We start from the raw sequence: 72,089 nt of genomic DNA, 5'->3' as shown, positions 1-72,089 counted from the left end.
TCCTCTCTACCGTCAGAGTGTTATAAGTTCAGCCTTTAAACTAATTTGTAGTATAGTCTAAATATTTTGTTTCCTTTCTCAGAAATGTCTATCTACAATTTCTAATAGAATAGAAACACAACAGAATTTAGTCTCTGTTATTATTGGTAGACTCTGAAAGTCTGAGAAACAGGTATTTCTGATTAACAGAGAACTAGTTAGAATATTTTTCTAGAAATTCTTCAAAAACAGAAAAGAAGATGGAGCAATAGAGGAGTGGGTTTCCAGGAGGCTTCTCAGCTCCCATCTTAGTCCACACCCCAGCTTCCCTCTTGAACAACTGGCCAGTCAGAGTTCCTAACCCAGAGGATCTATAAAGCCCTTCCTCTGCAATCCCAAACACACACATCCCTTTCTCAGTGGTTGCCTCTTCCCATGTGATCACACAGAGCCTCAGAACCACATAGACACACAGAACCTGACACACATACAGGTCTAGGCATGTACTGAGAGCCTTCTCTACCTGAGCACCCTTGTGTCTGTGCCAAGTCCTCGTCTCTGCTCTGCCATGTCTGCAAACCTTACCTGCAGCGAGGAAGGCAGCCTGTGTCAGCCCCTGGACCCAGACCAGGAGCAGCCAGCCATGCATGCTTCTAACCAGATGCCTACAGGAAAGTGGATGTGGCCTCTCCTCTGACTGAAACTGGCCCACTGCAGGTGTAAGGTGAAACCGAGCCTGCGACAAGAGGGTCTCGGAAAAACTGACTTAGGTAAGAGCAGTGTCAAGTGCATAATGTTCTTAACAAGTACACAAGCCACATACGGTGAGCCACAAGAAAGGCCATGAAGGAAACACACTGTAAAAACAAATAAAACATGTGGTTAGAGATTTACAGGTCTTGCGCAACTTGTATATTGACTACTTGGGTAGCCAATCTGTTGTTTTTAAGTTATCTTGATGCACTTTTAGAAACACCAACTTTTATCTAAAGCATTCAAGGGCACACAGGATTCTGAAGAACTATTTCTGATGAGTCAGTCCCCTCCCCTCCCCTCCCCTGCCCTGCTGCTTCAAGCTCCTGCCACAGTAACAACTATAACCTGGCATTGTGAGCTAAAATAAGCCCCCTCTCCTTTAAGTTGCTTTTTGTCAAGACAGTGGCAACAGAAACAAAACTAGAACATCATCTTTTCTTTCTCTGCCCATCCCCTTTCTCCCTCCATCCTTTCCTTCATTTAAAATGTCCTGGGTGCCTACAGAGCATTGGGTTCTGAAGATACGAGGGTGAGCAAGAACTGCTCAGCACTCAGAGTTGACAAAGCTTTCTCTGTAGAGCCACTGGAGAGAGGAGATGGAGGGGACACTGTCAGCTGTCGCCTGAGCTCTTAGCAGAGCTATAATGGCCATGCCCTATAGTGTACAGCCTGAAAATTAGTCTTTCCAGGGGAAATCCAAAGCCTCGTGTCCTGCCCATTTCACCAGTGCATAAGTGATTCTCAACATCCAGGCCTCTGTCCCTCTCTTGTGTGCGCAGGGTCCCTCTATCTCACATCAGCTTCCCTGGATTCTGCTCATTCACAAATCTACACCATGACTTGTGCACCTTAGGCCCCTCCTCCAGACCTGTCAACAGTGTTTGACTTACCAGCTTCTCCCCAGCCTTTAAGGCATACATAAAAATACATTCCTACCACTTTTGTTGTTGTTGTTTTGTTTTTGAGACAAAGTTTCTCTGTGAAGCCTTGACTGACCTGGAACTCACTCTGTAGACCAGGCTAGCCTGAAACTCAGAGATCTTGCCTGCCTCTGCCTCCCAAATGATGGGATTAAAGGTGTGCGTCTTCACCAAAGCCAGCCTCTCCACTACTTTTTAACATCCAAACGCCTTTCAGCTAAAGAAACAGTAAGTCTTGATATGTATTCAGGGTAAGATGCTAGGGCTAGACAAGATGAGCGTTGCCAAACTTGGTTACCCAGGCAGACGAACCACAGGTGCAGGGCTGGTCGGAAGAACACAACCCAGAAAAAGGCTATGAAATTAACAGTCTGCTTTTGTATCATGATGCAGGTAGAAACAAAAGAAAGTAGATTTGTCCCATTTGAGGAATGAAAAAAAAAAAGTAAAAGTTGGTTTTAAAAAGGAAAGGTGAAAGACTTCTTTTTGCCCAGAGAGATGGTTCAGTAGTTAAGGGTGGGCATTACCAAGCATGACAGCTTGAGCTGGACCACTGGGACCCACATAGTGGAAGAAGACTCCCACGTTTGTCCTCTGACCTCCGTACTCAGCCGTGGCATGTGTGTGTTCTCACACCTATTCCCACTCACCCACACATATGCACATACATGCACAAATATATGTGTACACATGTTTTAAAGATTTTTCTGCTGTGACTGAAGGGATGGCCCAGCAGTTAAGAGCACATGCTACTCTTCCATGAAATCAGAAGCTGGTTTCTAGCACATGTATCAGGTGGCTCACAATTGCATGTAAATTTCAACTCTAAGGGATCAAATCCCCTCTTCTGGCCTCTGTGGGTACCCACACACAGGTGACAGGTACACAGTTACACACATATACAGAAATAAATCTTTTTTTTTTTAAGAACTTTTTCTGAAGGGGAACATGGTGCATAGCCATCAGTTCTGGTCTTCAGAGACAGTCAGGGGTAATAATGAATAGATCGTGGAGCCAAATATTCAGGGACAAAATCATCCTTCTTTGGCATGATTTTAAAAATCAAGGAAGCAGGTCTGGTCTGGTCTGGTCTGGTCTGGTCTGGTCTGCTCTGGGGACAGCGAATGGCTCCTAAAGCAAAATATGACCCATTGAGGCCAGTCAGAGCCTGACTCCAATTTCAACTAGAAAGTTCTAAAATGAGCCCAGTGCTCCCTTTGTCCCTCCTGACTACTGGACCAGAGGACTAAGTAGTTCTACAAAGGGGAAAGAAGTACCTGTCTAGATATAAAACAATACCCAGACATCTGTTCATAGCCCAGCCTCTCCCTGAGCGAGCTTTACACCCCAGCCAATTCCTTTAGGACCAGACCTGAGAACCTGAGTCTGCAGATGCAATGTCTCCGAGGGAAAGGGAGGCAAGAGTGGCCACACCATCCACAAGGCTGATGACTTGTACAAGAAACAATGAAAGGTTCACTCAGAGGTCTCTTTGGGCTTCAGCTCTCAGCACCTACCCCACCCCAGCTTAGAAACAGTGGCAGCAGCCCCAGACCTCTTCTAGCTGTCTTGTCTTTCAAGTCTCTGCCTCTAACCAAAGAGAAACAACCCTGAGGACATAGGGACCAGGGATTCTATTCTTGCCAGGTGCTAGGACTTCCTGGCAGCCCCCCTGTATTATGGCAGAGGACAGCAAAAGGTTCTACTTACTTTGCCTTCAGCAGGATGGGGAGACAGAAGAGATGAGACCAAGTTACTGTCAACCCTAGGAAGAACATGCCTTCTGCCCCCATATCCATTACAAAGCCTTCGTCCATCCATATTCAAATCTCCTGATGGAGATGTCTGCCCAATGGAGTACACCCAAGCTACCTCAGAAAATCAGAGACTCAACCCAAAAGGAATGTTTAGGTGCTGAGGTTTATGAGTAAGTCTGTGAGCCCTGAAGCCTATCACTGACTCTGGCTCACCATGAGTAGAACTGAAGATTGCTGACTTCGTTGGTCAAATTCCCTCAAGGAGCGATGACTGGATTCCCACCACTCCCATAAGCTGCCAAATTCAGTATACTCAGAGTTTTTTTGTCTTCCCAGCTGTGTAAACAGGACAGAAAGCCCTAGAATTGGCGGGCATGCAGAGTCAGAAGAAAAGTCGGTGGGACCAAGCTGCTGACCCTGTCTCCTCAGCTTCAGCCTCCTCTCGCCTCTCCCAGCAGATCTGCTTCTCACCGATACCCCTTTCCTTTTTCTTCGTGAAACTGCATGACACTGTCGCATAATTAGAAAACTATTCTATGCACTTGCTCAACCAGGTAGACTTTATCAGATGGCTACAAATGGATTTTGCAATGGAGGGCAAGAATTGGCATCAACTCCAAATACAGCGTGTGCAAGTGGGAATGAACAGCCAGGGAACCAGAGGCCACACCGCCTGGAAAGCACAAGGAGGCAGCCTCAGGTTAAGTGGCCTTCTTCCTAAACTGGTCTAACAGGATTCTTGCATTCTTGCAGGTAACAGTAGAGGAGAACCAGATAAACCTGTGAAGTGATGAAGGAGACAGGTCAGAGAAGCAGTGTGGTCCAGACACAAAGGGAAGGAGGAGCTTAGGCACGTGAGTGTTTAGTGTCCTTGGCTAACACTGGGTTTTACAGGAGAGTATAGAAATTGGTTTAGATTCATTAATCTGCCTAAATTTGGTAAGGCAAATAATCTTTGTCACTGAGTTCCTACAAAATCACTCTTACTGTGTGAGAGCCAAAGTTATGTGTTAGGTTTTAAGTAAACTACTGTGTCTAAGAGATCCATAAAACAAAAATGCTGCGAACCTGTAAGCTCCTTGCCCAAGCGCAGATACTTCCTGAGATGCTGGAGGCTGAGGTCCATACAAGATAACTAGCCACATATTTTCACTTCTCTAAACAAGTTTGGTTGACTTAACTGCACCGGATGTGCATGATCACAAATAGGAGGGCGGTACTTAGGCAGGAAGTACGTCAGGATGTATGCTAGCCTCCGGTTGGACAAAGGTAAGAAGTACCTGGCCTTTTGGGTTTGCTATTACAGGTACCCAAATAACTTAATTCAGTGTTGTTTCTCTGGGATTCCTGGGTATGGACCTGGACAATTTCGGTCTCCCTAACCAGTATTAAGTAGAGCTTGCTTCAACTGGATGATTGTGGATTCCATCATTCTCCTTGAGATTTTTCAGGTTTGACGACCCTATCTGCCCTTTTACCCCTAGAAGCTATTTCCTATTTTTTTTTTTTTTTTTTTTTTTTTTTTTTTTGGTTTTTCGAGACAGGGTTTCTCTGTGTAGCCCTGGCTGTCCTGGAACTCACTCTGTAGACCAGGCTGGCCTCGAACTCAGAAATCCGCCTGCCTCTGCCTCCCAAGTGCTGGGATTAAAGGCGTGCGCCACCAACGCCCGGCTTTCCTATTCTTTATAGTCATCCAAGACACCTAGTTCTGGGATTGAGGCACAAACAGACATGCCTTTCCAACAACCCTACATCACCAAGGGCTCCCTTCACCACAGTGAGGAGAATGGCAAACCTGGATGATTTCCCAGGGGGTCTAAGACCTTAAAAAACCAAGTTTTTTCTCTGTTACTTAAAGCATACAGATATAAACACAGAGAAGATTTTCCTAATTAGTTCAGTGAAATGAACTGAAAATTAAATGATTACGATTATAAGCAATAAAAGAAAACTAAATCTCAGTCTTCCAAATAGTGAGGAAAAAATTCTTTAAAAATACACCTTTACACAGACCCAGGAACATATTAAACAAAATATACAATGAAAAGGCAGAGTTCATCCCAGGATGTTGAGAAATATCTAAAACTAGGAAATCCATTAATATATTAAATATTACATTTACATCTTAAAGCACATGGTCATTCATTCTATTATGATAAAAACAAAACAAAAAAATTAGTAAGCATGACTGACTTTTTAAAAAGTTCAATAAGAGAAATGAATGGATTCTTTTTTCCTTTACATAACTACATACACTCAATTAGCTGCAAAGCTAGCATATTTTTTGATGGCAAAACACTATAGGTATTTCCACTAAAATGAGGAATGAAATACCAGGAGTACCAGGCAATCCAATTAAGACCAGCATTTGGAGGTATAAGTTGAAACAAGGAAACAGAACTATTTCTAGTTATAGCTGATTGTGTGTGTGTAAAAGAAATACCATTAACAATAACACTTTTGTAAGCTGGAAGTATATAAAATTAGCAGAAGTCAACACATGGCTTCTCTTTATGCAGCCATGAACTAGTTAACAGCTATTCTGAAAGGAAACTCCTATTCACATGGAATAGCAAGGTGGGGGGAGCCAGAAAATCTACAAAAACCGTGTAAGGAAAACTTCGTTCCAGTAAAGTTTCTATCCATATATATAGGCGTGTCCTGTCCTTATCTTACTTTACCATTGTATGTTTTGTTTAAAATGTCTCCGAGTCTATGCAAAGATGTGCACAAAAGTGTGAAGATCAGAGGACACCGTGAGAAGGTTATGCCACTCTTTCTACCATATGGGTCCTGGGGATCAAACTTGGCTCATAAGGATTGTTGACAGATGCTTTACTCATGGAGCTGTCTCACCACCCCAAAATATAATTCAAATATATTTTTGAAAACACACCCAGGCCAGGCGGTGGCGGCGCATGCCTTTAATCCCAGCACTCGGGAGGCAGAGACAGGCGGATTTCTGAGTTCGAGGCCAGCCTGGTCTACAGAGTGAGTTCCAGGATAGCCAGGGCTACACAGAGAAACCCTGTCTCGAAAAACCAAAAAAAAAAAAAAAAAAAAAAAGAAAAAGAAAAAAAGAAAACACACCCAGGTGAATTTCTTTAAAAACCTGTAACCGCAAAATGTATTCACAAAATTTGCAGGAAAATGAGTAGACTTAGAATGTCTACTATTAAGTGAGGTCTCATAATCTCACGTCTCCTCTATATTCAGACACTAGCCAGTAGTGTACTCTCAGAGAAGAGAACCGGAAAGGCTATACGTTAGGAGATGAGAGTACCTAACAGCTCGGGGGTGTGAGCTATGAGACAGAACATAAAGCAAACTGTTCTAATTCTGACTGTGTCATAGAGTTTTCATTTTGGGTGGCAGATAAGCACACAAAAACATACTCAGTAGTGAAAGTTTAAAATCCAGTATAAAGCTGTACAGCTTCCATCCAAATGGCTATTCTAGATATATAGAAGTTCATTAAAATGTACAGACTTTGGGTCTGGTTAATTTTAGTGTGTGATTTTCTTTTATTTGCCAAGTTCTTTTTGATAATAAAGCTTATTTTACAAAATCATGGAAAAAGATCCCTCTCTCTCCTGCCCTACTCCCCTCCCCACCCCCTCTACCACCCCATTCCCTCCTTCCGTTGACCTCTGATCTCTGTTTTGATTCCCCTTCTGAGAAAGATTCAGCCATCCTCCCTTGGACCCTTCTTGTTCTTTGGCTGCTTTGGGTCTGTTGATTATAGCATGGTTATACTGTACATTATGGCTAATATCCACTTATAAGTAAGTACATATCATGCATATCATGCATGTCCTTATGGGTTTTGGTTATCTCACTCAAGATTTTCTAGTTCTATTCATTTGCCTGTGAAATTCATGTTGCCCTTGTTTTTAATGGCTGGGTAGTATTCCATTGTGTAGATATACCATATTTTCTGTACCCATTCTTTGGTTGAGAGACATCTAGATTGTTTCCAGTTTCTGACTATTATGAGTGAAGCTGCTATGAATATAGTTGAGCAAGTGTCCTTGTGGGATGGTGGAGCACCGTTTGGGTATATGCCCAGAAGTGGTATAGCTAGGTCTTGAGGTAGAACTATTTCAATCTTCTGAGAAACTGCCCATCGATTTCCAGAGTAGACATTGGTGGGTAGGGAGAGAGACAATCTTTAGGATGTGTGAGAGACCTGGGATGGGAAGAGGCCCCAGAGCATCTATGGGGTCTAGCCCAGACTCCTAGCAGTGGGGATATGGATCCTGAAGTGGCCACTCCCTGTAGTCAGGCAGGACTCCCAGTGAAGGGATAAGGACACCAACCCACCCACAAAACCTTTGACCTAAAATGTGTCCTGCCTATAAGATGTGCAAGGGCATAGACAGAGCAGAGACGGAGGGAATGGCCAATCAATGACTGCCCCAAATTGAGACCCATCCCTTGGGCGAGAACCAATCCCTAACGCTATTAATGATAGTACTCTGTTATGCTTACAGACAGAAACCTAGTATGACTGTCCTCTGAGAGGCTCCACCCAGCAGCCAACGGAAAGAGATGCAGAGAGTCCTACAGAAATGTTGGGAGAACGATTGAGGGATCTGAAGAAAACACGGACTCCACAGGAAGACCAACAGGGTCAAGTAATCTGGACCCTTGGGCGCTCCCAGAGACTGAATCACCAACCAAAGAGTGACCATGGGCTGGACCTAGGCCTCCTGCACATCTGTAGCAGGTGAGGACCTTGGTCTTTGTGCCGGTCTCCTAACAACTGGAAAAGGGACTGTCCCCTAGTCTTTTGCCTGCCTGCCTGTGAATTCTTTGCCCCTCAATAGACTGCCCAGTCTGGCCTCGGTAGGAGAAGATACACCAAGTCCAGTGGCAACCTGATTTGGAAAGGGGTGGAGGTGGGAGAGCCTGGGGAATGGGATTGGGGGGGGGAGTGACAGTCACTTATATGCTCACTTATAAGTGGATATTAGCCATAAAGGATCACCATGCTACAATCCACAGACCCAAAGAAGCTAAGTAATACGGAGGGCTCAATGGGGGGATTCGAGAATCTCACTGAGAAGGGGAAACAAGATAGACTTTGTGAATGGACTGGGGTGGGGTGGGACTGAATAGGGGTGGGTGGAGAAGAGAACAGGAGGGATCAGGTAGAGGGAGGACAGAGGGAGGGAGGACCTGGAGAGATAATTGGAATGGAGAGGGGAGGCACCTCTGGGATGAGCTAGAAACTTAGGGCAATGGAAACTCCCAGGAGCCCCTGAGTGTGACACTTAAGACTCCTAGAAAGGGAACTGAAAGGGAAAGAAAGCTCTTAAAGGAAAGGAGAGTGTGGAGGAAGGCAGGGGTGATGAAATATATTACACAAAATCAGCAGAGAGGGCAGTGCAGAAAGATGGGGATTTCTAGTTGCTTTCCTGATCCACTGAGACATAAGTCTTGACCCGAATCCTTGCTACCATAGCCATACTCCTGCCATGCTTTTCAGCCATGATGGACTGTGTGCTCTCAAACTGTGATCCAAGGTAAATCTTTCCTTCTTAACTTGCTTCTTCAGTTATTTTATCACCATGTTGAGAAATCAACCCATACAATCAACTTAGACACAGTGTGCTCAAAGCCCCTTGAGAGCATCCTGGCAGCTCATCTTCCAGTTGAGTCTCACTGAAGGAAATTGGTGAATGTCACAAGAGGGAGGAAGGGAAAGCATGATGACTAGTGTCTTCTCCCAAAATTTTATGGTAAAATCCTTCTTCCTAATTCTTCATATTATTGCTGTGTCTGGAGATATGTCTTTAAAGAGACTACTGTAGTAAAATAGGGTCAAATGGTAAACCCTAATCCTTCACTACCTTTTAAATTTTTTTAATTGAAAATAGATTTTTCATACAATATATTTTGATTATAGTTTCCCCTCCCACAAATCCTTCTCACCTACCCATATCCACACTATGTCTTTCTCTCTAATTAGAAAAGTCACCATCTAAAAAAGTAAAATTAATAAGATGAAATGCAAACAAATAGACATACCAGAATAGGACAAAGAAAACAGAAGAAAAAGGCCAAAGAAAAAGCACAAAAAACACGTATTTAGGCACACACACACACACACACACATTTAGAAACCCTACACTTCTGATTAGAGTTCTCACAGTCTACAAGCCAGGGAGAGAGTCCTGGGAAGAAATCAGCCCTACCAGTACATTGCTCTTGGAGCTCTAGCCTCCAGGACTATGAGAAGATATATGTCTGTGGTTGCATCTTTGCTTTGTAACTTGTAGTGCTTCATTATGCAGCCTGAGTAAAGTAGCATACAAACTCAGTCAAGGTATGTCACCTGCAAAAACTGTGATGCTATCATTGTTACTTTAAGTCACTACATTTGAGATTAGTTTGTTCGACCACTATGGACTCTGAAAATTCCTCTTGCTTCGGGTGTTGAGTTTTCCTTCCCCATTGTCTGCAGATGAACTGCAGCAGGCAAACTTGAGGAACGGACAGAAGCCTGGGGAGAGGGTAGGGATGAAGACCAAGGGCCCCAGTTACAATTTGTGGTGCTTGAGATCCACTAATGTAGGTTTAAAACAATGCTCTCATCTATTTGATAAAAGTAGAAAGATTACGTCCAACAATGCTTTATAGAGCTATTTCGTGGATGTGCCATTTGGTCAGGTGGGATTCCTTGAAAGAGAGAATTACAGAAGCAGATTGCAGGCCCAGGGCCCCGTCTGACCCAGATTCTCAATTTTTAAAAGAGTGATTATAGCTCTGGAGGTGGGGGTTAGGTCTCAGGGCCTCCACCAGGAAGCACTTTTCTTAGCCATGGGGATATTGCATTACAGCTAATTACAGACTGTCTGCTAAGATTCTCTAATTACTTCATTTGTATTAGTCTTGATTTCTCAAGGAACCTGTAAGGTTTTTTGAAAGCATCATAAGGACAAGGATATATGTCTTTTGTTTTTGCTTCCAGGCAGAGCTTTCTTCAGTGTAGACACTGATCTATGAAAGCAGGCAGCCTATTTTGAGGTACCACGAGTAAATTTAGATTATGGGCAGGTTTAAATCCAGATTTTACTTCTTACCAGCTATGGGATCTAGGCCATGTTGTCTAACCTCTCCATTCCAGGTCTCTCGACTTCTCAGTGGAATATGAATATGTCTTGTCTCACAAAGCACTTGGAGAAATGCTTGGTGCCTAATATTTATACTTTAGCAAATATTAACATTAATTGTACTGACTAGTTTTATGTCTGTTTGACACAGGCTGGAGTCATCAGAGAGAATGGAGCCTCAATTGAGAAAATAACCGTGTAAGATCAGGGCATATGAAAGCCTGCAGGACATTTTCTTAGAGATTGATGTGGGAGGGTACCATCCCTGGTCTGGTGGTCCTGGGTTCTATAAGAAAGTGGGGTGACCAAGCTAATAAGCAACACTCCTCCATGGCCTCTGCATCAGCTCTTGTCTCCAGGTTCCTGCCCTGCCTGAGTTCCTGCCCTGACTTCCTTCCATGATGAATAGTGGTGTAGAAGTATAAGTCAAATAAATTGTCTCTTCCCCAAGTTGTTTTTGGTCATGGTGTTTCATCACAGCAATATTAAACCTAAGTCATCAATTAAATGTTCTTTTCATTTTGTTCTCAAAGTTCAAGGGCTCCTATGCACTCACGATTGTCAGATTTGGGGCTTGAGGTGAGGAGGGATGTAGGCAGGCAGGTACAGTTGGAGTTAAAGAACACAGCTTTTGGAGAGACCTCAGCCCTGGCCTGGCTTTACATTGGATGAGTGAGTTTGCATAGAGGTCTGTGTCTTGGCACACGGCAGGTGCTGAGTGTTTCCAAGGCACACCTGGCTACTTCTGTCACAACCTACCACCTTCTTAATACACTTGGACAAATCCCAGCTGACTCCTTGACTTCTAGGCCTTGTGGCTCCTCCATCACAACTAAGAACACCACTGAAGTCAGAAACTGAGGCGCACTACATCCATTGCAAGGACTTTGAGGAATGAAAAGTAAGCAAGATAATTAGATTATGCTTAATTAGCAAATGGGGGAGGAGGTTAACAGAAAAGTAGACCATAGTCAAGAAGCTCTGAGCACAAGAGTGAAATATTATAGTTGGCTTGTGCCCACGCCTGTATCTCAGACGCATGGGATTACTTTTGCTTTGTTTTTTTCCCAAATGGAGCATCACTCTGGCACATACTTCTACCATTATATTCTGTCTCAGCATACACTCAAATTGAGGGGACATAAGAATTAAAACCACTGAGACTACTGGGTAGCTCCTTAGATACTGGCAAGATTAGAGGGCATTTGGGCTGCAGCCTCTCCCTCATAATCAACAGCTTGTAAGATCAAGGTTTAAATCTGTACAGACTGTAATTAATGGTCTTTGGCCCTGACAGGAACAATGACATACTTAACTGCTCCAAAGGTCTTTAACTGATAGTCGTCTAAATCTTGCTCCTGGATCCCTGATATCAGATTATGTCCCAGCAAGAGGCTTTCTGATAAAAAGAAAGAACATATCATAACTCTTTAAGAGTCAGTCGTATGGGCCTGTCTATAACCTGAACAGGAAAATGCCCCTCCACAAAGCTGTCTGTTGCAGAGACTTTAAAATAATACAGAATGATGCAGACAGGTGTGATGGTTTGAGGAAGAATGACCCCTATATTAGAATGCTCAGTCACCAGGTTGTGGAACTGTTCAAAAGGATTAAAAGAATTAGGAGGTGTGACCTTGTTGGGGGAGATGTGACATTTTTGGAGGAAGTGTGCCATTGGGGGTGGACTTTGAGGTTTCAAAAGCCCATACCAGGCCAGTTTCTCTTCCTGTTGCCTGTGGATCAGGATGCAAAGCTTGCAATTACTGCTCTAGCAACTGCCTGCATGCCATCATTCTCCCTACCATGATGATAATGAACTACACCTCTAAAATATAAGAACTTCCAGTCAAATGCTTTCTTGTATAAGAATTGCCTTGGCCATGAAGTCTCTTCATAGCAACAGGACAGAGACTAAAACAATGGAGTAACATTCCTCTTGCCAAAGTCCTTGGGTGTTAACTTGAAGGGTGCCCCATTTTGCTTAAAAATACTCTGTGTTGTCTTCTTGAGTTCTTTGTGAAGATTACAGGTTTGAAGAAGCTGACAAGAACCTAGACTTTTTCCTGGTAACAAAACCATGAACCAAAAATAAATCTTTCATTCTTCTACACTGCCCCAAACACTCCTGAAATATCTCTTCCCACTATGCTGCACCTTCCATCTGTAAGGTCAAAGGCTTTTTCCTCAGCCTGTGGTACAACTGTGAGGTGGTGAAAGCTTTTGGGAGTTGGGCCTTGAGGAAGAATGTTATGTCATTGGGAGTAAGCCCTTGAAGAAATTGATAGAGCCACTGCAGGGTAGAGCAATCTCGAGTCATTAACATACCTCCTCCATAATGACCCACTATCTCCACCTAGACCCCACCTGATAAACTTCTCTCACTTTCCAACAGCACCATGAGCTAGGAAAGAAGCCTTCGGCATATGAGCCTTTGTGCAATATTACAGATCTAAAGTATAACAGAACTAGAAGCTGATCCTTGCCCTCAACCGCCAGCCCACAAGAATCATGGCTTTCTTAACCACTTTGACAAGAGCACTGATTATTTGTATTTATTCTTCATCTCTGCCTGAGGATAAACTATATGTATCAATCTTTTCAGTTCTTGTTTATTTTTGCCATTAGGCAAACACTTGAGAGGAAGCAGCCCCTTCTTTGCTGGGACTTTCATCATATGGTCCCTGAATTCACAATACACTACTTCCATGCCTGTCCCATAATATATATTCATCTGTTGTGGCCTGGTATTGCATCCCATGAGATGCTGCTTAGGAGCATAGGAGACTAAGTACGAGGATGAACGCTACCATCATGGCTCTACTGGAATTGGCTTCACACCAGTATTGTTACTGCTTCTCCATGTGCTTTCACGGGATTTAGTTGCGGGTTCCTGCTCTGACTTTAGATACCCATGCTTCATCCACACAATCATCTATTCCTCTTCCTGGTAGAAGCTGCTATCCTATAAATGTCCCTTGACTTGCATGAACCAGTCATCCACAATTATGTCAGTCATTCACAATCATGTGTCCCATATTTTATATTATTTCTGTTTGGGTATAAGTCTTCTAACTAGCTGTAAATTCATGAAGTAAACTTTTTCTTTGTATCAACCATGATGCCATGTTGCAAAGGAACTTCCTGCTGCCTTTTGATTGATTGATTGACAAGATAGAATGTGTTGCTACTGCTGTTAAATTTGTTATGGCACAGAATCAAATAGCCTTAGCCGAGTCTCCTAGCTGCTTATTCAATATAAGGAATTGACGGTACACTAAAAAGATGTCTTAATTATTATGATATTTCAAAGTAACTATATAATTCCAGGTATGCTTTTTAGTAGTATACATGATTATTATGCTAGATAGTGTTTATATTTAAATGTTTAGTAGCTCATTGATGAGAAGGAGACTATTTCCCAGCAAACTCAAATTCACTTTTTCATTGTTCTTCCTTGTCAGCTTTACTGTTGGTAATTCCCCTGATGCAGTGTGTAATTTGATTCTAATCACCCCACACCTGATTCAGATGTTTTAAAAGAAGAGACCTTGTATTCAACCTTGAAACAGACAGGAACCTCTTGTGACAGATCCTTCCTGTGCTTTCCTAGATGATATCTCACATCTTCTACTGGTTAACCTGGAGGATTTCCTGTCTTCATTTTCGTGTTTTATGAATTTCAAATTCAAAGAAGTAGAAAGATAATACCCATATCATTCGTACCTAAAATATCAGTCAATGTTTGTTCTCCTTTCTTCATTCATTTGTTAAAGACTTAAAGTGTAAACATATTACAATATTTCATACTTTAAAAGGTCAGTAGAAATTTCCAAACATTATTTTTCTGTATGCTAGAGATTGAATCTTGGATATCTCCTGTAGATAAAGTCTTGGCAGCTAGCTTGTGGTAATATTTACTGGACAGTGATGGAACCCATTAAAGAGAGACTTAGTGGAAGAAAATCAGGTCACCTGAAGTGTGTCCCTGAAGGCTGTACTGGCCTTCAGCCTCCCCCTACCTATCCTTTGAGGAAGCTACAGTATGAAGTGGCCTTCTCTTACATAAGAGCCCACCATGATTTATTAGCAACAAGGATAAGTGGCCGCAGAGTGATAGCTCTGAAACTGTGAGCCTAACTAAGTCTTTCTTCCTTTTACATTGCTTACCACCTACATTTTGTTATGTACGAGAAAAAACTGATACCACTATATAACGATACCACTATTATAATGTGTTATTGTTATATGACAACCTTGCTAAGGTTGTAATAACTAATTGCCACAGACTGGTTTTCTTGAACAACAAACATTTTCTTACAGTTTTGGAGATTGAAAGCATGAGGGGGGCTTGGCAGGTTTGGTTTGTTCAAAAGCCTTTTCCAATGGCTTGCAGATTGTGGACTTTCCTGCTGTGTGTTTGTGTGGTTATAACACTGTTGCCTCTCTGTGCCCAAATTCCTTCTTCTGAAAAGGATGCTAGACTGGTCAGACTAAGAGCATCCTCAATACTTCATTTGATTTTAGTTACCTCCCCAAAGTCTTATGTTACTCATCTTCTAAAGCCCTACCTTACAACTAAAGAATGTTGGTGGGACACTACTCAGTTAAAATACGCACTAACATTAGTTGCCAGTACTATTAGTGTCTGATCTGTATTTTATTTTTAATGTTTAATTGCATCAATTTTATTAAATAAGGCAAGTGAGATATATCTTTACTAGGAAATATATAATTACAAACACAGTTTAAGTTATCCACTTAATAGCACATAGTATTTAAAATTAATCTTTATTTACTGTTGTTGTATGTTTTTGTGCACAAAATAGCAGGCTTCCTTTCGGTCCTTTCGGACTTAGTAGAAGCCTTCCCTCTCACTACTTCCTCTCTTGCATCTTCCAGCAACGTCTTGACCTAAAGTACGCACATATAAAATTAGAAACATGATCCACACGTGAGCAGGACCATGAACTATTAGTCCTTCTTGAACCTCACTGAATATTTTCCAGGTCCATCCATTTTTCTGCAAATTCATAATTTCATGTTTTCTTTATGGTCGAGTAGAAATCTGTTAGGTGTATGCACCATGTTTTCACTACCCATCAGTTTATGAAGATCTAATCTGATTCCATTTACTGGTTAATGTGAATAGAGCAACGAACACTGACGAGCAAATGTTTCTATAGTTGGATAGAAAGTCCTTTGGACGTATGCTCAGGAGTAGCATACTGGCTCATATGGTACTTAATAGTTATTTTATTATTTTTATTTGTGTATGCATGTGTACACACACACACATGTGCACTCATGCCAAAAGAGTACATCAGGTCATTCAGAAACAGTTATAGGTGTTGGTGAGCCACTCAGTGTAGTTACTGGGATTTCGAACCCCCATCCTCTGGTAGAATAGAGACCACTAATACTCTCTCACATATTATTGTAAGGTCGGTATCAACTCCCGTTAATTACTTAGTGAATGTATAGTGTTTGCGTTCTTTTTTTCCTCTTCCGATCTTGCTTAACTGTTATGTGAGAATCGTTGATTCTTTTCTGTGGACTCATGAATAGATTGTTTTCCTCTTCCGTCTGAAGGATTCTTTGGAATATCTTTGGTAGTGCTTGCTTAGTTTTCATAAATTCCTTTAGTCTATTTTTGTGTTGGAAGGTTTTGGTTTTTCCTTCAGTTATGACAGAGAGCTTACTGGATATAGTCATATAAGTTAGTGATTGCTGTCTAGCAGAACTTGAAGGCATCACTCCAAACCATCCTGCCTTTAAAGTTCCGATTGAAGGATCAGCTGTTCGGTTGAAAATATGTAACTTGTTGTTTCTCATTGCTGCTTTCAATACACTTGGGGGAGATTCTTTTCTGGCCTTTTTATGTGGCATTCTAAATGCCCCTATATTTGGATCTGCATTTTCTAACTCTGGAAAACTTTATTATGATTCTTTCGAATATCTTTTCTATGCCACTAGAATGAGAACTTTCTCCCTCTTTAATATCCATTATCTTTAATATCTATTCTTTTCCAAGGGTCACCCACATCTTGGACTTTTCCCTGGTACCTTCTCATAGTTTTATCTGTTTCCTTCTTTCATTCTCTTAGTTTCTCCATATCGTCTCCCGGCTCAGATATGCTGTACTCTTCTTGATCCAGTCTGGTGTTGAGACTTCGCACTGAGCATATTATTTGACTTACTATCTTTTTTATTCCCAGCGTTCCAGACAGTGTTTCCTCCAGTACTTCCATCTGTGTTGAAGTCCTTTTCCATGCCTTCTAGCGTCTCCCCTTATGTTATTCAGCGTTCTCAATCAGGAGAGATTTATTCTTTTGAGTTCTCCATATGGGATTTTCTCTAACTTACTCTCACTAGATGCCATTGCTATAGGATTAGTAACTTGGGAAGGTGATGTGCTGCCTAGGTTTTCCTGTCTTATGCTACTGGGTTGGAGTGTTTGCAATCCGAGATTATTTTGTTCCTTGGGATTTTTTTTTTCCTGTCTCTATTTTTTCAATGGAAGCATTTTCAATGTTTAAGAGAGACTCAGATGTGGTAGAGTCGAGGTGTGTAGTTTGAAAGATAGTTCTTCAGTCCAATAGCTCAGGGTACCTGGTGGGAGTTCTATATTATTCCCTGAGAAGGATATTCATTATGACAGCAACCACAGCTGCTAGATATTACTATTATGCAAATATTATACTAACCAATAAACACAGTGGTCTCTTTGCCTTCAATAGCTGTTAGAAGACAAAGAACCCACTAAAAACAATGCTTGGATTTTTGTGAATAATACTAGAATGTGGAGCTAAGTATGGTGAGAAGAATAGGGATAGATAGTAGTTATACTGTGAAGAGACAAAGGAATCAAGGGGATAAAGGAGCTGGGAGGGAAACTTTGGGATGATATTAGGGTCCACAGATTTTTGAGATCTTTAACTATATAGGAGATAGTAATTAAGGAATGAAAGGAGGAGGGAATGAAGATTAAAGAGGAAAAGATGAGGAAATAAGAGCGGAAGTATATGTGACATGGGTGGAAGGCACTGAATGCTTTACAGTAGGTGGACCGACCTACTCAGCAACCCTAAAACTCAATGTAACGACATAAAAACAAAAACCAAAACACTAGGAGACAAACATGCTCAAGCATGGCAATCAAGTCATAGTAAATGAGGGGTAACAAATATTTATGAAGTAGATCATTGGCACAGTTGTGCTGAATTGGGAGGCATGGTTCTCAGATCTTCTGGCTCCAGCAGCTGTACCTGATGCTTTGTGGGGCCTCAGGAGTGGGAACCCTTGGCATCTGTAACATCTGTATTCTATGCAGTTTTAGTGGAGGAGGAAACGGGTATCTTAGTCTTTTCTTGGTAGTTCTCCTGGACCCCTGCACACTCAGCCGTGGCCTCTTCTGTCCCAAGCAAGTACTGTGTTTGGGAGAGCTGTGCTAAGCTCCGTGCCAGTTCCTACTGTTTTCCCCTAAGCAGCTTAATTTGAACTTGTGGTGCAGATTCCTGAAGGCTTGCAAAGTTGTTTACGGACCTTCTCTCTTCCAAGATAAAATTTTACTGTGTATTATCTCGACTATGTTTTTCATGGAATTTTAGTGGTGAGACTTCTGACTCACCATTGTATTCAGAAGGCCCATGTCTCAGTTAGGGTTTTGTTGCTGTGAAGAGACATGATGACCACAACAACCCTCTATAAAGGAAAACATTTAAGTGGGGCTGGCTTACAGTTTCAGAGGTTTAGTCCATGACTGTCCTGGCGGGAAGCATGGAAGCATGCAGGCAGACATGGTGCTGAGGAAGAAGCTGAGAGTTCCACGTCTTGATCCACGCAGGCAGCAGAAGGAGATTTTGTGTCACACTGGGTCTAGATTAAGCGTATATACGACACCTCAAAGCCCACCTCTACAATGACACACTTCCTCTAGCAAGGCCACGCCTACTCCAACAAGGCCACACCTCCTAATAGTGCCTATAGGCCAAGCATTCAAACGCATGAGACTTTGGGGGCCATACCCGTTCACTACATCCCATTTCCCCACTTTGGATGGATTTATCACAGGGGTGGAAGTCAAGGAGCAGTAGTATATCCCTCCAAAGGAAGGCCGGGTACTGTGTTTCAAACTCGTTTGAAAGCCTGCTTCCCCGACTGATTGCTGTTGCTCTTAAATCCAGTTTGGCTGTTTCTTTTAAGTTGTGTTTGGTGGTGACTTCAGCCTCTTTAGTCAGGACTTTCTGAAGGCTTTGTTCTCATCCGGCCCTTCCCCAGAGATCCCACTTCCTCATGCCTACATGCTGAGGTTCCCTCGTGAACTTTGGCTGGACACAAACATTCAGCCCAGGACAACATATATTTTTGAATGTACAATAATTGCATGTAGATATTATACTTTTAAGCAAGTTCCTCTTTTCCTTCTTCACCCTTTTATCCTCTAATATTTTTAATTAATTACATTGTTTAAAAATAACTTCCGGTTATGTCTTACAGGTTTTACAAGGTTCCACATAGAGGCAAACGCAGACTTAAACTTTTGCACCCTTTCTTTGTTCCCACGAAGGCCTCACTTCATTTTTCTTTTGATGAGATCTTATAGAACTCGCTCTGAATAAAACGCTGGGCTCAACCTAATTTTTATTTCATTTTCCCTTTCTTGCTCTGTATTTTTAGATCAGACTGGCCTTGAACTGACAGAAATGCACCCATTTCTGCCTTCTGAGTGCTGGGACAAAGGACATATGCCACCACGCCTGGTTTCATTTTGATTTTATGTGTATGGTGATTTGCGTTTATGTTTGTCTGTGCAGCACTTGAATGCCTGGTGCCAGTGGACACCAGGGCAGGGAGTTAGATCCCTGGAGCTGAAGTTAAGGACAGTTGTAAGCTACCATGTGGGCTCTGGGAATCAAACTCAGATCCTCTGGGTCTTAACCACTGAGCCATCTCTCCAGTCCCATCAACCTAATATTATTTTAAATAGTTATCTAGTTTTCCATTATATGACATTACTATTCTACTCAACCACTCCTCTATTAATAGATATTTCCATCACTTTCTTTTTAACGTCACTGGCACGCATAATGCTCTAAAGGGTAATTTTGGTCATGTGTTGAAGTGGAAGTTTCTGGGTATGTACATGATGCAGACTGATGGGGTGTTTTGCTGAGGCAGGACTCGTGGGAGGACGTGTGAAGTTCGGAGAGAAGGTAAAGGGCACTCGGTGGACAGTGACGGTGCACTACAGTGACGGTGCACTTGCGTAGCTAGCTTTGCAACACTTCGTTGGTCTCGCATCTTCACTGACCTTTACTTTGTTGAGAGAAGTACGGCAGAGAACTCCTCCTGGCAGCCTGGCTGATTCTGACCCTGGCTGTTTCTGCTGGCTCGTGCAACCGCTGCTGATTCATGTTTGGTATCCTGACTGTACTGAACTGGGTATCCTGTCAGAGATTGAAATTGCCTCAAAGAACTACTTCTGAACAGGTCCACATCCCCTTGTCCTATTTACTATCTTTTCTCCTCTACCTTTGGACAGTGGGCTGGAAGGGGGAGTCAAAGCATTTGGAAACCTTCATTAAAAGCAGGTTTTAAAAAAAATCGAAGCCTACAGTGTGTCATTTTGTATTTTTGTATTTGCTTCATTAAAGCTACAGAAGTGTGGTTTCTGGTTAAAGGCTAAACACAGCTGTAGTCTTGGTAGATGCCAATGAATTTCCCTCTGAAGAAGTTGTGTCATTTTGCCCCACTAACAACACACATTGTTTCTTCACAACCCCACCAAGAGACATCATTACCAAAACTTTACTTTTGTCCATTTGATGGGAGGAAAACAGGCATCTCAGTGTATCTTTGATATTCACCTCTCCTTTTAAGATTGAAGTTTCAGAATTTCCCTGTCAATAAGAAGTACCAGTATCTTTCTTTCCTGAAGCACCTGTCAGCCCCACTGCTTTGACATGTTAGGGGTTGACCTTTTCTCTTTGATTTCTAGGACTTCCTTACGGTAAGGAACATCAGTCACTCTTTTTGTTATTATGACAAACTACCTGACAGGAAACTTAAGAAAGGTTTATTCTAGCTCAGGTTGAGGCTACGAGTCCATCATGGTGAGGAAGGCATAGTGGTGAGTGCTTGAGGTAGCTGGTCACACTGCATCAGTAGTCAGGAAGCAGAGAGAGGTGAATTCTGGTGCTAAACTTGCTTTCTCCATTTTATGCAGTCTAAGATCCCAGCCTGGGGAATGGTGCTGCACACACACACACGCACACACACAGCGAGAGAAAGAGAGAGAGAGAGAGAGAGAGAGAGAGATTTGTCTCCTCCATGGGTTTAGATCCTATCAAATTGTCATATCAGCCCTTCCCCTCCTCCCAGTACCCTGTCATGAAAGTCCTCCCCCCATTCTACCTTCCCCTTCTCTTTTGACCCAACTCTGTTTCATTATTCTTGGTATTGTCCTCTTCGTTTTTATTTTATTGATGTCATCCTTGAGTTTGATTATTTTCTTCTGGCTACTCCTCCTGAGTCTGTTTGCTTCTTATCTTTTTTTTTTCCTTTAGAGCTTTCAGATGTGCAGTTCAGTCACTAGTGTAAGATCTCACCAATTTTTTCATGAAGGCATTTAATGCTATGAACATCCCTCCTGGCACTGCTTTCACTGTGTCCCATAAGTTTGGATATGTTGTGCATTCATTTTCATTCAATTCTAGAAAGTCTTAATTTCTTTCTTTATTTCTTACTTGAACCAGAGATAATTGATTAGAGAGTTGTTCAGTTTCCATGGAGTGTGTAGGCTTTCTGTTGTTTTTGTTGTTATTGAATTCCAGCATTAATCTATGATGGTCTGATAAGATTATTTCAAATTTCCTGCATCTGTTGAGACTTTGTGATCAAGTATACAGTCAACTTTAGAAAATGTTCTGTGAGATGCCAAGAAGAAAGTATATTCTTTTATGTTTGGGTGAAATGTTCTACAGATATCTGTTAGGTCTATTTGAGGAATCATAGCTGTTAGTTCTGTTATTTCTCTGTTTAGTTTCTGTCTGGATGCCTTGTCCGTTGATGAGAGTGGAGTGTTGAAGTCTCCTAATATTAATGTATGATTTAGGCTTTAGAAATATATTTTTAAAATGTGGATGTCTTTGCATTTGGGGCATAGATATTCAGAATTGAGGTGTCCTCTTGGTGGATTTTTCCCTCAATGAGTATGAAGGGTCCTTCCCCATCTCTTTTGATTAGTTTTGGATGAAAGTCTATTTTATTAGGTATTAGAATACTATTCCTGCTTGCTTCTTGGGTCCTTTGCTTGGAAAACCTTTTTCTAACCCTTTACTCTGAGGTAATTTCTATTTTTTTTATGTTGATGTGTGATTCTTATATGCAACGGAATGATAGATTCTCTTTTTGCAGTCATTCTGTTAGCCTATGTCTTTTTATTGGAAATCGAGTCCATTGATGTTGAGAGATATTAATGACAAATGATTGTCAATTCCTGTTATTTTGATGTTGGTCACAGTAGTGTATGTGCATGTGAGTTCCAAAACATGGGACAATCTAGAAAAAAGTTTATATTTTTATAAAACTATAACATACTAAAACTAAGTCACAAAGATACAAACAACTTAAATCAATTTATAACAAGCACTGAGAGCAAAACAATAAAAATAAAAAAGTCTTCCCACAAAGGAAAACACAGACTAGATAGATTCACTGCTGAATCCTGCCAAACCTTTGATGAAGAGATAACACCAATACCTCCCAAACTTCCACAAGAGAAAGGAATGCTATGAAACTGATTCTATAAATAAATCCTGATAACCAAATAAAATGAGGCTATAACAACTGCCAAAACATTATAGAATAATTTTCTGGATAAAGATATTCATAAAAGTTCTCAATAGAATACTTGCAAATCAAATTCAAGAGCACATTGAAAATGCAATACATTATGGTCCAAGTTTGTTTCATCTCACAGATGCAAATATGGCTTAAAATACACAAATCACATCATTATCTCAATAGTTACTAAAAAATGGCCTTAAAGTTCAACATGATTAAAATTATCTCTAAAAAACTAGGATAAAAGAAACATTACAACAAAGGCTATAGATGACAGATCTATAACCAACATACTTAATGGAAAACTAAAAGAATTTTCTCAAAATTCAGGAGTAAGACAAGCTTTCCTCTCTTACTTATTCTGTACAGTGTTTGGAGTGTTAGCTAGAGCAATAAGACAAGAAAAAGAAATCAAACTGATGCAAGTAGGAAAAGAAGAAGCCAAACTATCCCTATTTGCAGACATGACTCTATGTTTAAAAAGCAAAGTATAAAAGATCCTAATAGCTATTAGAAAACTCTTAAACCCAATGAACACTTTCAAAATGTGGCAGGATACAAAATTTATTTTTAAAAATTTGCCTTTCTGTATACCAGTAGTGAACATGGTGAGAAAAAAGTTCCATTCACAATAGGAAGCATTTTTTAAGTTCAAAATCTACCACTTTGTCTCTTTTATAAATGGAGACATAGTTTTAATCCTTCATTAATAAACTCACTTCTCTATGGAACTAAGGGGAATTCTTCACTCAGACTGAGCCCTCGTCCTTTCCCAGGGACTGAAATCCTATTTTCCTTACTACTGTGTTCAAAAGAATTTCCAGAAGTTTGGAATCAGAATTCCTAAGCTGTTCATTTAAAGTCTGGGTGCTACAGGCTGCTACTGCAGAAAGACACAACAATCCAGGGTCATTTAAAATGGTCTCATAAGTGACTCAAGGTCTTCAGAGAAAGGCACATTATCAAGGATGTCTCTAGCCAGAGATGTAGGCGTGCAGGGTGAAGGCTGAGTGCGGCTCCTCTCCTTTCACACACGGCTCTCCTGTCATCACCCAGGATTCTTTTAAGATGCAGTGACTAACTCTTTCACCCCTTCGCCAGTGATCAGACGGGTATTTGGGGAGGAAGTGGGTTTCCTCCTATTTGGATGGTTGTTGAAAACCTTTACCCAAAGGATTCAAATTTTGAAATGGCAGCTCATGGAGAGCTGAATTTGACCTAATTAAATGTACTAAGCAAGCACTGACTACCTGAGTCCTTTAAAAATTCCAGACTAAGATGTGCAGACATGAAATACAAACAACTAAAATTCCCTCGTGATCTAAAAACTCCAGCAAAAAAATTCTGCCTAAATCATGTTTATGTATCCCGGACTCAGGAGCCACAGTGATCAATACAAACTAATTGGATGCTAATAAGTCTAGATAGCTTCCCTCCAATTTGTACAGCTAATGGCATGGGGTAAATCCTTTACCTAGGTGACTCACAGTTATATCAGACTCATCACATTCAAAACTGAACTCAAGATTGCCATTCTGAAACCTCACTCCTCTGTGTTCTCAATCTTAGTTGGTGGTGTTCTATCTAAATTGGGAACATACAAGTCATCCTTGACACCTTGGCCATTGGTCACCACCACCCCCGGTATCTAATTTTTAAGTCCTTAAAGTTCTGGAGTTCTGTCCCTTCTTTTCATCATCAATGTTCCTGCCCAAATAGAAGCTTTTTTTCTCTCTCACTTGGAATACACAATTTGCCTCCTTAACTCTTGGAACAATATATCTAACACTCAAATCTAAACTTTCTGTAATTCTCTGAATTATATCAGTAGTTCCTCTATATTTACAAAACAGAATGCACACTTCTTAATAGTGTACTTCATCTGGTATCCAGGGTTCCATATATATACAGATTCTGACTAACTCTTCAGTCTTGTCTCTCTTCATTAACTTTAAACACTTCTATTACATTTTGCTTGTTTGTTTGTTTGTTTAGTACATTTATGTATGGGCACACATGCACATACACCGTGGCTTCCATGTTCAGGATGGAAGACAACTTACAAGAATCAATTCCCTCCTGCTTCCATGTGGGTGCATAGGACTGAACTCAAGTCATCAGCCGGTACCTTTACTTGCTGAACCATCTTGCTGGGTCCTTCATTTATTTTGTACTTTATACAACTGTCGCCCCAAGCTGGTCATTAGTTTTGTTCTTTGATATTTGCAGGGAGGAAAGCAAATGTTATCAAGAAGGGTTTCTGCTCTTAGACCTTCTTTTGTCTTTGCCTATTGAGAATACCCCTCTGCTGACTCATCATGTTTCCAGCAGCTCAGAAACTATTAGAAATAAAAGAAACTTGGAGAGTGTGCCACTGTGTGACCCACCATGTCTGCAGGACTGAGGCAGTATACAGCTCAGGGGCTCACTGGGTTAGTTCAGGATTGTTTTTCTTTAAGATGAAAATGGGAAGGCTAGAGAGAAACAGAGCTATTCAATCTTGGCCAGAATCAGCATCCATCAAATAACTCCTAATGAATAAATAAAAAGAAGCTATTTGAGAAATGCTTAGGGACCAGAGCAACTGGGTGTTTTGAAAGATGTATACTCTTCTTTCATGAGTCAGGTTAAAAGAGGACTCCTTAGGAGGACCCTGATCTGAGTATCAGATGATGAAGTTAATGTTATATCAGCTCCTTTTCTTGTTGTTGTTGTTGTTGTTGTTGTTGTTTGAAACCAGAACATTTATTTTATGACTGATTGAAATCTTCACGATGAACTGGATGCTGCAACAGCTGCCCTCTTGGGTTTAGGTGTTGTTCCTTTACAGAATCCATGTCTGAATCTGCGATAGACAGTCATTAGGTGCCTCATCCAACCAATCCTGGTAGTGTTTCATCTCTTAGCCTTGGCACTGCAGTTATACTTTCTCTTGCGCTTGACAGGGTAGCCACATTTGCCACAGGTCGACTTCTAAAGGTGGTAGGCCTTGGAGCCACAGTGGCAGCACAGTGTGTGCATCTTATTGGGACACTTTCCAAAGGATGACATTCCTGTTGTCATCTTGCTTCTACCGGCAAGGCCAAAGAGACCAGAAGAGCGTTGTATCAGCTCTTAGGAAGAGTATCCTGAATACTGCCTTGAAGAGCATCTGGGTAGAGAGAATGACTTGGAATAAATCTGTCTATCATGTATCAGGCCCATTCCAAAGACCAGCATCAAAGCAGTCAGCCCTGTCTTTAACCCAGGCCATCTCCAAATGACCACTGTTTGCTTCTTTTGTGGAAGAACAGCCAAAATCTCTCCAAAGGGACCGAAGATGAAGTCATAGCAGGCTCTTCTAATTAACAAACTGCGGACCTCTTGGACAACTATCAGAACAGCTTTTAATTGAACAAGGAAGAAACTATGATCAAGGACTAGGACAGCAATAAGTAAGAAGGCAAAGTTTGGTGGGTCCCCTACCTGGACATTAGTATGAACTACATTCACCCCTTCTTCCCCAGCTTGGTGGATGTCAAGAGTGTTTAATTGGGGAGGATGGGGATGAGTCTCTAAGATCTTAGTAACAGCAAGATCATCCAAGACTTCCAAGATGGGAACTGCCTTTAGTAAAGGACATTAAATTAAAATCAAGCCCAGAGGTCTATACGACAGCGGCCTGTAAGCCTCAGATTGAAGTTATGAATGGAATTGTGTTTCTATAAATCCTGCTTCTAATCATGGATTCCCTTGAAAATTCCCCACGTGGCCTGAGGTTTGTTAGATGCCACAAGATGCTGTGAATCTGCAGCCTCATTATGGACGTGGCATAGATTCTTTCACACCTGGCTCCTTCTCTCCTCTCTGTGCTGTACAGTGTGGTAGGTCAGTGTTGCAAGCGAAAAGCTCTTAGACCCAAACATTTCTATCACATGAATCTGAGAGAGGCTCCAGGCCTTCAACTGAAATGAGTTCACGAACAGCATACTACTAGAAACAAAAGAATCTTACAAGCACTCTGAGTCAATAGGGAGGGGACAGCCCAGATGAAAGTGACAGGCTCCAGAGCTTCTCAGCCAACACACTGGAATCCTTTCTGGCTGTCGCCAAATTCAAGAGCCAGATCCTAAAATTAAAGAAGGGAGATATTCCGCTCCTGCTAACTTTCTACAGAACAGCTCTAGAACACAAAGCTCCTACTATTCTGTTTAATTTATCTACATGTAAATGTCTCCTGGAGGTGTGGAGGAGGGGCAGCTGTGGCTCTTACACAGCTTGCTATGATCCTGTGGGACTCACTCTGCATAGCCCAGTTGTATCTCAGCTCCTACCTTAGTTCCACAGACCCTGTGTAGAGTGGATATAAGGGCCAAGAAGATGGCTCAGTGGATGGAGTGCTTACTGCAGAGGCACAGGTCCCTGATTTCAGATCCCCAGCACCCAAGGTAAAAAGTCTGTTAATCCAGATCTGGGAGGCAGACTCAGGAGGCTCCATGGTGTCAGCCAGCTTGGCCAGTTCAGTGTCTTCACAGGTGTGACCATCACCACAAACCAATTTTAGAACATCTTCTTTACTAAAAGCAAAACCAGAGGTATAAGTCACTCTCTATGTGGAAATCTCTCTGCTGTATCTAGCACTTTGCAAACAAAATATAGTTAAAGGTTCAGCTTAGTCTAATATTCAAGAAAGGTTCGGTGTGTTATGTTCAGGAGGCAGAGGAAGGGCAGGGAGCATTCCGACCATGGATGTCTCCAACAACCCTAAACAGTAGATGGTGGTTTACAGTTACGGTGGTCAGGTCACCTGCAATGGTTTCAGTAGTGTTGCTGACACAGAAAGTCCCTGAGAGAACTCTCCTGACAGCACTCACATAGTAGACCTTGGGTATAACTATCGTTGTGACCTAATTTGTACCAACTTCTTGAGGAGACATTCAGGTGACTTTCAAATATTTCTACTGACAGGTGAGATGGCTGAAAATATTTACCAACTCAGAACCTGCCATCACTTAAGAACTCTGCATTGAAATAGAAATTAATTTAAAAAAATCATTTCCACTAAGCAAAGCCAGCTCATCTTGTGATTCCCCTTATTGTCACTATTCTGCATAGGTATGTATTAAACACCCTTTCTCTAACACTTAAAAATAAATGCAATTGACAGCAGAGACCAACTGTGAGAATCACTGTCAGGGAGAGCTTTGCCCCAATTGGTGTGGTATCCTGAAACGTGTGCAACTGTGCTGAGCAGGACAGACCAGCACATGTGGAGCTGCCTAAGTCATTCCCGTGCACCGATTCCCATATAGGAGGTCTTGTCTGTAACACACAGCTGAGCGCTCTGCCTTGTATCCCGACTGCACTGACTTGCTCCAAACACTCTTGGATTTGCCACTTTGTCTGTCTGCCTGATGCTTCACTTCTCGAAGCCTACTATTTGCATATGTTGTGACAGTGATTGAGCAGGTAATACCAATAAAAATCCCCACTGTACACACTCTCAATTATGAATCATTAGCCTAATATCACCTTAAATCGGTAAATAAAATAAAAATTAAGAGGTTATCGGTGGCCTGTCAACACTTCTTCTCAACGTTGGAGATAGAACTTCAAGCCAACTGTAAAGATACGACAAATTTAAGTATTCACTCCAAATCAACCTGCCAGCCTGTCTCACTGGGGGCCTTTCAATGCCAGTAGCATTACACTGTCTCCTATTCAGTCAGTCATTGTATTAGCTAGCATTCTCTAGAGTAACAGAACTTATAGAATGAATCTGTCTTCATATACATAGAAGGAAAATTTATTAGAATGGCTTACAGGCTCTGCTACTCCAACAATGGCTGCCTATGAATAGAAAACCCAAGAATCCACAAGACTGGACGTCTCAGCTGGTCTTAGGTATACACTGGAATCCCAAAGAAGCAGTAGGCTCTAATGCCAGTGAAGGAATGGCCTTGGTAGCAAAACAAGAGCAAGCAGACAAAGAGTAAAAGCTTCCTTCTTCTGACAGAAGGCATGGCCCAGATTAAATCTGGATTAAAGATCTGGAATAAAGGTATCTCTCTCCACTTCAAGATCTGGATAAAAGTTGTATCTTTCTACCCCAAAGATCCCAACTAGAAGTAGACCTTCCCACTTCAAATTAAGCAGAAATTCCTCACAGGTGTGGCCTATACTTTTGGGGTTTCGCTAATTCCAAATGAAGTCAAATTGACAACCAATAACAGCCATAACAGTCATGTTTTCAGAGGTGGACATCCTAAATAGCTTCCAGGAGGAACAAACAGGAGAGAGGCCCAGCCCTTGGTGTGTCAGTGACCACAGTGCTTTTCCTCTCTCTGGTCACCAGAACCTTCAGATTGGCCCCTTGTTCCCTATGTCTCTTCATCTAGGGCATGGCACTGGACGAGATCTCTGCTCAAACCCCTGTCAACTTCCTCCACATGGACCCTCCCTGACTCACCAGAGAGCTTGGCACTCACTGTACAGGGCTCTCAATTTTTGAGGAATCTGGAGCATAGACTATGATGCTTCCTTAATCACTGGGGGGAAAGCAGAAGTCTAGAGCATTCCTAGACAGCTAAATAATGCTATATTATATGAAGAAGCCATCTTCAAACTTCCAGGTAATCCTAGGGAAACTTAGCTTTCAGGACGTGGGGCCAAGCTTTGTCAAAGTGATTTCACTATTACAGAGCCACTAGCAATCTAAAAGTGGTTCTGAATTTTCACATGCTTTTCTCCACACTCCGTGTTTTTACCAGACTGACTTAAGTATCCAGCCCTTGGGTACAATTGGTTTTGAGTGGGGAGATAGAATAAAGTCTTACATAGGATTCTTTCCCCTGTACCAGGCTTTACTTACTCCCATGTTTGCATGTTCAACATGCATGTTTGAAGGCAAGGTTGAAGTTTCTCCCTGACATGGCCAGTGTGAACTTCCTTCTACAGTAACAGAGAGTGAAACCCTCAAAAGTGGAAAATGTGGATCTCTGGTCCTTATAGTGCAAGGTATTCTCCGAGTAGGTGCTTTGTGGACATTGTCTCTTGCTCCATTGCAGAAGCATTGGGTGAAACCATGACCTTCATCTAGAAGGACTTGGGATGGGGTCCAAAGGACCTTAAACTTAGAGGCAATAGTAGATCAGTAGAGGGCTAGTCCCTATGGTCTGCAAACCCGAGTTAATCTACCAGCAATTGACACACACTGGTAAAAGTCAAGAAAATACATATACCAAAGCGTCTGTCCAGGTGATAAAGCACAATCGAGAGTGGCCAGCCTTGTCCTAGGGCTCAGTCTAAGGTTCTCAGCCTTAATAATGCTGGGTCCCTTTTGTACAATTCCTCACGTCGTGGTGACCTGCAATCATAAAGTTGTTTTGTTGCTATTTCATAACTGCAATTTTGCTACTGTTATGAACCATAATGCAAATCTGATAGGAGACCCCAAAGGGATTGTGACCCATGGGTTGAGAACCACTATCTTAGAGACAGTAGGACACCTAGGAAGACTGACTGGTCGAGGAAAAAGTCCCCAAAGGAGAGGTGATGTAGGAACTGGGAAGGGTGGTTAGAAAGATAAGAGGGCATTTGAGACACGCATAGCAGCTCTCACAGGGGGACAGATGAAGGTAGGCTTCAGGGTTTAGAAGGATAGGTTTCTATCACAGATACTCTCTGAATGTAATCTGAAGGCCATGGGTAAAAGACTCTCCACAAATATGGTGGATGTGGGAAAACGTTTAGTAAGAATTAGCTCCTTGTTGGACATCACCAGCCTCACACTGGAGTCATGCCTGAATGGAAGTCGGGAGTGTGGGAAAGCCCTTTGTGAAAAGGTAGACTCTGCTCCCTCCGCACCCAGGATTTCAAGGGGAGAAGCCCGGTGAGTATGTCGTAGGGAGGGGTGTCTTGAATGCAGTCACATCTCAGAAAACTCAGAAAAGAGGCGGCTGTGTGGCAAATGTAGGGAGACCATCAGCTACCTCTCTGTTCCGTCCTACAGTGTAGCTCAGAGCTCAAGAAAGCCCCGGGCCTGCAGAACGTGGGAAAGACTTTTACCACAGCTAGTCTGCCACTCAACACAGAGATAAACCCTATGAGAACTTGTCCAAGATCTCTCTTTGGCCTGGTATAGTATGTCTACACTTGGTGGGGAATAACAAAACCTTTGAGTAAAAATGACATGGGAAATCCTTCAAGAGGTCAAAGGAAGCTTTGACAGATAAGGACCAGCTGAAACGAAGGAAAATTAGAATGTAAATATAGTGCCAAATAAAATTATTTGATTTCCAAGTAGATAAGGAACCGCACACAAATGAACACATTTTATTGCTTTATATACGATTATGTAGAGATTCAATGGTACAGGGTGAGTAGGGGGGAGGGGGGACCTCTTTTTGTCTCATAATTTAAAACACTCAGCACTCTCGTTATCACTTTGATGTCCTTGCTTTCTTCTGACTCATTTCCTCAGGCTTGCGCATGCTCATAGCTGCTTGGCCTTCCCAGGTGAGCTCGAGTCTCCCTCTGTGGCCTCAGTTTCTCCAGTCCTTGGTCAGCAGCTTCTGTGGGTCCAAATCGCCAGAATTCTAAGTGAGATGAAGCCATAGAGAGGTTACAGACAAAATAAAAAACACATCTCTCATTAAACACTTAGGAAAATAATTTTTATACAAATACAATATGTGAAAATATATAAACTATTTGACAACCAAATTTTAAAATTAAATTTTTAGAAATCTATCCTAGAGAAACATTCTCAGAGACATGCAAAGCTGTGCGTAAAAGAAAACCATCATGTTTGTGCTTACATATAAGACACTGAAAATTGCTTAAGTGTTCATCAGTAAAAGTATGTTTCATGAATATACCTTTTCTATGAAATATTGTATAGTACACTGATTCTATATATACAACTATTAAAATATCTCCCAGATACAGTGTTATGTAAAATATATAATATATAATATAAATAAATATTATTATGTAAAATAATAATAAGAGATTTGTTTATTTGAATTTCCCACATTTGAAAACATACCCACAAGGCTATTCATGGAGGATGGACAGGTCCAGAGTCTTAGGAATTTCTATATATACTTTATATAGTGAACTATTGTTTGTTGTTTAAATATGTAACACATATGTATTACTCTTGTAATAAAGGTTTTAAATATTTTCATAGAGCTGTGGCTTAAAATAAAAATGATGTCTCTATGTACTATAAGGCATGAATTTTAAAGGATTTTCTTCAATCTTTGTCTTATTATGCCCAAAAGAATTAAGACCAAAGATCCAGAGTTCCTTGGTCACAGTTAATAAACGATAAGGTAGTTTTAAAATGATGACCCAACACATATGAAGAAGAAAACATGCTTTAAAAATGAGAGCTCACCAGGCAGTGGTGGCGCATGCCTTTAATCCCAGCACTTGGGAGGCAGAGGCAGGTGGATTTCTGAGGCCAGCCTGGTCTACAGAGTGAGTTCCAGGACAGCCAGGGCTTTACAGAGAAACTCTGTCTCGAAAAAACCAAAAAAACAAAAACAAACAAACAAACAAAGCTCAGCATAGATGATTCGCTTCCTTTTAAATACTTACTTATAAATGATCTTTGCTGGTGGTTAGGAATGGTTTACATGTCAACTATCGATCTTTCCAGATCACAAGGAAAGTACTGTGAGTTCCTTTGGTTAATGCTGATGAATTTGTGCTCAGGCACACACGGTTGCTGGCTACCAGGCATTTGTAGATGTTTTCCTCTGAACGAATGTGACCTTGTAATACCAGCTCTGTTTCCTGACTTTATGGCATATGCTAGCATTCCAAAAGCATAGACTTTTCCCCCCAACATAATATTCATTTAAGCCATCAGACCTTTCTTCCAATGTGGAAAACAAGTTTTATATAAACAGATCATATCTTACATTAGCCTGTGTTCTCCCTCACAAACAAAAGGTACATATTAAAGCGCTTTCATGGGGAATCACATACAATCAGAAATATTTTCCCTAATTTTAAATAAAAGGAGGAGGCTTTTCATAAAGAAGTATAAATCACCAGTAAGTATACTTGGATAAGAGTCATAGCGTACCCAAATGTGTTACACTGCAGAAAATATATTTTCTTGCGAGTGTTGTTTTCTCATTTAGCAAAAGAAGTTGGCAGCCGTGTGATGACACATGTGCATTCTCGCTGTTGGGGATCAGTTCTGAAAAGTGAACTGTGAGAAGAAATGAGATATCAGCTGGGTCGGTAATGAGAACACAGCTCCATTGGAAGATCTCGTTCTCGGAAGAGTCATTGACCATTGTACCCAGGCTGTGTAAGTGTTGACTAAGCAGGTTTCACTACCCTGGGAAAGAAGACTACAAAAACGTTGGCATTTCCTGTGGTTAAGATCTGCCTGTGACGTTAAAAAGGAAGGTGGTCACCCTAAGAAACAGGGACAATGATTCTACAATAATTCTGAAGGTAGCAGTGGGTGATGGGTGTGACCAGTTGTTTTCAGGAGTTCATGACAGTCATTCAAGAAAGTTATCACTTAAGAGATCCAAGTTAGAGGGAAGAGTCTCCACTGTGGCTTTGCTGTCATCGAGGTTTGTCACCGTGACACTGGAGTAGAAGAACATCTGTGGACTATTTCAAGGCAGAATTCACCATCATACATGTAACAGTGAAAAGTTACTGCTTCCTATGACCTCAACTGACCAGACTTCTTCTCCCTCCAGTTATGCCATTATAAGGGAACACTGGGAAATGACTGATGTTCTTAGACAATTAAATGAAAGATGTGTGATTTATCAGAGGAAGACTTTATGATAATGTGACACTGTCAAGTGCTGGGCTGGTTCCTCGGTCCCCTAGCTATGCTCTAGTTTCTAGTATCTAATGTCTTTATTCATCCTGTGTATGGGTGTTTTTGTCTGTCTGTATGTCTGCACCATGGATGTGCCTGGTGGCTGCAAAAGCCAAAAGAGGGTGTCAGATCCCTTGGAACTGGAGGTACAGTTGTTAACTACCATGTGGGTGCTAGGATTCGACTGTGGGTCCTCTGGAAGAGCAGTCAGCACTCTCTCCAGCTCCCACTGAACTCTACTGTTCTGCTCCTGCTTCTTGATTCTCCCTCATTTATTTTGTGATTTTCATTTTGTGCTGCTAATTGGAATGAGATTCTAGAAATTCCCTGCCTTCAGGGAAAATTGGTGCCCACTTTAACCAGGCACCTGGAGGCACTACCCAACCCAGAATAACTTAAATATCCATCTTGGGATTTCCCAGCTTATATTAGTCGTGGGAACACAGCCTTGATTCCAGTGAGAACAACTGCCTATTATCAAGTTCTCAGGAGAAATTTAGCTTTTGCCGAATCTCCAGGGGAAGACGGACACTGGGATCCCTTCTGGGGGGGGCAATTTTCTCTGTTTCCTTTTTCTATCAAACACAGGCAACCTACTTTAGGCAGCTCAGCCCTTTGCTCACCTTGCTCAGAACTGGTGACCACTTTCTCCTTCCTCCTGAATAAGCCTTTCTCTTCATTTTTGGCCTTAAGATTTTTTTGGGGGGGTAGGGGGGGTGTTCGAGACAGGGTTTCTCTGTGTAGCCCTGGCTGTCCTGGAACTCACTCTGTAGACCAGGCTGGCCTTGAACTCAGAGATCCACCTGCCTCTGCCTCCTAAGTGCTGGGATTAAAGGCATGTACCACCACTGCCCGGCTAAGAATTTCTTGATAATAAAACTGTACAGTTTTTTTTCTTGGTGGTGGTTTGTTTTGTATTTGTTTGTTTGTTTGTTTGTTTGTTTATTAAGACAGGATTTCGATGTGTAGCCACAGCTGTCCTGGAACTCTGTAGACTAGGCTGGTTTCCAACTCTGAGGTCTGCCTGCCTCTGCCTCCCTACTGCTGGAATTAAAGGCATGTGCCACTGGGATTATTCTGCTCGGCATAATAATCATTTCATAATGGAAAGCTGGGGAGATGTTTTAAATTTACTTTATTCTACATTTTGTTGGGATTGGTGACAACTTTGAGTCCTATTAACCCACAGATTGCCATTCAAAAACCTCTAATCTGTGTCGCATACCGTGGTTGGCCTATGTGAAAGCATGAACCATCCACTAACACCAAGCAACCGTGAGCCTGGATTGCTGAGACTCTAAAGCAATAAAGGATGAGGTCTAAAGGGCATACTTGAGTCTTACCTTACTGGGAAAACATCTGTTCTCTTAGCCCCCGTTTATCTGTAGAAACAACACATGACCTATATGGACATTCTCAGAGCTCATAGGAGGAATGTTCAACTGTAGTTATTAGCTTCTTGCTTTCATCTTCTCTGAAAAATGTTCCCAAATGAGAAATATTCATAATAGGGCTAGAGAGATGACAACTCAGTGACTGTGCACTTCCCAGAGCCCACATCAAGTGATCCACAGCTGCCAGTAACTCAGCTTCAGGAGATCTACCTGGTTCACTATTCTCTACCAGATCCACCAGGCTTCTTCCGGTACCTGCAGCACATGTGCCATTTACCACAGAGCCACATATACACAGAAATAAAATAAATATTAAAAACCAAGCCTATCTTTCTTCGAGTGGCTGTTGTTGTGTGTTTTGTTACAGAGATGAGACACACAACTGATACAACTTGGCAACTAGAATCTGTGACACTAGTTAGCATTGAGCATTTACATTAAACCAAGCTCTGTGTTAATGGTTTTGAATTTGCTACCTCCCTGAACTCTTAAGGAAGCCTAACAAGTCAGATACATTGTATCGCTGTTTTCTAGATGGTAAATCTGTGGAGTGAGAGGTGAGACAACACAGTCAATCATTTTCAAACCCCGTGCTCAAACTCCTTCATTGTTCGCCGCGGGTAATATGTTAACACACCCATAGTATGGTACAACTTTTGCTTTAAAAAAAACTCGAGGGGGCGCTAGAGAGATGGCTCAGCAGTTAAGAGCACTGACTGCTCTTCCAGACGTCCTGGGTTCAATTCCCAGCAACCACACGGTGGCTCACAATTATCTGTAAGGACAACCTGATGCCCTCTTTTGGTGTGTCTGAAGACACTGACAGTGTACATAAAATAAATAAATCAAAAAAATCACTTAATATTGTGTGTGTGTGTGCGTGTGTGTGAGAGAGAGAGGGGGGGGGAGGGAGGGAGGGAGGGAGGGAGGGAGGGAGGGAGGGAGGGAGGGAGAGAGACAGAGAGAGAGACAGAGAGAGAGAGAATCTAAAGGGAATATAGAACTTGGAGTGACAAGAACATAGGGAGAAGAAACAAGACAGCTTCCTTCCCACATGTCTGCTCCCTCAGAGTCTCCACTCTGTCCCGCTTTCTTTTTTACCACCACTACCACCTTGTGTCTGATTTTTTAAAAACATTTTTCTCACCTCCGCTGCTGCTGCATAGTCCCTAACTTATTTCCCTGAATCCACTATTTTGTATTTTCGCCCCCACAACCAACCTACGGATCCTTCGAGGAAGACACAAACAAAGCATTGGCTATTTTAAAGCGCCACGGTTTCTAAAAGCAGTCATCTCTTTATATCTACCCCTCGCCACAGATCCTTCTCAGCTGCTCCCTCTTTCACTTGGCAGCAAGGCGGAATTCTATGGTGGAGCCCGCACGACCCTTCCTGTCCAGCCCCCACGCCTGTGTCTCCAGCTATGCTGTGGTTTGTTGGTTTGAGCTTTCAGGTTTGTATGTACCCTGTGTTCTCTGCCTGGCCTGTCTTCACTGATCTCTGCCTAGGGGACTCCATCATCTCTGCCGGTTGTTTTGTTTGTTGTTGTTGTTGTTTCTTGAGCCGGGCTTGCCTTGTAGTCCTCCTGCCTCGCTAGTGCTGGGATTACTGTCCCATGCCACCATGGCTGGTGGAGTCTCACTATCTTTATAGGCTACCGCGGTCACATAAGCTATGTAAAGCATGTGCTGATGCAGGAAAGGGTTCAGTCGATTTGGTTAAGTGAATAAAGTAACGAATGCACAATGGTCCTTATACCAGGTTTGTAGACCTCAAGTTTTAGCTCATTATTCTCCTGAATAACAAAGGCGGGGTTTCCCCTTCTGCCTTTGCCATGAATCGGTTACAAGCTGGGGCATATCAGATTCTCTAGTACCCGACACTATGCTGGACATACAGGAGGTGCTCAAGAGTCTAGAAGTCGTAAACATGTTTCTTGCTAAAATCCAGCTCTTCTGACTAAACCTTCAGCAATAAGCAAGACTCTGCTACAGAAGGAGCAAGGACTGCCCAATGTCTCTTTTGGGAACAACTAATTCATCACATAAAAATTGCATGACCTTGCCGGCATGGTAGCTCACACCTTTAATCCCAGCAACCGTGAAGCAGAGACAGATGGTTCTCTGAGTTCAAGGCCAACCTGGTCTACAGAGTGAGTTCCAGAATGGCTAGGGCTACACAGAGAAACCATGTCTCAACAAACAAAACAAAAAACTCTGCACGATCTCATACTTTCTATAGACGATGTTAAAATTCTCTAAAGGGAAATCATCGCATACAGTCTCAAAGCCCTTTCCCTAGTAACAATTTTTCTGGGGCTTAAAATTGAACATCTCTCAATGGCATTTATTAAGGTATAATGAGAGTTCTGAAATCCTAAGTAAAATTATTTGACCATATCAAATTCACACTTGACGGTGTCTTCTCTTGAAGACTGGCATTCCCGGATCTCCAGTTACACCCGTCTTCCTGCTCATCACAAACAAATAAAGTGTGTAGCACATGGTGTCAGCACAACAAACCCGAACACCTGTGTGCCTGTTTGCTTCTGGCATTCTATTCAGCTGCTAGCTCTAAATGAATTATCCCAGTCAAAACTATTCCCTACCCCCACTCCCGTTGCCGGAGAGTACACTATGCTTTGCCATTATAGCGCCTCGAACATTATTCTACATAGTGAAAAGGCAATGTCTGCTCAGAACTCCACAGTCTGCATGTTTTCGTGTATGTAAGTCACCCAAGTCTCACGGCAGCCCTGTGTCTTCAACAGGGTTGTGGCATTTGTGAGGAGCCAAAGAAACACACGACTCAGAAACCTAAGCTGTTGGCCTAGGCAGGTAGCAAGAAGCTAAGGAGAGCTGGGGTCGTGCTCAGGCCCTCCGGCTAGAAGCCCACGCATTTCCCACAGCTCCTTTGTGAAATGAGCATCATCAAGTCCAGTGGCTCCTCCTGGTGTCCCCACGATTTCAGTTTAGTTGTAACTTAGTGACTCATCAGCTGACATCTGCCAGAATCGAAGTTCCCAATGTCGGGGGATTAGAGGTTCCCGTGCCTCTTATTTAAAGATTGATTCATCGATTTGAAGCGTCATTGGTTTTGTTTTATCAGATTCTATCACTATTCTCCTAGGCAGCTGACTGGTTCCCACATGCCAAGCTCAAAGCTCTTGGATTCAAGTTTATACTTCAGAGAACTTAAAACTATTTCACTGCATTCAGACAAGCTGTAGATCTGCTACATGGTTAAGGAGAATGTGCTTCTGACCACCCAGATGAAAGTGACTTGGGCCATAATTAGTAAGACACGTAGATTCCTGGCCTCTGATGTACAGCTCCCAAATCCAAGGTCTCACTTTGAGAAATAGACTCAACAATGTGAGAACTAGGACCCAGTCTGCTTGAACCCCAGTCTTCCCATCCACGGCCTTGCACAGCTCAAGTGCCTGACAGGCTACCACCACTGCTACTAAATTTGTATGATATATATGTATATATGTGTGTATGTATATGTATGTATGTATATATATGTATATGTGTGTATATATGTATATATGTGTGTATATGTATATATGTGTGTATATGTATATATATATGTATGTATATGTATGTATATATGTGTGTATATGTATATATATGTATGTATATATATGTATGTATATGTATGTATATATGTGTGTGTACGTGTATATGTGTGTATGTATGTATATGTATGTATGTATGTATGTATATATGTATGTACATACACACATTAGACCTCAATCAAGGAACTAAGTACTGATAAGATAAAGAGGTTTCAAAGGGGGTGTAATAAGTATGAACAGAGTGTTAGAAAGGATCATTATGAAAATAATTTGTAGGAAGGACTCTAGGAAGACAATTTTGGAGCATTTTGTAATGGAACTGGGTTGTTCAGATTGCCTTGGGATAAACCATTCCGAAAAGCAACACAAAAGCAATGTACAGAGGACAGCATGAGCTGGCCTGGAGAGAGGCACACATATATCTGGGCTGTCAAGTCCCAGCATCAGATGTAAGCACGCCTCCCCTGAAAGCTTGGAGCACAAGGGCAGAGGGCAGGAGGGAGGGGAGAGAAATTGGTAGGAGGCTCTGCAGGCTGTAATAACTGCAGCCAGCCCGTGAATCACCATGAGTGGTGTCAGTGCAAGCCCGTCAGCACCTGAATTCTCTGGGCTGCATGTGAGCTCCACAGGCAAACTGGCATGGTACAGTCTCACCAAGCAAGAGGGAGGGTGGCTGCCAGATGTAGAACATTGTCATGATTGGTTATTTTTCAGTGTGCTATCCTTATATGGCCACCAGGTAACCACTGTCAGGTACTTGGGGCCTCTTCTGCTACATTAAAGGGTCAAGTCAAAGGGCCTAAACCTGCTGAGAGCTGAATTGGCCACTGGGACTTTCAGCTATGTCAGGTTGCCCAGCCTGTGATTTATTTGAAAAAGAATAATAAACGGACCATGAGTCATTTTCAGCAACCACAGCTTTGGAGCCAAACAGTAAATTCTGAGAAACCAATTTCCACTGTGGGCAGAGCCCAGCTCCTGTGTCTGATCGTCTGGAAAGCTTCAGAAGAGAAAGAGGTGATAAAACAGCAGCAGGTGCAAACCAGCCACAACTGGTCAGAGGTTCGCACACCCTGGGGGCGGGGGTGGGGGTGGGGGTGAGGGAGTGAGGCTGTCTTGGCCCTGCCTGACAGTGCAGAGGAACCAAGACTGACCCTCTGAGCCATGCTTATACTCCATTCCCAGACAATCAGGCAGGATCAAGGAAAAGATTGCTAGACCACATGATTTGCAGGCACCAAAATAAAGGGCTATGGTCCATGGACAAAAGAACATCCCTTGTCACTTCCTCTTATTCCTATCTTCCCATGAGTGTATTTCTGCCTCCTGTGGAGGCATTTTTCTCTAATCCCACAAGAAGACAGAAAAACACAAGCCTTGGCTTGACCATCTCCCTGTGTCTTTAAACGTGGTCTTTTCTTCTCAAAATAATGGTTAGCACTATCCAGACAGGGGTAGTGCATGCTTTTAATTCCAGCACTCTGGAGGCAGAGGCAGGTGGGTCTTTGAGTTGGAAGCCAACCAAGGCATTTTAAAAAATTAAAATCACTTATAATCCCATTTTTTTTTCTGCTTCTGGGGAATGTCTTTAAAGTATAGCAGTGTGAATGAGAATGACCCTCATAGGTTCATATATTTGAATAATTGGTCCCCAGTTGAAGAAACTGTTTAGGAAGGATTAGGAAGCATGATCTTTGGGGAGGAGGTAGCCATTGGGGGCCACTTTTCAAAGAGTTCACACCATTTCTGGTGTGTGTGTGTGTGTGTGTGTGTGTGTGTATTCAAGATGTTTTAAACTCTCATGTATTCCTTTGCTCCAATATCATGGACTCTAACCCTCTGAAACCATAAGTCAAATTAAATACTTTCGTTTTATAAGTTACATTAGTCCTGGTGTTTTTCAATAGCAACAAAAAAGTACAAGACAAAGTATATTCTAAGGCATAGAATATAAAATAAAAACTGAATATCCCTTTTTTATTTCTAACCTATGCTCTCAAAGGTACACACTGCCTTCCCAGGTATTTTTCCTTTGATGCTTACACAAATATGTGTAGGTACATTCCTGCTCATATACAAATAGAACAACGCATTGAAAACTATGATTATTTTTTCTTCTCTTATTAACACTTAATATTCAAAACTCTTTAAAGTGACTGTAAACAATTTAGTGTCTGCTAAAATCATAATCTACTCAACCTGTACCATAATACAAATCTTATCCATATGTCTACATACTGGGTTAGTACCCCTGTAAGAAGCCACAAGGAGAAAGCATGCTCATCATTTTCATCATAATTAAAAATGCCTTGGGATATCTTTTCCATCGTACAATGCTAGTAGAAGCTGGATGGGTCGATACGGATCCACTACCCATAGCTCATTTAAGTATAGTGCTCTACCAGACCCCCTCAATATCCCCAGCCCTGGCACATCAAGTCTCTGCAAGGCTAGGTAGTCCTCTCCCACTGAGCCTCTCCCACTGAGGCCAGACAGGGCAGCCTTTGCTCCTCTTGTTAGGGGACCAGGAAGACTGGGCTGCACATCTGCTACCCAGGTCCAGCCATGAGTGCTCTTTGTAGTTTTGACTCTTGTGCAATTTTCTGGAAATGTCTATTTTTCAAAACTTGCACTTCTCTAAATCCCAAGTCTTTGCTTAGTGCATATACAAGCAGGCCACCACCACCATCCCTCCCACACTACAGCCACTCAGTGCTCTGCTGCTGGTATCCGTCTGCTCAGCTGGCCCCGTACCTCTCCCTGCTCCATTACTTATGACTCTGAGGCTCTGTGTTCCCCTCACCAGCCAAGATGAGGGAATAGAATTATGTTTCCCTCAAGAAGAATGACTTCCAACGTGAGCCTTCAGTGAAAAACATTTGCTGGATCAACTCCAACTTTTTTCAGAATAATATCTTCCCTCCATGGAAGCACATCTCCTTAACCAGCTCACACTCTGCCCTACTGGCTAGATGTCCACCTCCTGGGCAGGGGACGGGGCTTGTCCTTCATCCTTTGATGTCAACATGCTCTTGACCTTTATTCTGACAACATTTATATGTTAATGTTCATGTCTGAGGGGCAGTGCTATGAAACACAAGAGGCCTTTGGGATCAGAACGCTTGGGGTTCTGACTCTGATTCTTATCCCTGTTGGCTTTGTGGTCTTAAACAAAAAGCCATTTGACCTCTCTTGCTCTTCAAATTCCTCAACTATAAAATAGGAACTATGAAAAAAAAAATGCAGTCTTAGGACTGACTGTTGACAGTACCTGGTGTGTAGTGTCTGGCTCTCAAAGACATAATAATTGTAGCTAATCTTAATGTCACTCTCCAGCCAATGTCTCAGATGAGATGTTATTGGTAATGTCATAGACAGTTCTAAGGCTGTTTTGAATTTGAGAACTCTATTGAGTATCTCTCATGAATCTTGGAAGAGGGACTGACTTCTAAGCCTCATTAGCTTTAGAATAAATTTCTTCTGCCAGCATGACACACGATGAGCTGGAACACTTATGCACGGTTGGAGGTGTTGTGACTAATACAACTTTGTCACATAGGGCCACATCCCCAGAGAGGGGACAGCCTCGATCTGCAATCTCTAAACACTTTCATAGTTCTGGGAGATCACTGCCAGCCTCCTCCATCCTCAACCAGGCGTAGAAAATGGCCCAGAGGATGCGGGCCAGCTTGTATGAAGGCATCTTTGAACAGAGGTGTACTTTCACTGAGGTTACACAGGACATTGTATCACACTGAAGTCTTCATCCCAGGGGGACGTTATGAAATGTGTGTGGCCTTTTGGATCATTACCATACCTGTGAGGTAAGACAACAATAGCCATTAGTGGACAGAGAGCTATATATTCTGCACTGTGTGGGAGTCCTCCAGATATGCCAGTAGTGTTCCTTCCCAGAACCACCAGAGGACCAAGACTGCAACAAAGCTTGGCATCGTTTCCCACCTTGGTGAGCCCAGATAGAGGATGGGTAGCCATGAAGACTCTTGTTGTCTTCGCTCAGAGACATCGGCTCACTGCATGCCTCCTTGCCTGGGCTGCACTTCTGTTCTCACTTGACTTCCAGGGCAGAACTGGTAGAAGGCAAATTGACACTGTCTTGTTTACAAAGCTTTGATTTCCGCTTTCTAATGCTCAAACCTTAAGCCCCTGAACTGTACCCTTTTCCAAAGGAATATAGTTCTCTAACACCATGGGCTAATAATGCTTCTGACTTTCCCCCAAGCCTTACCCTGTTGCCAGAGCTTAGAGTAGGCCCTAGAAGGAAGGTCTTTGCCAGAAGAACCCTCCAAATTAATAATTAGTGACTCTAGCTTTGTCCTAGCTCTGTGCTAAGAATTTTACATATATTATCTTACTGCTGAGTGACATAAAGCAAAGCTAACATTATTTAAAAAAAAAAAAAAGGCAACTCCATAGATACTGGGCCCTGGGCCTTGGCAGGTGAGTCTTAAACAAGAATGGGGCTGAAGTAGTGTCAGGGTCAATCCTAGAATTCCTCGGGGATCTTAGCAGCTAGAGCAGACAAAGCTCTCCTGTCTATGAATCTGCAGCCCACAGAGGGGGAATTTATCTCTCATAGGTCGCCTGCCATTAACAAAGATAAATCCAGGTATTGTCATTACAGTAATGGCCTCTGTGACTTAGAGGAGCTGAAAAGAAAGTCAGCGAATGTCAAACACCTTGAAAAATCTATTCATTATGAGGTCACCTTCTAAGGCATTCTCAGCAAACAATAGCATCCATTTTCACCCCAGACACCACTCTCTGTGGTAAATACAATCACTAGGTGACTCTGCCCTGTGAGTCCCCAGAAATTGTTTCTAATTATTGTCAGAAGCACATCAGTTAGCAATAAAGCCTCCAGGCAACAGTCCTCGTGGCTCTGATTAGAAACTCGCTTTACTTCTTTTTCTTCTGAAGGCATTTTTCACCCTCTGCATAGTCAATTGTTCACTCATAGCTGTGGGCCTGCTTCCTTACCCTCTTCTCTCAGTAGAGACACTGTTTTCTCAGCTCAGCCCTCTGGCTTGCCTTCCTTCTGAAGCCCCTCAGTACCTGCCAAGTGCTCACTCGTCCCTTCTGCTGTCCCAGATAGCTGATAAAAACTTCAATTATGCAGACGTATCTATACTCACACTGGACCAGGTACTGTGATAAGCATGGGGCAGATGTTATGTCACCTAACCCAGAGAAAAGTCTCTGGAAGAAATATAGTTATAATCTCTATGTTTGGGGAAAATGAAGGATGGGAATGTTAAATAATTTATCCAGAGTCATATAATTAGCAAATGGAGAAACTTGCACTGCTCATATCTAGCTTCCATCCCCTTGAGCCCGTGGGGTTGAGCTGGGCTTCCTAACCTCTGTTCTTCGCCGCACTACAGCATCTTCTTTTCCTGACCTCAGTCATCTAAAGACCTCTCCTCCTCACCTCTGATTACCTGAAGATGTTGGCTTAGTCAGTCTCACAATCCTTAGAGTCTTCAACATCCAACTAGACCTCATGGGGTTGAATTACAGGCTGTTAACCGTTTAAAATATAACATGGAAGGCGGACCCAGAGATGCATGGGTCCTACAGAGGAATGCTCCTCCCACCATGGAAGACCACTTGCTCTCCTCTGGCAAATTTAGTTCTTCACCTCTTCTACTGGTCACGCCAAATCCATTCCCTGCCTACTCATCATCCACTAGAAGTACAGACACAACAATGCTTCACCATCTCCCTCCCAGACTCTTGCCTCCTCTTCTTCCACCTCTCCTCCCTCTTCCAGTTCCCACGATGCTTAGACCACACCAAGACCTAAAATACTGTTCCTGGCATCTTTTTATTTACTGCTCTCCTGCATCTCCCTCACCTAGCTGGGCCATGGTGAGTTACCAAACATACACACAGCTGCTCCAGCCGCGACTACCTTCATCCTTCAAGCTGGCAAACTGGAACCTCACTAAAGCCATCACTCTTCTTCTCCCTGCCTCCACTAGAGCACTGGAGCAGGACAAAGGAAAACAACCCCACAGGCTGACAGGCTGATCTCACTGTACAGTCATTGACATACAAACCCTTAGTGCTTCCCATAGGCCTCTGCTTCTCCCAGTCCAAATCATGCTCCTGAAAGAGTTACCACCTTTCCTCCCTCCTCAAACCTTTACTATGTTCTGACTCTGGACAGACGGCTCTGCCTCCCACATCCCTGAGAAACTAGAGTGATGACGATTCCCCATCTCACATCACACACATCATCCTTCTGCATTTGCGTTGTATACACCCCACCTGTTATACACCCTGTTATACACCTGTTATACACCCCACCCTGTTTCTGAAAATACCCATCCCCTCACACAACCTCAGGTTGCTGTCACTGGTCTTTCACCTTCTCTACTGAATCCGTGTACAAACATGATGCTGTTTCCCCAACTAAAACCACAAACACCACTGGCAGAAGCTTCCTTGAATCTCACATATTAATTAAATGATTGTACTTGTCTTCCATTCATAGAAAATGTCTTCATGCCACTGTAAAGTTTCAAACCCAAGGAAAATGGCAACCACTCTATGGAATTTGATGTATTTTCTTCTTGATTTATATGTATATATATACCTGCTTCCAAATTCTCAGCACCCAAGACAGCATTGTGTTCCTAGTTTATAAATATGCCCAGTATTTTTGGGCTAGGGTCTGGGTTTGAATCCTTGCAAGGTGACTGTGACAACAGTAATCAGTATGGTAGAGGAGGGGTATTCTCATCACCAGAGACGAGACAAGAATTTGAAGGTTTGGGGGATCTACCTAGTAAAACCAGAGGCAGAAAACCAAAAACTATTTATTATTATCTTACTTTTATTTTCACCACACATATCTTGGGGTGCAGGGATCAGGGGCAGGGCTGAGAAATGGAGGTTACAAGTCTGTGTAACTGCAAGAACTGAAAAGCACTCCTGTCTTTGACAGGATGCAATTTAACCTGACATGTGGCTGCATCACAGGTCACAATGGGCATCTTGTAAGTCTTTTTCACCCACTCAATTCTTCCTCAGCTGCCAGGCGCTCATGCCACTCATGCCCCCTGCCCAAAGGTATGACGGTTTCACCCATCCGAGCATACCTGTTTCTGTCTATGCATCATTGTTAAGTCTGTCTGTGCAGAGGGCTGAAACACACCTGCTCAGGGAGCAAACACTTCCTTGGCACAGCCATCGACAAGGTCTTCAGAGCAGAACTGGGCGGAGCCGACTGTTCATTCGTTTATTGTAATAGCACCAGGCTGTGTTCTCAAGAACAAGCAAAAACCGCTAACCTTACATTGTTCTTTTTTCTTCATTTGCCTAGTCTATCCTGCCAAGACTTTTTGCATGAGAAAAAACACTTCTTTCTGATCCCCAGAGAGATCAGATGCCTTCAAGCGGGAAAATGTGCCTGCCCTGTCTCTGTTTCACCAATCACCAAATGACTCAGCCGGCTTTAAAAGCCAGCTGCGGCTGGCCGTTGACTAGGTGACCTCCAGGGGTGGTGGATTCAGTATGAAAGATGATAAGGATATGATAACAAAGCTTACGGAAGCTATTTTGCTTTGGTGTTCAACCTTTGGCGGGTGGGGCTGTGGGAAAAAGAGCAAGCTCTGCTTACGAATCAGTTGTGAGGAGCTGATGGTCCACGTTCCCTTCCTCCAGAAGCTAATCATAATTCCCACACCAGGAGCGCCGCCCCAGTCTGGCTTTTTCTCTGTGCTGGTCCCCATCAGCAAGAGCACACTGACACACCGGCTGATGAGCAGCTCCGAAACTTACCGAGTGTGTCCTTCCTGCCTCCAACCTCGTCGCCTGTCATCCCTTATTGTCACCAGGCTCCTGTTCATTTGCTCGCTGCTCATACTAATCTAGAAGATGATCAAAGAAAAAGGTCTACCGACTCACCCCTGCCTGGCCCAGCACAGGGATTGGTCAAGCATGTGTGTTAAATATTACTAGATTCTCATCTATTCTTTTCACCCAGCTTGCTAGCTCTCTCTCTCTCTCTCTCTCTCTCTCTCTCTCTCTCTCTCTCTCTCTCTCTCTCTCATTTTTTTTTTTCAAAAAATAAATAAATGAGTTCTGGGTTGGCTGAAGATTTCGGCAATGTGACTGCTGTGCAGATGGATCCCGCTGAAGCTGGGGCTGGCTCTCTAGGGAGTAGCATGAAATGCTGGTTTTCAAAACCTGAGCAGCGTGTAAATGGCAGCTAAAAGAAAATGCAGATTGGTGCTGAGTGTTAATTGTCTCTTCCTCTCTTCTTCACACACTTCAGAGACCCAAGTGGTGGCAGAGAGGCAGGCCTGCCCCCTCGTGAGATGGGCTTATTTTTTTTTTCCTCTTTCAAGCTGGACTGAGAGAATAACACCTAGAGCCCAAGTCAAAACATGGATTTTTTTCCTTTTTTTTTTTTTCTATTTTTTTTCAAGTTCTCATCTGATGAAAGTCAGGGAGGTGCACCGAGCTTATAATGAAAGTAAGAGTCTGCAGAGAATGAGTCCATGAGATGTGACACAGAAAGGGGAAACAGGATGTCTTTGTTTTGAAATGACAGGCGATAAGCTATGGGGTGCCTGGTGAGATGTTAGTCCATAACTAGGTAGCAACCTGTCAAACGCAGGCCCCTTAAATGCATCACAAGAATTCTCACTTGAGATGATTTCAATTCTAGCTCCGTGTGTGTGTGTGTGTGTGTGTGTGTGTGTGTGTGCGCACATATACAGCAAAATATAATTGAATGCCAAAAAAGCATTGTCATGTCCTGTGAAGGGTACAGTTGTAATCACACAGGTATCAAAAGCTTAAAATCCTCCGGTCACCTTCCTGAACGGTGACAAGGTCGGGCTCAGGAGCAGAGCCCAGTCCCTGAGCTATTTATTTGCATCTCTGAAGATTCTTGTTAACTCTCAAGATGTTAATCAAGCAGAATCCTGATTGACTGTCATTTCTCTTTATGCTTTTTGTCTAGATGAAATGGGGGTGATTTGACTTTGTACAGTTCCTCATAACATGGGGCCAGAGAGATGCAACTGGGAACGCTGACTCCACCTTGGCAAAGAACAGAATTTGGAATCTTTAGTTAAAAAAAAAAAATCAGTTCTCTGTGCCCCACCTGAGCCGCCATTCCCTGTGCCGGCTGATGCCTTCTCTCCTTTTCTACACCATTTCCAAGAAGACCTGTCACTGGAGTGCCAGCCCCACTCTGGCTTGCCAGTTGGAAACAAAAAAATAAGTGATTACAAATGAAACTACGTTATTATCTGCATCCATGCTTGCCTTTGTGATAGAAAGGCCAGCTGGGCTCCACCTTTTTGGTTCACTGGTTTGGCTGGGAAGGATGGGGTGGATATTGTCCAAAGAAATGACTTCCTGTTGCTGTTGTTCCCCAGATCACATTCCAGTTTCTCTCAGCACTGTTTCCTAACTGAGACAGGGAGCACTCAACCTATATCAGGTTGACTCTGGTAAGGATGAAGTTCTGATAAGAACTGTCCAGAATGGCAGCTGGGGACGAAGGTGTGTGGGGTAGTTCATCCCAGCTGGCCCCACCTCTGAAATGGAGCTCAGGTGGGAGACAGAAAATTGCCTGTTGACTCTGAGCCTGGTTACGCAGACACCCACAGGTCAACAGTCCCATTCCAAATCTATCCCATCCCTCAGGGGGGAGGCCCATGTGCAAGTCATCTTGGCAGAATCACCATAGAGTAATGGTGACTAATAAATGAGAGTAGTGGTGGCCTCTGATAAAAGGGAGGCTGATGTTGAGTAACAGATTTCAGGGCATGGCTGTCTTCCCTGCCTGTGTGCAGGGGATAAGCTAGACCTACTCCCCCCAGAGCTAGCACGGGATGAAGCTGCTGTCTTACTCTGTGTGAACATTGACTTGATTCCATTGTGGCTGTGTGTGAGTTTCAGGCAAGGTCTCAAAACTGCTTAAATGTTGCTAGCTAGCTGTTGAACATAGTTAGGTGTCATTGTCACAGAGATGCCTCCGTTCGGGGATATCAGGTGGCTGACCCATCCAGGAGCCTCATATGCAGACTGGTCCAGGCTGATCTTGATATCTGTTAGTTTAGATTTGAAATGTTCCTCTTCATATGCTGATGTCCCAGTCAGTGGTGCTATTAAGAGGGGTAAAAGCTTTAGGAAAGCCAGACCTCTGGGGGAAGTCACAGGAATCATGCCATTGGAAGGGATTATAAGACTGTTCCTTTGTTCTCTCTCATTCTCTGAGAATTGAGTAGCCTTGCCCTACCAAACTCTCTCTGCCACGATATTCTACCTCAACTCAAAACTAAATGGCAGAAAGCAAGGTGGTCACAGAACGAAACCTCTAAAAACCATGAACCAAAATAATCCTCATTTCTTAAAGTGTTTTTTCTCAAGTGTCTTGACACAGTGGCACAATTCTTACTAATCTAGCAAATGTAGGGGTATGGAGAATGAGAGCTGGAGAGATTGCTCAATGGTTGAGAGTACTTTTTGTGCTTCCAGAAGACTCAAGTTTGGTTTCTAGAACCCAGTAGCTCACAGCCTTCTGTAACTCAAGCTCCAGGAGAATTCAATGCCGTTTTCCTGCCTCTGAGGGTTCCTGTATAGGCATGGCATATACACATAGCCACACACATGCATGCATGCATACATATATACATACACACATACATACACACCACACACACAGGCTGATTTTTTTTTAAATGACACAGTAACTGCTGTCCATTTTATATCATCCACACAACTCAGACAGAACCATGCGAAACTAGCTCTACGAATCTATAAAGCTTGAAGTCAGAGCAGAAATGACCTGGTAGAACAGGAGTCAAGAGAAAACTAACTGAAATGGACCATGAAATGACAGAAATACTTCCAGAGTGATAGAAATGAACTCAATCAAATGTGGGTTGCATAAGCATCTGCATTTTGTCAAAACCAATCAAGTTGTACACATAGTGTCTATACCCATCACTATGTAAATTATGCTTTCATTTTTTAATAGGATGTTATTTCTTATGTAGGAGGTCTTGAGGGGGGAAATTCTAGCACTGCTCACTCCCAGCCAGCTTTTCTGAAATGAGGGGAAAACGGGCAGTTCCCAAGTTCTGTTTCAGGTGCCCTACATCCCCATTGGGTACGGAAGCAGCTCACACCAAAGCCTGCACCTGAAATTCAATCCTCCACTCACCCAGCCCTTCAGAAAATCTCTATCCACCAAACCCACCCCTTCAAAAAGGTCCCTGGCTGCTCTGAGGTTGTTTCTTCATTGATGAAATAAAGGCTAATGGGCTCCATATACTCTAAAAGTTCACTGCAGGAAACAAAAAAAAAAATGTTTTTATAAGTTGGGAAGAGCCACAGGAATATAGCTTATACACCATCTCAAAATGAATATAACTGTTTAGACACATGCCTGAAAGGGATGAGATCCTTGGTGTAGTGTTAAAACTCTAATTGGAAAATCTGCTATGAGAATATCCATAAACAAGTTATTACTAAATAACCATAAGCAATAATGATATGAATTTTACTCTACGGTACACAGGTATGAAATAATACTGCATTTCTTTAATTATATGATCTATTCTAAGTCTCCCCTAGTCTGAAAGGTTGGGCTCTCAGATCAATTTGGGTTTGTGCTGATCAACTCTTAAGTGTAGCATTACCAGCTCATAACCTCAGATTTATCATGGATTAATCATGTTCTTGTGCAAACACAAAATACAAATTCCCTCTTCTCCTTCCTGTTATCCCCAAGATATGGGAAGATGTTGAAGACAATGGTGTGTGTGTGTGTGTGTGTGTGTGTGTGTGTGTGTGTGTGTGTGTGTGAGATTGAGAGAGAGAGAGAGAGAGAGAGAGAGAGAGACTGCTGCCATATATGTTCATAAGACATAAATATTTTTATATAACCCAACTGTATATGTATGTGTATTAGACGTTCTATGGCTGTGAAAACAAACCTAAGGAAAAAACCTTAAGGATATAAAGGTTAATTTTCTTTCTTTTTTTTTCTTTCTTTTTTTTTTTTTTTTTTTGGTTTTTTTTCGAGACACGGTTTCTCTGTGTAGCCCTGGCTGTCCTGGAACTCACTCTGTAGACCAGTCTGGCCTTGAACTCAGAAATCTGCCTGCCTCTGCCTCCCAAGTGTTGGGATTAAAGGCATGTGCCACCACCGGCAAGATTAATTTTCTTATAATTCAGGGGATTCATTCATAGTGGGGAGGACATGGTAGAGTAACTCCCCTCACGGCAGCCAGGAACAGAGAGTTAGAATGTATGTGCTAGAGATTCTCTTCTTCCTACTTTGATTCTATCCTAGCCCCACAATATGAGATGATTTACTCACAGGAGAGCAGATCTTCTCCTTTTAGATAATTCTCCCCAGAAAGGCCTTCACAAGCACAGGGATATGTTTTATTAATTTTCTGGGCATTTCTAAATAAAATGAATTTGAAAATCAAAATTAATCAAGACATATGACTAATGCATTTATTTGTGTATTAAACATAATGTATAAACATTCCAGTAACATCTCCAACCTCTAAAGAGTCTCACTCATAAATTTCAGTTCAACCAACCAAGTGAACAGAGTAGGCTTAATGGATGAAACTCATTTCAAAGGCCTTCAGTAATAATAAGAAAAACATTCTCCTTAACTGTGACAACCTGACTTTGGGCTAGGACAGGGAAGTAGGCTCAGATATTTTGGTCATCCTGATAAACCCTTAGAAACAAGGATCACGGGAGTGTTCAGGGAACTTTGTTTATTGCTTTGTTTGTTCTTTGACTATTTGTGTTTGTTGTCTTACTTGTTCCTTGACTATTTGCATCTATTGTATTGCTAATTCCTCAACCTAGAACTAATACTTGCATGTAATTAAAATGGTATAAAAGTAAAAAGGAGAAGGGGGGGGGATGGGATAGGGGGTTTCTAGGGAGGGGAAATGGTGCAAGAAGATGACACCTGAAATGTAAGTAAATAAAATATCCAATTAAAAAAACTAGACAATCAAATACTCTTGGGTTAAGGGAGATGAGAAGCCTCAAAAATATGACCTGAACCACTCTTAAAGTAACTTGAATTGAGAATCATCTTCAGTGTTGAAACTGAAGCTCATATAGAAGAAGTATAACAACACAGTATTCTAAGGAGTAAACCAAAATCAATAGATTGTCATAGAAAACAGAGGATAAAAATTATAGAAGGTATTTTCAAAGTGAAAAAAGAAGATATTTCCAACCTAATTGCCCTATAGAGGAATAGGTTCTTTCTAAGGATGGCAGCAATTCTTCAGTACCTGAGAGACTGGCTGTGACAAGATAATGTAAATATTGGACTGGAGTCTTCTACATTCAGTGTTAATTGCTCATCATTCTGACATCAAAGAATATACTAATTTGCCAGAATCTCCTCTTGGTATTATCAGGTATAAATAAAAGTAAATCATCCTGAGCCAGAGGAACAAGTCCACAGAGAAGCATCATCATCTGCCTGCAGAGGACAAGAGGACCTCACAGCACATAACCTTGAAAAGCTGCTATTTCCTTGAGCCCGAGGTGATCTAGGGTCAGTATACAAAGGCTCCAACCTGATAATCTGAAGATCATCGATAGGAGACTCTAGATACCAGAAAATGTCCTTTCAAGATCTGAGATTCAAAATTGTTACAACCAGGAGTAGGAAGGCTAATGTGAACCCCAATCAGTAGTTTGCCAAATATTTTATGTCCCATTTCTCTTTGAGAATCTGTAAAACGTATCACCACTTTATGTACACTTGCAGAAACATAGAATATCATGCTTATACTTGTAAAGGCGTCTTTTAAACCTCCATAGTCCACTCAAGAACAATGTGTTGAGAACAGCAGCCACTGTTATCACTTGCCTCCTGCATGTATGATGGTGTATTGGTTTTCTCATATGAATCAATCTTTCTAAAGCCCAATCAATTTTGATAAATTAATATTATTGTTTCAATCCAGAAAATTCTAAAGTAGGAATAACAAGCTGTCTCCCAACTTGATAGGTTTACCTGGTAGAAAAAGAAGGCAAAGAAGATAAGGCTTAGATGACAGCTCTTCTATACTTCCTGAAGAGACCATAAAGCATGTTGAACTCAGTGGTTTGCCACTGCATTCTGAACCTGAGATTCATCCAAAAGAACTATATACTGAGATGCTTCAGTAAAAAAAAAAAAAAATTGCAGTCATTGAGAGACTGATTGTTCCTTCCCTAATCTAGCTTTATGTTTAGGTTGGTCCAAGTCTACTGCTCTCAAACAGATCCAGAAAAGGTGCTTCTTCCACCATTGTTTCTGCAAATGTCTTTGTCTTACATAGAAACTAATTTAATGCTATTACCCAAGGAGCAGGAAACATGGCCAATTAGTTACCTACTTATGCATATCAAATTTCCCCAGAACTTGGGAGCTTAAGTCAACAAATACTTATTATGTCAGTTTTTCTGTGCAACATGATTGTGTAAAATGATTTTACCTCATATATTCTCTCACATGCTAGCACTACCAAGGTGCTAGCCAGGGTTGTGGTCTTATCCGAAGGCTCAAGTGAGTGACAAGCCACATCTACGCTCTTCATGGGGTTATTGGCATAATTTTGTTTCCCATGGCCTTCTGGACTGAAGCTCTCACTTTCTGACTGTTAGCCATGGCCTCCTTTAATCACTTGCCACATGGGTCTTTCTATCACATAGCTCCCAGCATGGAATCTAGCGCCCCTGAGAGCAACAGAGCAAGGGTGTGAAAGACAGCAAATAAGAAAGAAGTCACAGCTTTTCACAGCCTAAACTCAGGAGCATTGTCTCTTCCTTGTAGTAGCCTATTTATTAAAGACTCTCTATCATTCAGCTTACACTTAGAGGGAGAGGTTGACACAAGGGTTTGAATATCAGGAGGAAGCACCATGATGAGCCATCCTGTAAACTGCCTATCATACATTTCACATTTTAGGATATATCCAAAATAATTGAAACAGAGAGTCAAAAAGATACTTAGAACTCGGTTTATAGCTGTATTATCTACAGTAGCCAATGGTAGAAATCAGACATCTGATCAACAGCAACAGACAAATGGGTAAGTAAATCTGTGTATTCATACATACAGTAAAATATTATTAAAAATAATAGAGCAGAATGTTTGTGATATATACTACAGTGTGAATAAACATCGAGACACTAAATATAAAATACATACACACAAGAACAAATACTGTATTATTCTGCTTATATAAAGCATCTAGAATATTTAAATTTAGAGATAGTATATTAGTAGTCATTAACTTTGAGTAAGAAAATGAAGAATTATTGCTGAGAGTGGGAGGCTGATTTGGTCAGTCAAGTACCTACCAAGCAAGTATGAAGACATGAGTTTGTATCCCCAGCAGTTATACTAAAAAGTACAGATGTAATCATGCACTTCTGTCTTCCTACTGCAGGGGATAAAGCTAAAAGCACAGACAGGCAGGTTGCTAGAACTCACTAACCAGCTTGCCAAGCCCATCAGTGAGGGTTGAGTTCAGTTAGAGACCTTAAAAGATAAAGCAGAAAGTAATCAGGGAAGATTTTTGACATTGATTTCCAGCTTCTATATATACCTGCATGATCCACATACTTAAACTCAATTATGCACATGTGCACTTATACACATATTACACACATTTGAAACAAAATAAAATGTATCATTGCTTAATAGATACAAAATTTCTGTATGAGATGATGAAAATGTTTTGGAAATAGCCACAGATGTCCAGCCTAGTGAATCTAATTAGTGCTACTGAATTTTATGCTTCAGATGATTTATATGGCAAATGTTATGTTTCACTACAATTTTCCAAAAGATAATGAATATAATAGGTGCTTGACAATTAGAAGAAATAAGTACCTTGACTATCAACAGAGGTTCACAGTGGTAATAGTTTGTTTGCCTTGAACTATGTCTTTTCCATCTGAGATGCTAACAAAACTGTGGGTGGGAGGAAGAAGGTGGTCAAATTTGCCTCACTAACAGCTCCTTTCTTTATTGCTATTCTGAGGCACCATGTTTTCCACAAATTCTTAATGTTAACAGTTGGCTGAGATTGTGCTGACTCCTGCATAGCCATGCAGAAGGGATGGCATGACACAATTCCTGTCCCTGGAGCAAAGCTAGCAGGGCAAAGTTTGATTGTTTCTAGGTGTAAGGTTTGTTTGTTTATCTTACTTTATGTTCCTCTTTGCCAAGGTTAATGACTCATGATAATCAGAGACAGCACAAGTCTGGGAGGTGAGGGTGTGTCTAATGTCTTCAGCAAAATGGTAAATGCTGTGACCTTTAGGATAGCCTTTAAGGCTGTGGGAAAGAACTCTGAAAACATGAGTTCAAAAAATGTATGATTTCTCAGATGGGCAATAGTGGTGCACACCTTTAATCCTAGCACTTGGGAGGCAGAGCCAGGCAGATTTCTGAGTTTGAGGCCAGTCTGATCTACAGAGTGAGTTCCAGGACAGCCAAAGCTACACAGAGAAACCCTGTCTCAAAACAAAACAAAATTATTATTTCTCAACTATACAAAATATAAGATGAAATATGAATTGTATTGGGGCCTTCACAGACCTAAAAGAACAGAGGCAACTGTACTATAAGCCAACTTGTCAGAAAGATATTAAAGAAAGAGATAAAGAGACTTAAGGAGGGGTGATCACAGGGCAAGGTTCCACCCAGCTAAGTTTATTGTTTGTGCTTACAAAGGCAGGCAGATTTCTGAGTTCAAGGTCAGCCTGGAACAGAGCAAGTTTAGTCCCAGGTGTGGTGGAAATGGTGATCTCAGAGCCAGATCTCACCCAGCTAACTTTTTATCTGTGCTTACAAAGGCAGGCAGATCTCTGAATTCATTTGCCATGATTTTTTTTTTTTTAAAGTACTTGCTGTCTCCTAAGAATCAAGGAGCTAAAGTCGTAAAAGAGACCAAACACAGTTCTTTTGGGATTTTTTTTCTAGCCACTTTTCTTTTGGGAACTTTTCTGTCGGGTTCTCTGATTTTGGACAGACACCCCCCCAACTTTGTCTAGCAGCTTTTCTGACTTTGGTTGGAAAAATCCATGAGCTACCTAGGGAGCTTTTAGAAAAGTCTTTTTTTAGCACAAGAGAGCTATCACTAGCAGAGAGCTGTCTCTCAAAAAGAAAACAGAGCTGCCAGCTTGTTCCCATGATTGACTTCAAAGTTGTTTCTTTCTCTGCTCCCAAACACCTTGCTCAGGACCCCTGACCAAGCTGAAGCTGGTCCTTAGCAAGACTGGGCACATTCAGGAGGATACAGTGATAGGCTTGGTGCCAATAATCTGAAGAAGTGATATGGGAAAGACTTCTACACTCCCTGTGACCGCTTAGGAGTCCTGCTTGGGATCACAAGCATAGCATGCCAAAGCAGAATCTGCCTGGCTAGATAGATCTCTTTCCATCTCAAGTCCCTGCAAGACTCAAAGCAATCTTACAAAGTATTCTGAAATCATGCACCTGTCCATCTATCAAGGTTAACTTCCCGGTGTGGTGTGGTCTAGACCAGTGTTAAAGACTAAAATCTTGAAGCCAAGAATGTTGGGGTTCAGACCTTACTCTGCAAAGTTTGAGAGTCACCATGAGGTATTATCGAACCTCCCTATGCTTCAGTTCCTTCTTGGTAGAATGAGAAGAAATAGTGTGTGCTTGCAGGGCCAGTTAATTTATAACAAAACGATACATATAAAGGATCTTTTTGATCCTGGATCTTTGATCCAGCCTGGCACACACAAAGGTGTACAGTAAGTGGCAGCTAATGTCATTTTATTTATGTTATTTGTCACTTTGTGCCAAAGCTTATGAACAAAGTAGAATTGTATCTGGGTCTCTGACTGAGGTGAACATTGTTGCCTGATATCTGATGAGGAAAATAGATAATTTTCCATTTCTCCATTCAGATGTTTAGACACTCGCTAGAAGAATGCCACTACACAATGATAAACTCTTACTCCATTCAGCTAATGAACTCAGGGGGCAGTAGAAAAAAAAAAAGTGTGAATTTGACAGTCATCATAGCTGGAGTCATTGTCAGAGATAAATATTTCCAAAGCAATCATAATCATCCACATGGCTTCTAATATACAGTTTGTTTCATATTATGAGTGGTTTGGAAAGACAATGCAACCATGTTAGCATTTTTAAATATAGGTTACTGCACCCTGACAATGACTAATTATGAAAATCAAGACTGTTCGAAACCTCCTTGGTAGGAAAAAGATTCATTTTCAAACTGCTAATGACTATTTGATACTGATGCAAGGCAAAGGAACACCTGTTTGAAGGTTTCTACTGTGTGACACTAAAGCAAATGTTATGGGAGTTACCAACCACTTTCTGCTAAGATTTAAAGCCCTCTAACAAGATGGGACTCATATCTAGCACCATTAACTGGACCAAAACCAAGGGCTATCCCAGGGAATAACTTTATATTATTATTCTGATAAAAGGACATTGTCATAAACTAATCCCTAAATTCTTCTCTGTGGACCCATAAGTTAGCACCTCTCTCAGCTTTCATCAGAGAATCTTCTTCTTGCAGAAGATGGTGATGAATGCAGATTCACAACTAGTCAATAGTTGTAGATAATGAGATTGTGGAGTGCTCAGCTCTAAATGGGACAGTTCTATCACATCTCCCAAGGCTGGAAGATCATGTAGAAGAAGGAGAAGAAAGATTCTAAGAGCCAGGGGTAGTATACAACTGCAGCAAGACAGTGTTTGCCAGACATAACAGAGCTGTGACTTCATGTACAAGACCTGCACAAGATCTGGTCAGTCAAACTCCTAACATGAGTGGGTGAGGACCTCATGAAGTCTGGCCCCTGGCTGAAGAGCTGATGGCTGCTGGGGCAGGGAGAGTTGATTTTCTTCAAGGATGAGGCACTGAAAGGCTATCCATGTTCCAGTAGGTGACCCTACCCCGTAGGCATATAGGCAACATCAAGAAGACTCAATAAGTTTGAAAAAAAAAAGCACAAGAGGTTGAAAGGGAAAAGCAGGGGTGAGAAATAGAGGAAAAATGTGAAGGGAAGGGGTGAGGAATTACTAAAATACATTGTATGCATGCACGTCAACTAATAAAAAAAAGTTTAAAAAATATTCTGATAAATTATCCATACTTACTCTCAATAAAATCGTCTAAATTAAAGATATTTGGAAATATTTACCATAACTCTTATTCTTATTCTCCAGAATGTTAAATATACTCTTACATACCATAGAGACAACTCTCTTTGATTCATTTATATAGTGAATTCAATAAATATTTTCTTTACGCAACCTATAGTTACTGAACACCTACCACATGGCAAGGAGGTACCAGTACTGTTTTCTACCACTACCCCTCATAGTAAGAGAAGAAATAATACTAAAAATATGGATGGCAACCAGTCTTCCATATGGACAGTCCCAGTGACAAGCAACTAGGAGAGATTACACCCAATATTAGTAACCTTTAATTGTTAGAAAGTTATTCCATAGACTGAGTTAACTATAGGCAAGGCTTAGTTCCAATAGAACATCTGGCATAGGATACCCTGCCAGGCAAAAATCTGTGACACTGCCAGAGTAATCCCATTTCAAATTCACAAGAGAAACTCATTGGCACAGAGAAGAAATTCCCTATGGATATTACTCCTGTCTTCAGGTGCCTTTCCACCCCCTTGAGATCTCTGAGGTACAATATAAATAAACTTTTCAATTCACACTTTTTGTTTTTGACTGGAAGATATAGAAATGGAGCATCTCAGCCTTGTAAGAATCCCAGTCATCTTGTTTTATATTAAGCTAATTATTATTGAGTTTAAAGATGAAGAAACTGAAGAAAATTCTGGAAACTTACACTTCTAACGCTCAAAATCTAATGGTCATAGAATCTAGCTTGAAGGTGAGCTGCAGTTAGTAAGTACTTAGACCAGCTAAACTTCCAATAGAAAACTATTGTCCATTTGGTCTGAAGAATAGAGGACAGTGTTTGGAAAACAGCAGCCACTGAAAATTTGAGAAATGAATCCAAAAGAAAAGCCATAGTCAGGGAACACATTCTCCAACTTCTCTATTTAAATACAGTCCGAATAGCTAGTTGGCTCTGAAATTACAGACTATGAAGTAATCTCCAAACAAAGTTAAAATCTGTGGGCTTGACTTTAAGTTGCCACCTAAAATATAACATTGGTATTTAGAATGAAGCCAGGTCAGCCGCCTAATAAACAGTTCAAAAATAAATTTTTGAAAAATATGACAAAATTTGCACCTACCATTCATAATGTACAAAGTAAAATGATGAATTACCCATTGGAGAACTAAAAAATATGACTCCTGCTTAAAATAAAGGAGCTAGTGGAGACCCTAAATGATGGACAAACAGTCATGTAACTGTGTTTGGTATGATAAAGAAAAATATACTTGTAGTGAATAAAACAATAGGAAAACAGTGTGAAAGTAAAAGCTTGCTTCAAAAACTAAGTACAAATTTGATGACTGAAAATAATAAGATCTAAAAAAAACTACATGGAAATTTCACTTTTACTACATGGAATTAGTAAAAGTGAAATGAGAAATGAAAGGATTTATCGATTTTAAGAAAGACTAAAAGAAATTATCCAAGCCAAAGAAGCAAGGCAGAGAAGGAGGAAAAAAAAAACCGGAAAAAAAAAAAACCAGAAAGAAAATAAAGTCCTGAGACACATGTGACAAAACATATGTGGTCTAATGTGTATATGATTGGAGATTTTAAAGGAAGGTATAAATGACAGCATATAAATGTATCTTTAAAGTAATGACAAAACATTCCTAGTTTTTAGTGAAGAATATATACTTTGGACTATCAAACTACAGAAAGGAGATTATGTATATGATGTATCTGTGTATGTATGTGTATATGTATATGATGTACATGTATATGCATGTGAATATGTATATGACTATGTATGTGTATATGTATGTATATGTATGTGTGTATGTGTATATGATGTATATACATGTACATGTATATGCATATATTCTTAACTACCAGATACATGAAGAGATTGCTTCAAAAGCCTGAAAGACAAGAAAAGCAATAAAAATAGCCTTTAAATGAGGGCAGTGGGTAAAGGTGCTTGCTGCACAAAACATCCTAAATTCTACCCCAAGTAAAGTTTGAAAGAAGAGAAGTGACTTCACAAAGTTCTCTTCTGACCTCCATGCATGCACTGTGGCTGGTGCACACGCACACACGCACACGCGCGCGCACACACACATATCATACATACATAAAGTATTGATAAATGAAATAAATTGTTTTAAAAGAAAGGCAGGGACTAGGGACGACGTAGCTCAGTGGCACTTGCCTAACATGAATTTAGACTCCAGCACAGAAAAAAACCAAAAACATTACTAAATGCTGATACTGTGGTATGTGCCTGTAGACACAATACTCCTGGGGTTAATGTAGGAGAGACCTAATTCATGAAAGAGAGAACCAACTCCTGAACGTTCCCCCCGATTCCTATATGCACAGCGCAGTGTATGGACACAAACACAATATTGAAAAATTTAAAAAAAAAGAACGAATAAAAGAAAGAAGAACAGTAGGAGTCAAATTATGAAGTGTATTTATGGCTGGCAGATATAAAGTACGTAAAATTATCTACAAAGTTTTTCTGGCTCAAGAAAAATTAAAGCAAATAGAAACCAAATTTTCAGGAAGGCATGAAGAGTGTGGGAGTAGTAAATACAGTGGACCATTTATTCTTTGTTTCACATGAAACAGCTTAAAGTAAAGATGGTAACGATACCTTATAAAAACCTGTCCATCTATAGAGGAAGTACGTCTACCAACTCCACCATGAAGGAGAGGGGTGAGGATAAATGCACCCACAGAGTTAAAAGTTTCCCACATGTGAGGTGAAGTGGGACAAAGTTAATTCCAAGTAGACAATAAAAAGTTATACCTGTATACAGTAAACTCTATATAAATTACTAAAATTCTAAAACAAAGCCAGTTAATTACTTTAAATGGATTTTAAAAATATAAATAATCACAAAGACCGATATCAATCTAATAGGAAAAAAATCTTTGAAGGAGAGCCCCCCCCCCAATAAATTCTTATTTCTTGCATAATTGTCAACAAAGAACATTGTATCTGTGAAAGTAAAAGTAGGTTTTAAAAAAATATAAAAGGACAAAAGATTTGGCAGGGAATTAAAATAAGCAAATCATTGTGGTGGTGAGGATTAAAACCAGTTGCAAAACGAGTGAGTTACAGAGTTCAGGACACAAGAAACTAAAGGACAAGAGTCAAAAACAAAACAAAATAAAACAACAACAAAAACAAGAAAACATACATGGAACAAAGAAAGTGTGCAGGAGGTGAGAATAACTGGGAGCAGAGCTGATGGGGTTCATGGTCTCCTTCATATGAAACAACTTAAGAAACAGAACAAAACTCATCATGGGGATGGAGAGATTACTCAGCAGTTAAGGCTCAGGCTTCTCTTTCAGGGTTCCCTGGCTCCCTTCCCAGCACCCACACGGCTGCTCACAACTTCCTGTAACTCCAAGTTCCAGGAAAACCAGCACCCTCTTCTGGCCTCTGAGAGCACTGCACACACCTGGTGCACAAACATAGATCCAGGCAAACACCCAGACACCGAAAGTGAGAATTTAAAAGAAAAAGCAAAAGAAATGTGTCTACTCTTTAAAAGTGTGTAATTTTAGCCAAAAAAAGGTGATAAATCATCAAAAGAATTTGTATGCTAAATCTGATTTTCTTTATAAAATTTTGATCTTGGAGAGGAGACAGGAAGGAAATGATAAATATTTTTGCCCAGCATAAAGACCATCAATATTTCTTCTTTTCCCTTTAAATAAAGCTATAATGTGTGTATTTGAATCTGATAAGCAAAACTTTAAAAAGAGAAAAAAGGAAGCATAAATCAAATTTCAGAAAGTTATATTTTAGAAATAAGAACTATTCCACTCCAATTTTCTACTTTGAAACTAGAAAGAAGGTTCTACAAAATGTTAAGAGATTTAAGTGATTATTTGAGAGTTTTTCAATTTATGCTGCTTAATGAGCAAAAGTTTACATTTGCAAGAAGTAAGACTTCATCAACTGTCTGCAAAAGACACCAGTAGGAATAAAATCAACACTGTGCATTCTTTTTAATTTGTAGAAAACACAAAGTTTGAAATACTGGAAAAGATAAGTAAGAAGCATCTATGGGAGGGAATACCTATTTTTTGAAATGACATAATAATTTCAAAGGAAAAAACAAAACTAGAGAGAACACACAAATGTGTTTAAGTCTAGTGGTTGCAACAACTTAAAGGGAAAAAATGTGAATCCAAAATGTGTCAGTTGCTCCTCTTCATTTCCCTAGATATCTGAAGTTTTGGTTCATTATTTCAGAAATGACTGCTTTTCTGTCTCACCAGTTGCTCAGCTCCTACGCTGTAATGTGCTTCATTTATGGAACATGACTTCCTCAGTGCACTGTTTTTTCTCGGAGTTTCTAATTGTATTTCTTCGTTATTGCTACCGCTATTAGTTTTCATTCATCGATTATTTTTTTACCTTCCTCTTACCAGTAGTATACAGTGTTTCCAGGTATAACAATCAACTCAAAACACATGGATGGAAAATACCGTGTTTCAGGTATAACAATCAACCCCAAACACGTGGATGGAAAAGAAGCACACAGAAAGACGTTCAACTTTTTTTATTCATTCGGGAAGGGCAAGTGAAAACCACAAGATAGCACTTTTAGCCATTAGCAAGACTAAAATAAAAAGTACTGACTGCACAAGTGACAACCATGCAAAATGTAACAAGCCAAAGGAAGAGCTGGGAGGACCGAGGGGAGTGTGGGGGTCGCATACTGTGAGCATGACAACCAGCCCAGCTACGAGAGCTACTTCCGCCTGTCATGTGACCCAGTCAGTCATGTGACCTGCCCTATCATGTGACCCGGCCCTTTCTTTGTTACTTTTTTTTTACCCACAATGAAGGACGTAGATACCCAAATGAAGACGACTGTGCCTATGTTCATAACTGCTTTGCTTATGATAACCAAACACTAGAAATGAATAGTAGGATCTTATCCAGTGTTGAAAGAGAAATGGACTATGATTAAACTATATTACGTGTAAATATTAGAATATCATAATGAAATCAATTTACTTTATACAATTAATATATGTTAATTAAAATGAATAGATAAAAAGGAACTACTTATATAAGTAACATATTAGTGAGTACACACACACACACACACACACACACACACAGAGTAAGTAAGTTGGAGTGTTGGCATTGGAGATAGGGAGAGGCAGAAGTTCAAAGTCAGCTCCAGCTACATACTGAGTTTGAGTGCAATCCAGGCTATATTAGATTCTGAAAAGACAAATGAAAAAAATCACACACACACACACACACACACACAAAGCCAAAATACACAGATTATAGTATTTTGTTTCAATAAAATTCTGAACAGTGCAAGCTAATCGATAGCAGCAAAAAGCAGATTAGTGGTTGCCTGGATACTAAAGGGGGCTGTCAGCAAGGCTTTCCAGTGGGCACAAGGCTATCTTGACTGTAGTTATGTTTCCAAATGTGTTAAACTTATATCAGATGTTATCAAATCGCATGTGAAGCTTTAAACACGTGCAGCTCATTATGTAACCTCTCAAAATCATCTAAGAGACAGGTGGCAGAGTGGTTATGGACTGCTAAAATCATCTAGGTCATAGTATGAGGTATGGTTTGCATGAGAGCCACTCCTTAGTCCTACATATGGCTACGATCCCCTCCAACACAGCTTTTCTGCTTAAAATGGGCTCTATTGCAACATTCCAAAGTTATGTGGGACAGCCAGCAGTTCACAGGGAGTGTCCCTTTCTCTGCATACTTTTGCTTAGGGCTTTCAAGCTGTGTGGATGTTTCTTTCATTTTATTTAATCAGACTGCTAAATCTTTAAGCTTAGCATCTAATCACCCATTCCCTCCAAAGTCTTACTCCCATAAGTATACTCAAGCAAAAATCTCCCCAATTTCTACTTATGTGAATTGGTGTTTTATACATGAATAAGATATTTTATATTTTTAACTCTTTTATGGTACTATAAATATAAATGCTTTCATATTAATCTTGTTTTCTATTCTAATTGTACTTTGCAATACTTTTGTATATTAGCTATCTCTCCCTACTTTGAATTAACTTGAAACCTGAAAACAAAACTACCTAATTTTCAACCATAATACCAATACTTTCAAAAGTCAGTATCTTATTGTTTTTGCTATTACATGAATAATCAAAGCTGCTGTGGACCTTAGTGTCTTTGCTTAACTCACTTGGGAATAATTGGAATGTTGACAAAACCGTATACATTTTATTGGCTGTGTGATTACCAACATTTACCATTTTCTCATTTTGACATTCATGCTTTGGGCTAGGGCACATCAGCATCCTTGGATGCGGTGGTACATCAGCACAAAGTACACTCAGCATCCCTTAATTAGACCAGGGACAACCATACATAGCTTTCATGTTATGGAGATTTCTGGATGTATCTCCCAATTACTGCAAATAAGGCAAAAATAAATCAGAACTAGCGCACAGAAAATAACATTCTCTCCCTTGGAATTGAGGCACGTTTACCTGAAGACAAGACTGCACTGGGGTTTGATAGGAGATTTATACGCTTGTCTACACAGACTCCCACCCCCCACTCACTTACCTCTCTTTCATTTCTCCCTGTTCCCCCCACAAGGCTTCAAGCTCTTGAGAAGCCTCTGGCTCAGCCTCAAGTAGCTCCTTTTGAAAGAAAATGACTGAGGAGTAGATTGGAGTTGACTGGCGATAGATAGAGTCGCCTGTGGGAATTTCTTAAACATTGAGCAGACAAGCTCCCCAGGTCTCGAGAAAGTTGTCCTGCTTTCAGCAAGGCTGGGGAAGGGACATGAGATTGCCTGGGAATGTGGGTGATAAATGACAAACTTAAAAGAAAGGTTTTGTTTTTTTAAGAAGTCTTTGCTTCCTGACGATGTCTGTCATTCTAGTGACAGGAGACAACGGTGGAAATGACCCTGGTCAGATGGGAGCCTATGTTTGCCTTTAAAGGAGCAGAAGCAAACAAACCCAAGCTCATCACATGGAAAACCGGTGAGAGGATGTATGTAGCATGGTTTTAAGATCACTCATCTTTAGAGACACAGAGGAAAGAAAGGAAAGCGAAGTTGGATCCAGAGGTGCTGCGTAGATGTGCATTTTGAGACAGCCTGATGAGAACAGTGTCAGCTGATGGAAACAGGAGGATGCTGGCTCTGAACCACTAACTTTGGAGGGCTGTGAAAGCCCCGATGGCTGTGTGCTCATAGCATATCTAGGGTGTGCTAATCTCAGCTCCTGGGTAGAGATTAAAGAGAATGACACGTTGATCATTGCTTTTCAAGTTATTGTTTATACTTGTGTTTCTGTCTGTGTTTGTGGGTCAGAAGACAACTAGCAAAAGTTGGCTCTCCCCTTCCACCATGTGGATCTTGGGGATCAAACTCAGGTTGTCAGGCTTGGCAGCAAGCACCCATACCTGCTGAGCCATCTCACTGGTCCACACTGACCATATTTTATAAACCAAAAATTAGAACTCTTTCCCTAGCAAATATGAATTTACCAATAAGATGGGGTTTTATATTTTTTTCTCTACCCAAAATGCATAGCAGCAAAAGAATAGGACAGAAGAAAGTCTCAGTGAACTATACAAAGTGCCACTGGAGCACTCCATGTACTCAAACTATATCCCTTTATCCTAGAATTTTAGTAAATGAGATTAATATAGCTTAAGATTTCTTCTAGACTCTATTAAAATTTTATGATTTTGATGTGTGAAAGAATCCAAGTCTCATTATCCAGATACATGTGAATACCAGCAGGAGATGCAAGTTTTGAAGAAAAGAATCTTGCTATTTGTGCCTACTGCACCCCGAAACATGAGAGTCTTGCCTGTACAGGGCAGACGGCCACTCTGCCCCTGCTCTGCTTAGATAAGGACCAGTGTGGCCCCAGTGATGTCAAATCCCCTCTGAGAAGGGAGAGGGAGTCGCCAGCCTGACAAAGCATCATTCTTTCTTCAGTCTAGAGAGCACTGCCTGGTGCCTGGGTATACGCTGCAGAGAGTCCACCCACCTCCATCCACCTCCTCACTTCCCCCTCACTCCAGAAGGTCTATTAGTGGTCACTGCTGGAAATCTAGCACAGCACTTTCTGTGTGTTCTGGTTGATTGTTAGTCTGAAATTTAAATATTAACTTCAAAAGACAAAAAATTAGTTTGTCAGTGTGCTCAAAACATCAATCCATACAGACCCTTGTTTAAATGCTTAACCAAGTAGCCTGCTTGTAGTCAGTGCTCCCTTAGCTTCCCCATCTGCCAGTGTCCAACCAGGGCCCCCCAAGAACACTTTCTCTGCCCCACCATACAGGCTTTCTCTCCGTGTGCCTTTGAACCTCAAAGCCATAGTGATGGTGGCCGGCTCCCCTTCCCTTTCAAGCTCAGAAGCAATAGTGCTTTTCTTGCTTGCTAGCCCTCTGTTTATTTCCACAGAATGCTTACTTTTATTTGCAAACTCAAAGCTCTCCCAACGCTTGCTTAGGCATTTCTGAGAAGCCAGCACACACTTGATAACTGAGTCCAATTCTGGCACTATTTTGACAAGTCGCCTTCTCTCCTGCCCACAGCCAATCCATCAGCAAATCCTGTCAAGTCTGTATCCAACTCATAACTCAAATGCATGTTCTCCCCATCTCCGGGAACACCACTGGATGCCGGGCAGGCCCCTTCCTTCTCCATCACTGTCTCTGTGTCCTCTCTTGCTCTTGCCACGGCCCATTCTCAGACAGCAGAGGGATCAGCATATCAAGGGTTTCGTCTCCCCTAAAATAAAAGTCACACTCCTGTGTCATCTGTCACCATCCCCCTCCCACCTCACCTGTTCCACTCCCCTGTCAGCCACCGTACTGGACAACACTGATCTTCTCAAATATGGCACTCGTATGCCTCACCTCAGGGCTTCCGTCACAGCTGTTCTCTTCCCTGCAAATGCTCCGACCCCTGGCCTCTGCATTGCTGGCTGCTACTTGATTTTACAATACGAGCTTAACCCAAGAACTGAAGAAAGCACCCAGGCTGCCGCAGTCAATGATGTCCAATGTATCCATCGAGTTTCATCACCCAGACCCAACTCTCCAGAGAGTGCTCACTGTTACACTAGACTTCCTTGTCAGCTAGTTGTATTCCTCTCCCTATATCAGAGCAAGGACCTCTGAGCTCCCAGTGCTTAAAACAGACCCGGCATAGAATCAGCCCTCAGGAAACATTTGCTGAATGAATGAAGGGGAAAAATATCTAACACTTGGACAATGATGAGTGAAACCCCTTTTTCTTAAGTATTCTACCTTAAGCCTAATCCCTATGCACGAGGAGGCCCAGATCAATTCCTCACTTTTCTACAAAGTCTTCCTTTCCCACTCTGATGGTAGGCCTTCCTTTCTTCAGTTACAGACAGCTCTAAGCATGTGAGGGGTCATCTGTAGTTGATAGTGTCTGTCCTTGGGACCTTCTTCACATTGGTTGCCCAGATCCATTCAGTTCGTCTCTTAACCTGCACAATTGTATGCAGTCCATCTCGACATGTCTTTGTGCCTTCTGTAAAACAATTCGATGTACTGGGAACTCAATAACTAATTTTGGAATAAATTTTAAATGCATATCAGGGAAAATTAGGGTAACATATTGCTAAGTTGAGCAAGACAGAGCCAACAATAACATGAGCCTAACAAACAGAGCTCAGAACACTTCATCAGGTCTGCATGGCTTTCCTGAGGGTGTCCGCACCCCCTGTTCCCCTTTGCCCATGCTCTGGTTTGCACTGTACACAATCTACCCAGTCCCTTTTCCTTTCTAGGGGGCATCCTGTGTGCTCAAGGCAATAACTCTGCATGAGGTGGGGTGCTTTGCAATGGGTAGGCTTAGATGCCCCATGGGCAGCCAGCCAGCAACTGCAGCTTGAATGGCATCTTTACACTTGGCAGAGGATGACTTGCTGTACCACCCCAGCACTCAAACACAGTTTGCCTAGTCGGTGAAGGCTTCTTGCTACTTTATTGAAATGATATGGCTGAAAACTCATACGGTACTCGCTCCCCTAGTGTTTGGTTTGGGATAATGGCTATTTCTAAAGACTGCAAAAAAAGAGCTAAAATTATGCTTTTGTGAGTGAATTTTCGAAAAGGATCAGCAACTCCACAGGTTACTACGGCTCTTTTCCCCATCTGCTGTGACAGCAGGTGTGATTTCACAAGCCCACTCCCATCAATCATCCTCTCCAACCTGTCTCTGGTGCCTGACAAGGTGTTTATATGTATTACATGGAAACCATCACTAGATCTTGTGAACAAACAAGGCTGCCTTTCAACAACACTCTGAAGAAAGGATTCCATGGAAACCCAGGTGCCAGGTTCAGGTGAATGAGTGCTTTAAACTCCCAGCCTCACCTTGCCCCAGGAATGCCCAAACTCCAAGCTCCTCCACAGGAGCATGTCAGGTATGATACAGGTATGGAGCCTCCTCGTAGCAAACAGCAAGCAGTAGAGGAGTTGAGCCACAGTGCAGAGAACATACTCCAACACTGTTCCCATTTGCTTTCATTTAAAATGTTCTGGCTAAACATGGGTTTCCTACAAGCACAGTGTGGCCGCCAGTTTCTAATCTCTACATGTTTATTGAGTTGGTATTTGAGCCTCGGGCACCAAGCAGTAATTCCTTCCAGAAGACCTTAGTAAAAGGTCACTTGCAGCTTGGACAGATCACAGCAGACTAGACGGTTCCATGAGGGGAGGTTTATTAAGAGAGTGGTAGAGCAGGAGGAGAGAGAGAAGAGTAGAGAGGGTAGAGGCCGGCCATGACCACGTGGAGAGAGGGGGAAGGGAAAGGAAGGGAGGAAGGGCGAGGAGAAGCTAGAGGCAAGAGAGTAAGAGAGAGAGGAGGAGGCAAGCAGCCCCTTTTATAGTGGGCACGCCTACCTGGCTGTTGCCAGGTAACTGTGGGGAAGAGCATACCTGGGTGTTGCCAGATAACTGTGGAGGTGGAGTTTAGACAGAATACTAACATTCCCACGTTTTGGTTTAATTAAAAAGAAAAATTAGAAAGAGGTGACGGCAAAGCAGGAATAGGGTCGTCGTGAAATCTGGCTACTTCCTGCTGGCATTGGGGGTGACGTGTCTTTAGGGGGAACCTAGAAGAATTGGTATGGGGGTTGTTTGTCTGGTCTTAGGAGAGCTGACTGTTTCCTGTTGTCCAGGGTCTATGGAGCGAGCCATCTGAGAATAGGTCAGAAGGAACAGGTCCAGTAGAAGCAGCTGTGTGTGTGACAGGAGATGGAGCATCTGGGGGTTGCTTCTCTGGAGCTGTTCTGGATGCACCTTTACTTATCTGGATGGCATCTATTTGGTCCGTGAGAGGTACATCTGAGTGGGTTTCCTGTAGCTTATAAGTTTACAAAACAGATAACAGCATGAGTTAACAACACAAGCCGTCTCTAAGATGAACTTTTGTTGGATTGTATAGTGGAATATTTTAGAGTTAGGCAAGTTTATAGGAACTCAGATAATTTAGGACAGTGGCATAGTAAGAGGAGGAAATACGGAGCATTTAATTGATGGCAACTGAGTTTAGATAATGAGGTAACAGATAACGTCTGTTTAAGCTCAGCTGTCAATGTAGTCAGAAGTCTGATAAAGAGTAAACAACAATCTACCAGTTATATATTATTTTTTAAAAATGACAGAGTCCACTAGCCAACAGTTCTCATGATTTCCATAGTCTCTTGGGTGAGGTTAGTTTGGCTTCCAAACTCAGAAAACGCAGGGCTTTTTCTGTGGAATGGCTACACGTGACATGAGAAATGACTTACCTTGTTTCAGCCAAGTCATTTGACTCAGGGTATCCCGTTGTGTTTGTCCACATACAATCCAGGCTGTATGTTCTAGGAGTCCGGTGTCTGTCTTTTGAAACCATCTTGGGTTAACTGTTAGAGGCTTTGGGAATTCTGTCAGCCATAAACTTAAAAAATACTGTTAGCAGACTTCTGACAAGATTGAGAGCCATAAGGATTAGTTGTAACTGAATAAAAATCCATCAAAATGGGTTAGGAAAGAGTCTTAAGTAACTTTGGCAGGTTGTGTAGGAAGAGGAAAGCACATTTTTGTATTAGTACAGAAACATTTTTGTTAAGAAAGCTGGATCGTACGGCTGTCACAGGTTGGAGTTGTGAGTCACAGTTGCCGCAGGTGGGTCAGGTCTGCAGGGCGGCAGCACGGCTGCAGGGCAGGTCTTTCTGCTGGCAGCCGGAAGTTGTTGTCCAGTGACTCTGGCAGCAGTTCTAGGCTAGTGTGTGTGGAACCTGTAGACATCTGCTAGGGTCACAGCAATTCTCCATTTTGGTTTAATTAATTAAAAAAAGAAAGATTAGAAAGAGGGTAGAACCTTGGGTGGGGAGCAGGCAGAACACATGGAAAGGCGTATAGGGAATTTTTCTAGTTATCAGACTGCTGGCAGTATGTGTCTGTGGGTACGGACGAAGACAATGTATTGTCCATTGGGTTGTTACAGGCTATCAGCCAGCATCCTGAATGAAAAGCCAGCAACAAAGCAATCAGGCTCAGGCTAGATACCCAGGTCGTCACGTGAATATCTAGGGGCCTCTGCAGGGCTCTTGGAGCCCACCAGAAAGTAGCTCTCACCTGGTACCAGGATTTCAGCTGTGAGCTTGGGGGAAGCTGGGAGCTACTTTAGAGGGAAGAGCTGGGGAGGGGTTACAAGCTATTTCTGAGAGGGGAAATCACTCAATCAGTTCAAGGTCCTAGTGGATGAAGACGATGAGCCCATTAAGTGAGTTATTTACCAATCTGTTTGTTCAGCGTCCTGAAATAAAGATTGGCAATAGAAATTAGGCACTGCTTATAATAATCAGGCTGTCGCGTGATCAAATAAAGGCCTCGACCGGGGCTAATCCACCAGAAGTTAGCCAGTCAGGATATAGCTCAACTGGTACCAGTTTTAAAATCACCCAACAGGCCAATGTCTTAAGTTGTAGATCAGTTAGAGGCCATATGGACTGGGGCCATGAAAAGCCAAACCTTTAGTCCAGGAAGCACTGGCCAGGCGCTAACTGGGTGTTCAGGGTCCCTTAAGCCAAACGGAAACTCTTTACCAATTAAAAATGTCGGTGTGTGTATGGGAGTTTGTGTAGTCTGGTATCAGGAAATGTGGAACCAGCAGCTCATGTGTCGGAAGTTTGGCGAGTCTCGCAGTAGCGGTGCAGGACGGGGGTTGTAGCAACAGATGTTAATTCACCCGCTCGGTGGTGGTGGGTAGCAGCAGATGAAGTCTGATTGGTCGTTGTGTCTATCTTGTCACAGCAGCTGAGGTCACCGAAGTCTTCGTAGACCAGGTTTCGGCACCAATAAAAGGTCACGCGCAGCTTGGACAGATCACAGCAGACTAGATGGTTCCATGAGGGGAGGTTTATTAAGAGAGTGGGAGAGTGGGAGGAGAGAGAGAAGAGTAGAGAGGGTAGAGGCCAGCCATGACCACGTAGAGAGGGGGAAGGGAAGGGAAGGGAAGGGAGGAAGGGCGAGGAGAAGCTAGAGGCAAGAGAGTAAGAGAGAGAGGAGGAGGCAACCAGCCCCTTTAGTGGGCACGCCTACCTGGCTGTTGCCAGGTAACTGTGGGGAGGAGCATATCTGGGTGTTGCCAGATAACTGTGGAGGTGTAGTTTAGACAGAATACTAACACTTAGAATTCATCAAATTGGAGACAATTGCTGCTGGAGATAATCGTGGATTTTATTTATTCTAACTTCATCTTTTTCAAGTAAGGAAACTGAGGCCGGGCAGATTGACTAAGATGCTGCAGCAGTAAGACAGAGGGCTAGTTTCACGGACTTTTCAGGTGCCTGTCATGGCTTCTCTTTATGCAATAGAAGCTCAAGCTATTAATGTAGTTTTACACTAATATACTCCACAAAGGCTTATAACGATGATATTAATAATAGTAAAGGTTCAAACAGCAAAGGCTAGATCAAACTGTTACAGCCAATTTAATGAGAATCAAGTCATTAAAGATGCCATGAGTTAGGTAAGAGGTGTACAATTCTGTTCATGATTCTTTTACACAGCAACTTTGATTAAGGTTGACTGTAACCTTTATTAAGGTTTTGCCTATAAAACACAGTGTATGTACAGACAGACACTAAGAAGGAGCTGTAAGATAATATTGTGGGGTCACGATTGTTGTAATTTTTCTAGAATCATTTTAATACTACTACATGACTCCAGTGTTCTGAATGGTTTTAATAACATTACTAGGGGTTCCTTTTAATCTCAAGGTAGCAATCTGTCAGTTTTAACCTCTAGAAGGAAAAAAACTTCCGTTCTATTTCAGTAGGTACTTTTCTCCAATGTAAATTAAGAGGGTGTATTGGTCTGTTGATCAGTGTGTTCTGATTCTTTTTGCTGGGGATTGGGCCAAGCATGTACATATAATATAAATCTGGTGTAGGAGATCTAAAGGAAATTTGGTAAAGGCATTATGGGAAAATCCTTCCACAATCTAAAATGCAGATCTTTTTTTCTGTCTCTGAATGTTGCTCTGGGATTGTGTAAAGCAAGATGCTGCTGCCATTTGTGACCACAAGGTAAGTCAGGCTGAAGCCATATGCTGAGGTTTGAAGAGCAGAAAAAGAAAATGTTCCCAAACAAATCAACCTTCTACTTATGAATC

General features: G+C 41.8%; 1 protein-coding gene and 1 long non-coding RNA gene across 2 annotated transcripts in view; both read right to left on the bottom strand.

The window, feature by feature from the left end:
• The window catches only part of Tigit (T cell immunoreceptor with Ig and ITIM domains), a 16,729-nt gene extending 16,013 nt beyond the window's left edge, over window positions 1–716 (bottom strand). The window contains exon 1 of the mRNA XM_028752433.1: window positions 565–716. Coding sequence (XP_028608266.1) covers window positions 565–628 — 64 coding nt within the window. The 5' untranslated portion in view covers window positions 629–716. The remainder of the gene's footprint in view (window positions 1–564) is intronic.
• Window positions 717–30,681: 29,965 nt separating this feature from the next.
• LOC114608445 lies at window positions 30,682–46,080 on the bottom strand. The gene is made up of 2 exons (XR_003709373.1): window positions 46,002–46,080; window positions 30,682–30,950 (listed from the first exon to the last, which is right to left on the bottom strand). It is a non-coding gene; the product is annotated as an uncharacterized LOC114608445 (long non-coding RNA).
• Between the last annotated feature and the right edge of the window lie 26,009 nt (window positions 46,081–72,089).

The sequence above is a fragment of the Grammomys surdaster genome, unplaced genomic scaffold, assembly GCF_004785775.1.
Source record: "Grammomys surdaster isolate TR1022 unplaced genomic scaffold, NIH_TR_1.0 125901, whole genome shotgun sequence".
NCBI lineage: Eukaryota > Metazoa > Chordata > Mammalia > Rodentia > Muridae > Grammomys > Grammomys surdaster.
The sequence above is the reverse complement of the archived record's forward strand: the minus strand, read 5'-3'. Positions and strand labels throughout refer to the sequence as shown.